This window comes from Lynx canadensis, chromosome C1, assembly GCF_007474595.2.
Source record: "Lynx canadensis isolate LIC74 chromosome C1, mLynCan4.pri.v2, whole genome shotgun sequence".
Taxonomy (NCBI): Eukaryota; Metazoa; Chordata; class Mammalia; order Carnivora; family Felidae; genus Lynx; species Lynx canadensis.
The window spans coordinates 191,439,400-191,510,379 of record NC_044310.1 but is presented as its reverse complement, the minus strand read 5'-3'; the positions used below and the strand labels follow the sequence as shown (position 1 = coordinate 191,510,379).

At 40.0% G+C, this 70,980-nt stretch overlaps 3 protein-coding genes and 2 non-coding genes across 7 annotated transcripts; 2 read left to right on the top strand and 3 right to left on the bottom strand.

Annotated features, from left to right (window-relative positions):
* The first annotated feature begins 16,874 nt into the window (after positions 1 to 16,874).
* Positions 16,875 to 30,010, top strand: GPR1 (G protein-coupled receptor 1). Its single transcript, XM_032594492.1, has 2 exons — positions 16,875 to 16,942; positions 26,698 to 30,010. The coding sequence occupies exon 2, from the start codon at positions 26,728 to 26,730 to the stop codon at positions 27,793 to 27,795; it is 1,068 nt and encodes a 355-aa protein (XP_032450383.1). The 5' UTR covers positions 16,875 to 16,942; positions 26,698 to 26,727; the 3' UTR covers positions 27,796 to 30,010.
* A 6,796-nt stretch (positions 30,011 to 36,806) lies between these two features.
* Positions 36,807 to 39,488, bottom strand: EEF1B2 (eukaryotic translation elongation factor 1 beta 2). Its single transcript, XM_030326754.1, has 6 exons — positions 39,306 to 39,488; positions 38,735 to 38,857; positions 37,970 to 38,096; positions 37,648 to 37,714; positions 37,118 to 37,243; positions 36,807 to 37,010 (listed from the first exon to the last, which is right to left on the bottom strand). Exons 1-6 carry the CDS (start codon positions 39,383 to 39,385, stop codon positions 36,856 to 36,858), a joined length of 678 nt encoding a protein of 225 aa, XP_030182614.1. The 5' UTR covers positions 39,386 to 39,488; the 3' UTR covers positions 36,807 to 36,855.
* Positions 37,374 to 37,506, bottom strand: LOC115522646. The gene has a single exon (XR_003971532.1). It is a non-coding gene; the product is annotated as a small nucleolar RNA SNORA41 (small nucleolar RNA).
* On the bottom strand, positions 37,795 to 37,872 carry LOC115522643. The gene has a single exon (XR_003971529.1). It is a non-coding gene; the product is annotated as a small nucleolar RNA SNORD51 (small nucleolar RNA).
* A 352-nt stretch (positions 39,489 to 39,840) lies between the features above and the next one.
* On the top strand, positions 39,841 to 70,670 carry NDUFS1 (NADH:ubiquinone oxidoreductase core subunit S1). 3 transcript variants are annotated; one of them, XM_030325089.2, is made up of 19 exons: positions 39,841 to 40,059; positions 44,581 to 44,645; positions 45,168 to 45,259; positions 46,959 to 47,066; positions 47,767 to 47,843; positions 48,911 to 48,992; positions 49,084 to 49,214; positions 49,659 to 49,844; positions 51,403 to 51,537; positions 52,217 to 52,331; positions 53,324 to 53,469; positions 54,160 to 54,288; positions 55,249 to 55,378; positions 57,867 to 58,027; positions 63,315 to 63,469; positions 65,412 to 65,587; positions 66,143 to 66,277; positions 66,379 to 66,451; positions 68,265 to 70,670. In XM_030325089.2, the coding sequence occupies exons 2-19, from the start codon at positions 44,585 to 44,587 to the stop codon at positions 68,354 to 68,356; spliced, it is 2,184 nt and encodes a 727-aa protein (XP_030180949.1). In that variant the 5' UTR covers positions 39,841 to 40,059; positions 44,581 to 44,584; the 3' UTR covers positions 68,357 to 70,670. The 3 variants fall into 3 exon arrangements, with proteins under 3 accessions (XP_030180949.1, XP_030180950.1, XP_030180951.1); XM_030325090.2 differs by having other exon boundaries at positions 39,894 to 40,143; XM_030325091.2 differs by lacking the exon at positions 39,841 to 40,059 and adding an exon at positions 40,070 to 40,217.
* The last annotated feature ends 310 nt before the right edge of the window (positions 70,671 to 70,980 follow it).

Below are 70,980 nucleotides of genomic sequence, written 5' to 3'. Positions count from 1 at the left end.
CTACGGGGTTGCTGAAACAATTCCAGAATTCTGATTCTCCCAACCTGTAATAAGAAAGAGAAAGTAAGCCAAACAAGTAAAGCCAAATTTCATGTTGACCATAATGACAGGAGTTCATGGTTAGTAGGTATAATTATTTAACTATACCAAAATCATCTTTATTTAAGCTCTTCCTCACTCGTTCTTTCCACAGATATTTATTGGGCCTATTCCATGTTCTGGGAATTGTTCTTGCAACTAAGGATATAGCGGAGAATTTAAAAAGACAGTTTTGGGGTGCCTGGGTGGCTCAGTCAGTTGAGTGTCTGACCCTTGGCTTCAGCTCAGGTCCTGATCTGATGGTTTTGTGGGCTTGAGCCCTGCATCAGGTTCTGAGCTGACCGTTTGGGGCCTGCTTGGGATTCTCTCTCTCTCTCCCTCTCTCTCTCTGTCCTTCCCCAGTTGTGCTCTCTCTGTCTCTCTCAAAATACATAAATAAACTGAAAAAAGAAAAAAAAGAGTTTTGGGACTCAGAGCTTACACTGTATATCTAATGGGATTTCCCTGAGTGAGGAGGTAAATAATGATTTAAAGAGTGCTACTTTAGGGGTGCTTGGGTGGCTCAGTCGGTTGAGTGCCTGCTTCGACTCAGGTCATGATCTCAAGGCTCGTGAGTTCGAGCCCTGAGCCAGGCTCTGTGCTGACAGCTCAGAGCCGGGAGCCTGTTTCAGCTTCTGTGTGTGTGTGTCTCTCTCTGCCCCTCCCCTGCTCACACTCTGTCTCTCTCTGTCTCTCAAAAATAAATAAACACTGACAAAAAATTTTTAAAGAGCGCTACTTTAGACAAGGGCATCTAATTGGCATGCTGATATGTATTCTCTCATTTAATCATAGATAAATTAGCCATTCAATTTGTGGCTCCTATCTGAAATCAGTACATCATGCTCCAAGAAGTATAGTCTTGCAAGCCTTAAATACTTGAGCCATAACAAATATCCTAGCCTGTGTATTTTTCCAATTTTTTATGACGACAAATTTCAAACATTCAGAGAAGTTGAAGGAATATCGTGCAGAGAACAATTACATACTTATAATCTAGATCGATGACTAACATTTTGCTGTATCTGGTTGACCTATAATTATTTATGTATCTTAAATGTATTATTTGAAGATAGTTTCAAGCTTGCAAAAAACTTGCAAGAAGAAGGCAAAGAATTCTTTCAAATCCCTTTTACCTATTGTTAAAATTTTGCTCCATTTGTTTTTGTATTCTGTGTATGCATCCATGTAGTTTTCCTGAGAGGAAGTGGCACAACTCATGCCCCCTTCTCCTCATATATATATATATATATACATATTTTAATGTTTATTTGTTTTTGAGAGAGAGAGAGAGAGAGAGAGGGAGAGGGAATCAGAGGATCTGAAGTGGGCTGTCCTATGTGGGGCTAGAACTCACGAACTGCGAGATCATGACCTGAGCCGAAGTCGGACAGTTAACTGAGCCATCCAGGTGCCCCTACCTATATATTTTAGTGTCTATTTCCTAAGAACAAGGACATTCTTCCACATAACCATTACATACTTAATAATTACAGGAAATTTAAGTTGATGCAATACTGTCAGCCAACCTCTAATCCATGTTCCAGTTCTGTCAATTGATCCAATAATGTTCTTTTGGGCCTTTTATTTTTTTCTAGTATAGGATGCAGTCAGCATCAGATGTTACATTTACTTGCCATGTCTCTTTAGTCTTTTAATCTGGAACATTTCCATAGCTTTTCTTTGTCTTTGATGACATTGACATTTTTGAAGAAAACAGAGCATAAAAAAAAAAAGTTCCTTATTTGGAGGTTGTCTGATGTCTATCATGTGTCATAGTTTGGGTTCTTCTAAAAGAAGACTCAGGGACAGCTTAATAATCGGATATGAGGCTGTGCCCTTAGGATCCATTCCTGTGTGTAGAAGGTGGAGAGACAACTGGGCAGGGGGAGAAATTGAGCTGCAAAGGTAGGACCGTCTCCATAGATGGACCTGGGAAGCTAAAATGGACCCGTATGAATTATCCCCCACTGGGGCATGATGGCCAGGCCTTCCTACTTCCATTTCAGCCATCACTGGAGGTGAGCCACTCTAGAAGGGCATGGCCCTGGGAAGGGAACTCTGTGTAGTAACAGCAGTCCCTGAAGGGCTGCTAATTGGACGCTGTTTCTTTCTTTTTTTTTTTTTTTTAATTTTTTTTTTTTTGGACGTTGTTTCTTGATGGCTCCCCAGGAGCTAGGGCAACATTTTACCTGGAAAGGTGACCTAGACTGTGCCATAAGTATACCTCAATTAAAAAAAAAAAAAAAAAAAAGATAGGAACACCTGCATCTGACTCTTGGTTTCGGCTCAGGTTATGATCTCACTGTTGGTGGGTCTGAGCCCCATGTGAGGTCCCGCACCGACAGTTGGAGCCTGCTTGGGATCCTTCTTGGGATTTTCTCTCTCTCTGCCCCTCCACTGCTTGTGCTCTCTCTCTCTCTCTCTCTCTCAAAATAAATAAATAAACAAACCCAAAAAGATAAACATAAAAAAAATGTTTCATCAATGGTCACAGATTACTTTGTTTCGATCTTTTTTCCCCATTTTCTTTAAAGTTTATTTATTTATTTTGAGAGAGTAGGGGCGGCGCAGAGAGAGGGTGAGAGACAGAATCCCAAGCAGGCCCTGCACTGTCAGCGTAGAGCCCAACTCGGGGCTCAAACTCACAAACCATGAGATCATGACCTGAACCCAAATCAAGAGTCAGACACTTAACTGACTGAGCCAGCCAAGCGCCCCTCTTTTCTCTTTTAACATGGAACTATCTTTCTATTTGTTTTTCCTTGACAAAGACTAAACAGACCAGGCCTGATGTCTTGAAGAATGTTCCTATTTTTCAGTGTTTTTCAAATTTGAGTCTTGTGACTTAATGTCACAAGAACTGAGGAAAATAACACAGTTTGCTTTTAATTCGATGATTTTAAGTATTAATACAGATAAAGTAATTTTTTAAGATATGCACTACCTTTGCTAGAAAGCCATTGAAGGCCTGCTTTTATATTCATTATTAATAAAGGAGAGTCTTAGAGAAGTAAAGAGATAAAATGATTTATTACACCAAATTTAATACACATATTTAAAATTGAGTTAACACAGTATTTGTGTGAGTGTGTGACTATACATAGCCAGATGCTATTTAACCTTCACATTTTCTTCTCTAACAAAGAATGAAAGAAAAAGCTGCTTTGTTGGTTTTTTTTTTTTTTTTGTAATTTGCAAGTGAAAACAGGAAATGAAAGAATCATATTATCTTGTCCCATCATATTATGTTGTACCATAATCACATTATATTATATTGTTACTAAAGCTTCTTTAGTCCCTTAAATGTAGCACTCATTATAAGCAGCTCTAATCCTCTTAAAATATTATGACTCATTCATTATAACAAATTAAGGAAGACATGAGACACAAGGATCTTTTCAGATTATTTCCAGACAAGCTTCTTTAACGAATGTCCCTCAATTGAGCTAGTTATAAGTTTTCTGATGGAAAAGAATTACCTCTGCTAGGTATTAGTCAAATGCTTTCAAAATTTGTCAATGGCCACCACCATGACAAAGGGACAGGGGTATCTTCCTTTCTCCTCCCTACTTTCTTCCATCCCTCCTTTGTCCTTTTTCCCCTGTCTTTAATGGAAAGAATTCACTGCTAAAACTATATGATAGTGCTCATTTTCCACTCAAACTAAGATATATCCCATAAACATTAAAGGAAGTGGGAAATCTTCAATATAGGAGCCACAAGTGCATATGAGATAAATATAAAGCTACAGACTTGCTACTGTTATGTGTAGGATAAAATATAATACAGATTTGGTCAACTTTGCCTATTTTGAGCCTATATATTTTGATTCAGCATCATTCCTTGAATATTCATTGTGTTTAAGCCCCTGAACTGGACCCTCTGATGAGTCACAAATTTGATTGATTGACTGGTTGATTGATTCACTTATTTATTCATTCATTCACTTTTATAGTCTCTACAACTAAAGCAAGTTTAGGCAGGAGAAGAAGGTGGTGGAAAAATATGTGTGTTTCCATAGGAGCTTAACTAGTAAGTGGGCTACATTATTATTCTTAGATTCCATAAGCCTAATTTTTAAAAGAACACCATGCTATTTGAGGCACGTGGTTCCCATATGCACAAAATATGCCTATTCCAACTCCTTATTCAGGTGACATGAGCAAAAATAGCAGAGTAAGGACCTCTGAAAGTTCTCTCCTCCAGAAAGCAACAAGAAACTGGCAAAATGGTCACATTCAACTTTTACATAACTCTGATATTTACCCAAAAGCTTGCAACAATCTGGGAGTGTTCATTAAAAACAAACAAGGGGTTGCCATTTGTAACTATGTGGATGGAACTGGAGGGTATTATGCTAGGAGAAATTAGGCAGAGAAAGACAAAAATCATATGACTTCACTCATATGAGGACTTTAAGAGACAAAACAGATGAACATAAGGGAAGGAAAACAAAAATAATATAAAAACAAGGAGGGGGACAAAAGAGACTCATAAATATGGAGAACAAACTGAGGGTTACTGGAGGGGTTTGTGGGAACAGGGATGGGCTAAATGGGTAAGGGGCATTAAGGAATCTACTCCTGAAATAATTATTGCACTATATGCTAACTAATTTGGATGCAAATTAAAAAAATAATAAAAACAACAAAAAAAACCCAAAAAACAAACAAGGGGTGGGGTGCCTGGGTGGCTCAGTTGGTTAGGCAACCCATTTTGGTCAGGTCATGATCTCACGGTTTGTGGGTTTGAGCCCTGCGTCAGGCTCTGTGCTGACAGCTCAGAGCCTGGAGCCTGCTTCGGATTCTGTGTCTCCCTCTCTCTGCCCCTCCCCAGCTTGCGCTCTGTCTCTTTCTCTTTTTCTTTCAAAAATGAATAAACATTAAAAAAATTGAAATAAACAAACAAACAAGGCCACCTAGGTGGCTCAGTGGGGTAAGCGTCTTGACTTTGGCTCAGGTCACGATCTCACAGTTCCATGAGTTCGAGCCCCGCACAGGGGGCTCTGTGCTGACAGTTCGGAGCCTGGAGCCGGCTTCGGATTCTGTGTCTCCCTCTCTCTCTGCCCCTCCCCAACTCGCGCTCTGTCTCTCTCTGTCTCTCAAAAATGAATTAAAAAATTTTTTTAAATAAAGATACATAAAAACAAACAAAAACAACAAAATTCAAAACTACTCAATCACAGTAAAAGAAGTGAGCTGTGTGGCATTTTTAACTTGCCCTGGTCTCATCCTGCTTTGCAATAGTCTTGAAAATCAGCAGCCTGCATTCGTTCTCCATGAAGACTAGCAAGCAGCCAGGCAGCAACTGAAAGGAACAGAAAGCAGTTGTGGAAATCCTTCAAAGCCTCATCCCCAGAGAACTGTTCTATGACCTGTCTGGTGGCTTCTTGGAAAAACTCACTTGCAAGACTATCTATATTTGACCTAAGTCAGCTCACCTACTGTGAAAAGCTTTTTCCCCAGAAGCATTTGTCAAAAATAATAACAGGCAGTTAATTAGCTTTTCAGTTGCCTGAGGTGATGGACACCAGTGGAGGGAAAGCATTAGACTAACCAAAAGCTTTAAAAGAAAGACTGAGGAATGAGACATACAGAGAGGCCTTGAAAAGCTCTGATGTGTACCTGAGAATCCAGAAGGCCACATGCAAGTATAGGCTGTGCTCATGCCCGGGGTTCTGTGCATGGCCAAGAAAGCCAGGAAAAGGCCCTAAGCTTTCACCTCTGGATGACCTTGAAGGTTCTGCAAGCAGAAAATAGAGGCTAAAGCAGAGGTGAAAAGTGTGCCCCCAACATGCAGACAGAGCCCCTCACCAAAACCTGGGAGACTTATTGGTTCCAGGCATTTAAGGAAATTTCCAGGTCCTACATTATATATTCTGAGCTTTGCATGGTGGTGACAACAAAGGAAAGGTTACATAAGCCATGGGACAGTCTACAGCTTTGATGTCTCTCTGGATTCCTGATCCCTCCATTTCAGTTCAGGCCACTAAGAATTTTCCTTTCTTTCTTGCCAGTTCAGCCATACATTTAAAAAGATGATTTTTGGGGACACCTGGGTGGCGCAGTCGGTTAAGCGTCCAACTCTTGATTTCAGCTCAGGTCATGATCTTGCGGTTCCTGAGTTCGAGCCCCACATCGGGCTCTGCACTGATGGTGCAGAGTCTGCTTGGGATTCTCTCTCTGTCTCTCTGTCTCTGTCTCTCTATCTGCTCCTCCCCCTCTTGCATGTGCACGCTGTGCCTCAAAATAAATAAATAAGCTTTAAATAAATAAAACTTTGTCAGCACAGAGCCCGATGCTGGGCTCGAACCCACAAACTCACGAACCCACAAACCGTGAGATCATGACCTGAGCTGAAGTTGGATGCTTAACTGACTGAGCCACTAGGTGCCCCTGTTTAATCTAGTGTTTTTAGAGGTTTTGTAGTGAAAAGTGCTTTAAAAATATCCAGAGTAGCTAGAGTACCATACTGCCAGCAACATAACTCCACCAAGCTTTTGAGCTACTAATAGCCTTCCTAAGAAGGTTCTACATACAGGGTCACTTCACAACTGAACGAATGTATTAAGGCACAAAAAGTTATGTAGACCGCAGTGACTACATTCTTGGAGAGTTCCATGGTCTTTTTCTGCTATTCAGCTTCAGAGCCAGGCTCGACCCAGCTCCTTTCTCTCCTTATCTTTGAGGGGCCCCACCAACTCAGACACCTTCTGCTCCCACCATAGCTGACTCTGCCCACTTCTCTCGTTGCACATCTCTCCAACTGCCATACTCTTTGCTCCACAAACATTTAGTTTTATCTTCAATCTTTTACTGTTAATCACTAGAAGAGGATAGCAAATAACAGAAACACGGTCAATATGAGAAATTTACAAGCATTTCATAATTTTACGAAAGGTCTTAGAATCATGGTCCTGATTTCCTTCTAGAATGAGTTTTTGTCTTTCTGATTTTATTCTTTTAGGGAGTTGTTCTATATTTAGGTGAAGGCCCCAGGGATCCTGTTTTCAAAAATGACCCTTCTTCCTCAATTGAAGACACACGGGTCTGTGGATGCTATCAAGGCAGAACAATATGTATCTGTCTCCTCTCCAGAAGACATTTGGTACCTCTGAGAATCACCAGATTGAATTATCCCCAAATCAGTCGTCCTTTGTCCTGATCAGGAATACTATGGCCATTATTTATAATCCTATTATTAGATGATCAAAACACCCACATATAACCTAGACTTTGATAGTGGTCCTGCTTTTAACCACCTGGTTAACGCAAGGCTTCATTCCCTTCTGCAACATTGATTTCATAATATGTTAGGGCTTTTTCCTCTTTGCCTTTTATTTTTCAGCCTTTTTCCCTATTTTCCATCTTATTGTCTCTCTGTGCTACATTTTAGGTACCTGCTTCAGATATATCTTCTTTTTTTTTTCTTTTTAAGTTTGTTTATTTATTTTGAGGGAGAGACAGCACAAGTAGGGGAGGGGCAGAGACAGAGGGAGAGAGAGTCCCAAGCAGGCTCTGCACTGGCAGAGAGGGGCTCGAACCCATGAAACCATGAGGTCATGACCTGAGCCAAAATCAAGAGTCAGACGCTTAACTGACTGAGCCACCCAGGCGCCCCCAGATATATCTTCAGGTTTACAGTCTCCCTTTGGCTGGGTCTACGCTATTATTTTATGCATCCAATAACATAAATTTCAATATTAACTTTGTAATTTCTAGAAGTCCTGCATGGTTCTTTATAAAACTTTCTTGGCCCAAAGTAAATATTCTGCCTAAAATCCTAGTAATATTAGTGCTTCTGTCTTTAGTATTTAGGTATTTATTTCGACCCATCCTCCTCAGCATTCAGATATTTATAAGTGCTCCACTTTACATTTTTTTCATGTATAAAACGAAAGGAGTAGATTTAAATTGTCTCTGACATCTCATTTCACTTTAATAGACTACAATTCTGTGATCTTTAGCCATACTAACTTCACTGTCTTTCTTTTTCTTTTTAATGTTCATTCATTTATTTTGAGAGAGAGGGAGTGGGAGAGGGGCAGAGAGAGAGAGAGAGTCCCAAGCAGGCTCCACACTCTCAGCACAGTCCCTGACGCAGGGCTCAGTCCCGCAAACCGTGAGATCATGACCTAAGCTGAAATCAAGAGTCCTACGCTTCACTGACTGAGCCACCCGGGTGCGCCTACTTCACCTTCTTCCAAAGAGATTAAAGAATAAAAATTGGTTTGTAAAGGGAGCACTCCCATTTCCCCAACTAAAAATGGCAAGTTGCAACAGATGAAAAGAAATAGACATGGCAGCCACATCTTTGGGAGTCAAAATGAGAAATAAGAAAAGTGTTTCCCTTCACAGTACATCACACGTGAAAGAAATTTTATACTGTCCTCTCCTTTTACCCTTCATGCCACCCCACCCCTCTAAGAACACTTAGTGAAGGCAGCACGGCATATATTCATTGATTGGGAAATTACCGCTAAGCCACAGAATCAGAACTGTACATTCTGACCAACGGCCAGGAGAGCCATCGAACTGTATCCGGTACAACGTCAGAGTAACCCAAACAGAGAGTTTCAGGGTTGGCGGTACTTTAGACATCATCAAGCCCAGTCACACTGAGTTCCTGGTGTCCTCCTACAAAACCCTCAATTTGTGGTTGCCTCATTAAACATCTCCAAGTATGAGAAATGTGCCATCATCTGACCCAGTTCTGTACTAGTATGAAAGCTCCATGGGTTCTGTTCACCACCAGTCACTACTCTTTCTTCAGGGCCCAGAACACATAGCAGATGCTCAATAAATATTTAAAAAAATGTTTTCTGATAAAGGGCGCCTGGGTGGCTCAGTCGGTTTAATTAAGCGTCTGATTCTTGACTTCGGCTCAGGTCAGGATCTCACAGTTGGCGAGATCAAGCCCTGCGTTGGGCTCTGCGCTGACAGCACGGAGCCTGTTTGGGCCCTCTCTCCCTCTCTCTCTGCTTCTCTCTCTTTCACTCAAAATAAATCAAAATAAACATTAAAAAATAATTTTTTTGAGAAATGTTTTTTAAATGAATAAATGCCAATTTTTAACCACTATAGTCTTCAGAAAGTTTGCCTTCTGTTGAGATCAAATATCTTTTTCTCTCACGTCCTTAGTTTTGATCTCCAGCCAGATAAATTTCCCTCATCTGCATACCAGACCTTGACCCGCTTGAAAAAGTGATCCTACCCAGGGGCGCTTGGCTGGCTCAGTCAGAAGAGCATGCCACTCTTGATCTTGAGGTCGTGAGTTCGAACCCCATTTTGGGTGCAGAGATTACTAAAAAAATAAATTAAAAAAAGGTTATCCTGTTCTTTCTTTTCCAGAATAAATAGCTTCCACCAATTCATTCAGTGTTCCTCAACATGATACAGTTTTAAGCTTTCCCTCCACCCTGTTCTCTCTTTTCTGGACATGCTCCAGTTTACCATCGTTCCTCTTAAACTGTAATTCTCAGAAAAGAATACAACAACCCCGGGTGCAACCTGACCAGTTCAAGCAGAGTTGGACAAACACTCCCTCAATTCTATTAAAACAGCTCGAGGGCAAATTCACAGGGGTTTTTGTTTGTTTGTTTGTTTGTTTTTCTTCTTTCTTTTTTCTTTCTTTTTTTTTTAAGCAGTCACATCCCTTTCTTGATTCACATTGAGCTCACAGTCAAGGAGAAATCTTGTGTTGGTGCAGAAATTTAGCACGTCTAGATGTTGGAACCCGTTGCCCCAGGACACTAGTCTCCGTGCCTTTGGCGAGTGCCACACACTGTGGAAATGTGAGTGGAGGTGGTTGAGTGGGACCTTGCCCAGGTGGGCTACATTGACTCCCTTCTCTTGGGTGATAAGAAGGCACCCGGGTGGCTCAGGTGGTTAAGTGCCCGACCATTGACTTCAGCTCAGGTCATGATCTCATGGTTTGTGAGTTTAAGTAAGCCCTGCATTGGGCTGTCAGCGCAGAGCCTGCTTGGGATTCTGTCTCCCTGTCTCTGCCTCTCCCCACTTGCTCTCTATCTCTCTCTCAAATTAAATAAAAATAAACTTTAAAAAAAGTATATTTTTTAAAAAAGCCCTGCAAAAGCCATTAGTCCATCTTCTGTATCTCTTTGATGTAGGCTTACAAGATCCATCTTAGGAAAAAACTTCAGGGCCCATAACTGCTACCTAAGCACATTACCAGCTAGGAAAACCTGTCAGAGAAGATGATTTGCTTTGTACAGTAACTGACATAAAGTTCAACGTGGGTGTTGCTTAACAAGTGAATTCTGAAGTGAGAGAAGAGAGATAATTTCTAACGAACATTCTGGACACTGCCTTACGGTCTCATTTTCCAGGTGCGTATGGTGGAATTTGATTTTTGAGAAGTAATAGAAAGGCCATTCTGGGTATCTCTTTTCAGAACCTTCAGAATTTTATTATCTTAATGGAGACAAAACTAAAGTGTCTTCAACTCAAGCTATCTATGATTACTGTTAATATGATTCTGCATGGTGGTTTTGAAGATGAATGTAGCAGTCAGAGAAAGACAAATACCGTATGATTTCACTCATATGTGGAATTTAAGAAACGCAACAGATGAACATAGGGGAAGGGAAGAAAAAATGAGATGAAAACAGAGAGGAAGGCAAACCATAAGAGACTCAGATACAGAGAACAAATTGAGGGTTGCTGGAGGGGTGTTGGGAAGGGGGAGGGGGTAAATGGGGGATGGGTAGGGGGAGGAGCTAAATGGGTGATGGGCATTAAGGAGGGCACCTGTTAAGATGAGCAATGGGTGTTATATGTAAGTGATGAATCACTAAATTCTACTCCTGAAACCATAATTACACTATATGTTAACTAGGATTAAATTAGGAAAAAAAAGATGAATTTAAAATTGCCGTGTCTTTTCTGCTTTTAATAATTTTTGATAGTTGGACTTTAGGCTTAAAATGGTTTGTCTGACTTTGTCTTGTTAGAGAAAATCTGTGATGAACAGAAAAGATACAGGAACCTGTTCTAAAAGTAGAATTTAAAATTTTTTTTATTATTATTATATCAAGTGTTTTGTTACTGAGTTCCTTCCAAGTTCCTTGCCAGGAGATTAACTGCTTGTGTTATATTTCAATGAAGATATGTTACTTGGATAGGTGCTGATTTGAGTACCTGTGAAACCCTTGGCTTTTGAGTTATCCAAAGTACTGAGCAGTAGGAACAGTGGATATATACATACGTCCATTCTTTCTCATGAGCCACCAGGCTTAATGACCTTCACAAGTCCCCATTTCTTTTCCTCAAGTACTACACCTCTGTTTCTGGGTCAGCATGAGTCCTATCAAATATGAAAGAAAGATACTAAATAAATGCAAATTCTTTTACTGTATAGTTACTGGGTCCGGGACCAATTTACAAAATAATGTAGTTAAGAGGCCTCAGAAGTGGTTCTTTCCTCTCTCTTTTCTACCGCTCTAGAGCGTTAAGTAAACGGAAAAGATGCCAATTATAAAATGAGCCAAGAACAAGGGAAAGCTCTTAAAATACAGTCATAAGTTTTACCACTGAACTGCAATCTATTGCTTCCTTCCTTCCTCCCTTATTCCTTCCTTCTACCCTCTCTTCCTTTTCTCCTTCCTTCCTTCTCTCCCTCCTTCCTCCTTCCTTCCTTCTTTCCTTCCTTCCTTTTGTCCTTCCTTCTTTTCTTTTTCTCTTTCTTTCTTAGTCAAGGAAAGAAAAGGAGAAAATATAAATGCTTTCTCTCCTTACCTTCTAGCTATGCAAACTTAGGCAGGAAGAACTAGTTAGGAAGTGGAGATTCTATTTCTCCTGCAGCTCTCCAGCTGTTTTGGGTACGGTTGCATGTTTATAATTTTTTTCTCACAGATGTTACATTTTATAAAATCTGACTCATTAGGGTGGTACTAGTATCTTTAGATGGAAAGAAATCCCTGAGGGCTGGATGATTACACAAGTCTGCTTCACTAAAGACCTGAAATATTTGAATAGAATATTTCCCAGAAAAAAAAAAAGAAGCAATAAGAATTTGCCATAATTAAATAAATCAAAGAGCAATGATTTCAAATTCTTTTTTTTTTTTTTTATGGGAAGAATGAAGGACGGATAATATTCTTGTTTGGGGAGGCTTGATTTTTATTTGCAGAATGTTTTTAATTTGTGTGGACTTTTCGTTTTGGAACTTGGGTCTATAATTTTGTTTCAGTGTGCAACAAACCCCCCCCCCCATTTATTAGAAGACACTTTTTGAATGCCCACTCTGTGCAAAGCACCAGATTTGGTGCTACTTGGAGTAGTAAAAGACCTAGAATACACTGTCCTGCCATCTTTTAGCTTCTCATAAAAGTCTACAATTAAATGTCACCGGGGCGCCTGGGTGGCTCAGTCAGTTGAGCGTCTGACTCTTGGTTTCAGCTCAGGTCGTGATCCCGCCATTTATGGGTTTGAGCCCCACGTCAGGCTCCGTGCTGCCAGTGCAGAGCCTGCTTGGGAGTCTCTCTTCCTCTCTCTCTGTCTCTCTGCGCCCCTTGAACACTCTCTCTCTCTCTTTTTCTCACAAATGATTAAATAAGCTTAAAAAAATTTTTTTAAATAAAATTAGATGAGATGCCTGGGATCCCAAATGGGAAGGGGACTCATCCAAAGTCCTGCATCTGGCGACACACAGAACTAAGACTTGGTGTCTCCTTAGTTCCAGTGCTCTTTCAACACACCAGGCTACTTAGTACCTGTGGACTTAAGTGGCAGGGCCAGCACCAGGGTGAGTCAACTGATGCAAAATTGTACAAAGTACCAAAAACTGCATTAATCAAAATGAATGCAAAAAAAAAAATCTGCTGAACAAAATACCAAAATTTTAAGTGAAGTCAGGATCTGGCCCTACACTTGTCTGACCCCGCCTCACTTGCCTCACCCTAATCTTGGCCCCGTGCCGTGCAATCTGAACTTTTGGGTGGACCAAGGGGGACAAACGATAAGGAAACATTCCCATAAGTGGGATAGTTGTAAAGTATTATTGTAATTGTAAGTTGCAAAGGAGTCCCTGAATTAATTTATAGAGTGAGATATCCAGATGTTCAGAGATAGATCACAAACTATCCACAGTAGTGTACTGAGGTAAATGGCTCTCATTTGTTTTAATAAGAAACAGACTGTAGGGCGCCTGGGTGGCTCAGTCGGTTGAGTGTCAGATTTCGGCTCGGGTCATGATCTCACAGCTCGTGAGTTTGAGCCCCGTGTTGGGCTCTGTGCTAACAGCTCAGAGCCTGGAGCCTGCTTTGGATTCTGTGTCTCCGTCTCTCTCTGCCCCTCCCCTGCTTGTGCTCTCTCTGTCTCAATAAATAAAGAAACATTTGAAAAACTAAAAAAAAGGGGTGCCTGGGAGGCTCAGTCGGTTGAGTGTCTGACTTCGGCTCAGGTCATGATCTCGTGGTTTACGGGTTCGAGCCCCGCGTCGGGCTCTGTGCTGACAGCTCAGAGCCTGGAGCCTGCTTCAGATTCTATGTCTCCCTCTCTCTCCACCCCTCTCCCCTCACACTCTGTCTCTCCTTCAAAAATAAATAAACGTCAAAAAAGAATTTTTTTTTTAAATAAAGAAAGAATGGTGTTAAAGACCCCTTCTTTGTGCGTGCATCAGTGCCTTCTGGAACATCCCCAACCAGCAGTCTGGCTGTGGCGAGCCCCCTTAGTGCCCACCCAATGCGACGTATCTGTTTGCTCCATTTGCTGTTTGGTAGATTTTTTCACATTCTCTGTTTTGAACAGCTATAAATTCTTGCTTCTACTAAGCCAAATTTTCTTGGCTGTTATGCCAACATTTTTTTGTCCTAGCTCCAACATGAGACACACAGTAATGTCTTACTTTTTCCTCATCTTAAAGTATGTGAAGACAGCTATCAGACTCCTTCAGTTTTCCTTTCTCACTGGTTTCCTTCAGCCATTCCAGCAAAGATGTAACTTTTCAAGTGCCCTCGGTCTCCTAAGTCCTTCCTTTTACACTGCTTTCACCCTCCGGTGGTCTTTTCAAAATCTGTTTTGCCGACCTCAACAAACTACTCCTGATACAGATTGACCATGACAAAGTGGAGAGCTGAGGTTGCCAGCTTTGCAGTTATTAGCATGAAATAATTTTAAATGTTCATGACGAATGGCTCCAAACCATCAAAATAATGATTCTGGCACCCAACTGTTTGGTAATGACCGACTGGAAAGACTTTCAACTTAGGCTTTATTTTATCTTCCACGACTACACTTTATCCCACACTCCCTCCTACGTCCTCCCAGTTTGGGGGGGCGGGGGGAGGCAAAGCTATTGTCAGGCATTATATAAATATATATTGTAAGGCATAATCTTCCATGAATGGGAGGAAGTTCTAGCACCGTTGCCTTTCCCACCACCCCGCACATTTTTGCCGTTGTGGTGAAAAAAAACATTACTGTTGCAACCAAAACCAGTTTCTCTTCCACCTCCGCGACCAAGTTCACTTACTACCTCTCTGAATGATAAACAGTATTGTTTTGTGAAATGGCTGCAGCTTGGGTCTATTCTACAAGTCCCTTGACTTTTGTTCCTTCTCCTGGAGGAGAATAGCCTTCTCTCTCTTTCACAAAGGAAATATCTTAATATAAATTAAAATAAGAATCCAATGGCTGCCCATTCAGTCTCCACCCTAAACCCAGTATTGCCCCTATTCTGTAAATGTCATTGACAATATGTGATCGAGAAGCAAAACGTCTTTAGTGCCAAGTAATGATGAAATAGAATAGCAAACAGGTATGGTAGCTGCAGACTTCCACTGTGTGGCCCAAACTTTTCTGAATTTAAGCCATGGGTGGTATCTATTTATGAAAAGTTATGTACTCTGTGAGGTGCTCTAAAATCCATTCTTCAGGAGACACAACACCGCCAGGAGACACTAAAAAAGGATTAAAGCTTTGGTGTTGATTGTTTATATGAATGAAAATATCCCCAAACTGGGAAAACTCGGATCTCCAGTAGTGGTTTAGTCATATGCTCTACAAAAATAAGGTTACACAAGTCCTGTGCCATCAAGGTTTTTTGTTTTTTTTTTTAATTTTTTTTTTTAACGTTTATTTATTTTTGAGACAGAGAGAGACAGAGCATGAATGGGGGAGGGTCAGAGAGAGGGAGACACAGAATCGGAAACAGGCTACAGGCTCTGAGCTGTCAGCACAGAGCCCGACGCGGGGCTCGAACTCACGGACCGCGAGATCATGACCTGAGCCGAAGTCGGCCGCTTAACCGACTGAGCCACCCAGGCGCCCCAAGGTTTTCAAATTCAGTACCCATATTCCTTCTGCTAAAAAATTACTTGAAAAATCCCTTTTCAAAGAAATACTGATTTGAAGAATTCTCTTTGCTGTGACTAAGGCTTTGAAACATTACATTATTGATGATGGTGATTCTCCCAGACTCTGAATAAAATTTGGAAAAAAGTGAGATAAAGACCTAGACTATGTTGGGGTACCTGGCTGGCTCAGTTGGTAGGGCACGTACGTCTTGATCACAACTCTTGATCTCAGGGTCATGAGTTCATGTTGGGCATAGAGCTGACATTAAAAAAAGAAAGAAAGAAAAATGTAAAAGACCTAGACTATATCTTTATTCAGAGGTAAATAAGCTTTATAAATGAGAGAAGTAAGAAGACTATAATGCTCTATGGTATTCTATTTTTTCACCACTCTTGGCCACATTTGGGGATAATAATGGCAGCCCCCAACTCAAACACCTTCAGAAAAGAGGAATCTAACAACATGTGAACTCCATACAGATTCAATATTTTGAAAAATAAGAAGCCCACAAAACAAAACGAGTGTCTGTTTATTTATTTATATTTTTTAAAGGTTTTATTTATTTAGGTAATCTCTGCACTCAATGTGGGGCTCCAACTCAGGACCCCGAGATCAAGAGTCAAATGCTCTTCTTTTTTTAAATGTTTGTTTATTTTTGAGGGAGATAGAGCGTGCAAGTAGGGGAGGGGCAGAGAGAAAGGAGGACAGAGGGTCCGAAGCAGGCTCTGCGCTGACAGTAGAGAGCCCGATGTGGGGCTCAAACCCACGAACCTCGAGGTCATGACCTGAGCCAAAGTCGGACACTCAACCGACTGAGCCACCCAGGTGCCCCAGGAGTCGAATGCCCTTCTCACAGGAGCCAGCCAGTTTCCCGCTCTGGTTAGTCCTGAACTGGTGATAATCCGTAGCTACAATTACTGAACACGCTTAATGTACCAGGTACTGAGCCAAACCGCCTTTTGAGGATTCCCTTTTGTGATTATCACAGCAACCCTATGAGTTAGTGCTATTACTATGCCCATTTGTCAAATGAGGAAACTGAGGTTTTGAGGGAATCGCTGATTTGTCTAAGATACCACAGCTAGGAAGAGATGGGACTGGGATCTGACCACAGGCATTCTGATTCCAGAGCCCATAGACCACTTTATTGCTGGATATTTATTTCTTTATTAACTTCTTTGCGAGAGAGAGAGAGAGAGAGCACGAGAGTAAGTGGGGCCGGGGCAGAGAGAGAGAATCTCAAGCAGGCACTATGCACCGCGCCCAACGTGGGACTCAGTCCCGTGACTCTGGGATCCTGACCTGGGTCGAAATCAAGAGTCGGACGCTCAACCGACTGAGCCGCCCAGGTGCCCCTATTGCTGGATATTTAAATTATATCTGTGTGTTAATTAGCTGAAAGTCTTGCAAAGAAATTAAGCCTAAAAGTTTCTCCCTGACCCAAGGTTAACCATTCTCTGTTTTCTCCCAGCAGTCCGCAGGGCCATACGGATTGCACAAATCTGGATATTAACTTCTAGGTGGAGCATTAAAACAACTGAAACGTAAGTAGACATTGACTTTTCAAATATGTGCTTCGTCTTCTTCAACTGTCCAAGTGAAGCGTGGGGGTTACACTTCTAGTCAGCCGGCAAGTGCCTTTTATGAAAAGACCTTGATGCCAACAGAACGAAATAGGTATCATTTCATTTCCACTCAATTCACTTGTGTTTTTTTTTCCCCATAAAGGAAGAACTCTCTCCCAACCCCACTGCCTTTAAAAGCGAATAAAACATCTGTATGCCTAAAATTAGTTGGCTCTTCTATCTGAGGTTGACCTTAATGCCAGCTGAATAAAAAAGTTATTGTGAAGGTTATACGCAGTTTAGCTAGGCTTCCTGAAAGCTTCTATTAATTTCCTAAGTGAACGTCTCTCAAACGATGTCTCCCTCATCTTTATTCTCACTCTCATGCCTAAGGCCCTTCCCTCTTTTTCTTCAATCGTGGCAACATTCTCCCAAACTGCTGCCGGATGATCCTTACAAAAACAAAGCTTTGGCGATGTCACTCCCAGCTACACACATTTTTATTCGTTCCCAACTGGCGACGGAATGAAATCCAAATACTTAAGCACGACATTCAAAGGCCTTCGTTACCAGAACACTCCCCTTCTTTGAGCCAAACCAAAATACTCCCAGCCTCCTAGTATGCCAAGGACTATCGTTATTTATCTTCGTGTCTGACATTAAGTAGTAGTAAACGACATAGGAACGACAGATAGGCAAGATGCTTCTCTATTAAGGTGTGTGTCATGCCAGGGCTTCGGATGGGAGAAGCTCTGTGGCAATCACTATTCTACCACCTCCCAAACAGCAGGAGCCATCAGTCTCACGCCCAGCCTTTAATTTCCATTTAAACTTCCCTGGCTTCCCTTAAACAATCAACAGGTGCCTTTAAAAAACTTTGCCATACTTCAACATCTTCCAAGCAGAGACTGTTCAACCAAAGGGTAGCAAAATACTCTACTGGTGTCAGACATCTTGGGTATAATCTGGGGTGTGGTATAGAGTTTACATTTGATAGCTAGTGGAAAATACTGAGCAATGCTCCCAAATAACTCCCCCAGCTCCCCTCCCTCCCCCGCCCGCCGACACACACATACACCTATGCTTTTCAAAAAAAATCTCTCTTCCCTAAGAAGACAGCCCTTGAAAAATAAAGTTTTGCTGGGTCACTGATCTGTGGTTTTCACCAGAGTTTCTCTGTCGTGTCCATTGATCTGTTCCACTCATTTCTGTCATTCATTCAGAAACAAAATACATGTTCCCTCAAGGTTTTCAAAGGAGACACATTCAGCTCTTCAATTCTTTAAAAAAAAAATTTTTTTTTTTTTAACATTTATTTATTTTTGAGACAGAGAGAGACAGAGCATGAACAGGGGAGGGGCAGAGAGAGAGGGAGACACAGAATCTGAAACAGGCTCCAGGCTCTGAGCTGTCAGCACAGAGCCCGAGGCGGGGCTCGAACTCATGGACCGTGAGATCATGACCTGAGCCGAAGGCTGACGCTTAACTGACCAAGCCACCCAGGCGCCCCTCTTCAATTCTTTTTTACCAGGTTTTTAGGGAACCCTACACGGGCAATCCACATAGACAAAGATCAACAACACCATATCCTTCTCTCTGTTCAAAGGAGTTTAGAGACTAAATTCTCTTAAGATTCTGTTAGGTGTACATTTTTGCAATGGTCCGTAAAAATCCATCTAACTCATCATTGTGGAACTAAATTAAACCCCCTTGCATTCACCAAATGTTCTGCCAGAAGGAATCCTTGTGTTTTGTCAAGGTAGATACACAAAATGTTTCCCTCTGTCGCCAAGCCACAGTTAAAAGTTTAAAAGTTTAAAGCCACATTTAAAAGTTTAATGATACACATTTCTACCAGATGTCCTTCCCCCAAATCATCTGGGTTTTACAGACTATTTATCACCACACTTTTCTGCCAGGATTCTTGCAGTGAAATCTCTTTGTTCAGAAAAGAGTTCAGACTTTACTAGCTATTAAATCTGAATTGATCAGAGACCAATTTATTTAATTAAAAATACAGTTCTCTGCTCCAGGACCAGACATTGGCCACTTGAGTATCTGGGTAAATGTAACCCAGGAATGTGATAACTTGGGTCGTCTCAGAATCCGAATCCCTGCGGTAAACATCGCTCTTCATACTGTTTGGAAACCAAACCACAAACCTCAGGGGTAGTCCTCCGACCTTTGCTCCACACCGAGCATTTATCACCCATTTCTAACAGACTTGATGGATCTGCATATACGCACACCCACCGCGTAGCCTGGCACCTAGTTAAGTGGCTACTCAAAAGCTTTTACGGTCACGTATATCTGTTAGTCTTTATCTCAGGCACAGTTATTTATTTGCCTTTCAGCAGCACATATGGTTTAAGACAAATACAGTAGCTATTTCCTCTTTTCAGGCAAGTCTGAACGTCTCATCTTGACATTCTCATTGTGCTGTTCCAAGCATTTCCAAATTGAGAAAGCTATATGAGGTCTCAGTGGAAAGTCACTGCCAGCCAAAACTGTTTGCCTCTGCCTATGTAATAAATGACAGGGTTTCCTTTAAGCCCGGGTTCAAAGACTTAATTTGCTTGCTATTCATCTCCATTTCTGGTTACTGCCCAGCAAGGCTCATTTCTATTGCCCAGATGTTTCTCCAGTTTCACCACTGAGTCTGATTGCCAGCCTTCCATCACGTCTCAAAAAACATGTGTGTTATGTGTGTGTGTGTGCACGTGTATGTACGTGTGTACCCACATGATTAGATTGAGGGCACATCTTTTCATGCTTTCTTTTTGTCTCTCTTTTTGCTCTTTGTTTTTAAAAAAAAATTTTTTTTTAACATTTATTTATTGTTGAGAGACAGAGAGAGACAGAGCACGAGAAGGGGTGGGGCAGAGAGATAGGGGGACACAGAATCCGAAGCAGGTTCCAGGCTCTGAGCTGTCAGCACAGAGCCCCACGTGGGGCTCGAACTCCTAAACCGCGAGATCACGACCCCAGCAGACGTCAGATGCTTGACCGACTGAGCCACCCAGGTGCCCCGAGATTGCAGGTATAATTTTGAGATTGCATTATCCATACTTTGTTTGTACTCTGTCTCGTATGTGTACAGTTTTATTTTGCAATCATTTTATTTCTTTCTAGATACAGGGCACAGTGTTAAGCAAAGATTACAAATTCAAGTGCTGACAGTATTCTTGAAAGTATCATAAATGAGTGATTTGGAAATGGTGGTGACTATGGCAAAGCAGAAAGTACATTTCTCATCTAAAGAGGAATGGAGGGGCGCCTGGGTGGCTCAGTCGGTTAAGGGTCCGACATCGGCTCAGGTCCTGATCTCGCGGTTCGCGAGTTCGAGCCCCGCGGCGGGCTCTGTGCTGACAGCTCAGAGCCTCGAGCCTGCTTTGGATTCTGTGTCTCCCTCTCTCTCTGCCCCTCCCCTGCTCACGGTCTGTCTCTCTCTGTCTCTCAATAATAAATAAATGTTAAAAAAAAATTTTTAAGAGGAATGGAAATGCTGCTTTGGGTAAGAGAGACTCCCCCCTTACAAAGGCAGCTTCTTCCTCTTTCTGCTGTCCCTAAGGGAAGATTCCCTGCTTTCTCTCTGCCAGTACGTTTCCAGGAGCCATGACCATTGCTAAGAGTAGCTCCTTCCTTGAGGGCTTCTTACAGCCTCCCTTCACGGGAGGTGGGCACTGCTAGGTCTCCAGCCCAGTGCTTCAAGGCAAGGTCTAGAGGAGCTAAGTTAGTTAGGAGACAGGCCCCGCTGCTTTACCGGGAGCCCAAAACAATAGCGGGGCAAATATTTTCTCACTTAGTCACGTAGAGAAAGGAAGTCCGAAGAGGTAGGGCCTCTTTGCTCCCTGAGGTCATCTGACGGCCCAAGCTTCTTCTAGCTTATGAAAAAAACATGTTTCCCTCATCCACGTGGTACGAGATAGCTCCTCATTGGATCCATGTCCCAGCCAAGGAGAAGAGGGAACAAAGGGTGGTAGAGGGCCTTAGACTCTGGGACAGAGGGCCCCTTAAAAGCTGGGGGTCCTTTTTGACGCTCCTCTTTCACACCTGATCCACCAAGGAACCTATGGATTCTGGCTTCCAAACAGAGATAGAATTCAGCCCCGGGACACCTGGGTGGCTCAGCGGGTTAAGATTCCGACTCTTGGTTTTGGCTCAGGTCATGATCTCGTGGTCGTGAGTTTCAGTCCTGCGGTGGGCTCTGCGCTGACAATGTGGAGACTGGGATTCTGTCTCTCCTTCTCTCTCTGCCTCTCCCCCACCCCTCTCTTTCGATCTCAAAATAAATAAACTTAAAAAAAAAAAAAAAAGGAATCCAGTCCTTTCTCATCACTTCTGCTACCACCCTTATCCAAGCCACTCTCCTATCTGACCAGGCGTCTCGCAATAATCTTCTAACTGGTCTTGCTACTTCTATATTCGCTTGGCCGCACTGCCACCACCACACGCAAGAGTCTATTCCCAGCAGAGCAGAAGGAGGGATTGTTTGATAATAGAAACAGATTACATTTCACCTCTGCTCAAAATCCTTCAATGGCGTCCCATTTCCCTTAGAGTGTAAGCCAGAGTCCCTCAGCGGCCTTCAACCGTCTACACAGTCTGACCTCCCACGCATCCTTCTTGCTTCCTTTCTTCTACTCTTCCCCTTGCTCCCATCGCTCACCCTATTCTAGCTCTACTGGAATCTTTACTGTTTCTGGAATATGTCAGAGGCGCTTCTGCCGTAGGCTTTTGCACTGGCTGTTCCCTCTGCCCAGAACACTCTCGCCTACAAGATCCACATAACAAACTCCCTTACCCCGTGCCCCCCATCTTTTGTGGTTGCCATCTTCTCAAAGAGTCCTTCTCTGTCCACTCCACTGAAAGTTAAAAGCACCTTACCTTTTCCCTTTATTCTGTTCTTTTCCCCCCAGTTTTTTCTACAGCCCTTACCACCTTTTTTTTTTTTTTTTTTTTTCCAACGTTTCTATTTATTTTTGGGACAGACAGAGACAGAGCATGAACGGGGGAGGGGCAGAGAGAGAGGGAGACACAGAATCGGAAACAGGCTCCAGGCTCCGAGCCATCAGCCCAGAGCCTGACTCGGGGCTCGAACTCACAGACCGTGAGATCGTGACCTGGCTGAAGTCGGACGCTTAACCGACTGCGCCACCCAGGCGCCCCCCTTACCACCTTTTAACACATCATGTCATTTGCTTTTTTATTGTCTATCCCCTTCTGCTAGAATCTAAAAACTAAGAGGGAAGAAATAATTGTCTCATGTAGTGAAGAAGCACAATTAACTAGAATAGTCCCTGAGAAATGGAGGCGCTTACTAAACACGTACTGAAATGATCTTGTGGTTCATGAGTTCGAGTCCCACATGGGGCTCTGTGCTGACAGCTCAGAGCCTGGAGCCTGCTTCAGACTGTGTCTCCCTCTTTCTCTGCTCCTCCCCTGCTCATGGTCTGCATGTCTCTGTCTCTCTCTCTCTCTCAAAAATAAATAAACACTAAAAAAAATTTTTTTTAAATACGTACTGAATGAATGAGTGATTACAATTCAGAAATGGTGGCTGCCAGCACTAGGTTAATGTTATGGGTTGAATTGTGGCCGCCCCAAAAAGATATGTTGACGTCTTAACCCCCAGTATCTCACAATGTGACCTTATTTGGAATTAGGGTGTTTACAGAGGTCATCAAGTTAAAACGAGGTCATTAGGGTAGGTCGTAATCCGGTATGACCAGTGGCCTTATAAAAGGGGGAAATTTGGACACAGAGATTCACACAGGGAGAATGCCATGTGGTGATGAAGGCAGATATTAGGGTGTCACACGTACAAGCCAAGAAATGCCAAAGTTTTCCAGCAAACCAGCAGAAGCTAGGGAAGATTCTCCCTCACAGACCTCCCTCAGAAGGAAACAACCCTGCCTGCACCTCACTTCAGACTTCCAGCTTCCAGATTGTGAGACAAAAAATTTGTTTTAACATTTTCAGATTTTTTTTTTAAGTTTATTTAGTTATTTTAAGAGACAGAGAGAGAGAGCATGGGAGGGGCAGAGAGAGAGAGAGAGGGAGAAAGAGAACCCCAAGCAGGCTCAGCACTGTCTGTGCAGAGCCCGTTGCGGGGCTCGATCTCACGAACTGTGAGATCATGACTTGAGTCAAAATCTAGAGTTGGCTGCTTAACCAACTGAGCTAGCCAGGCGCCCCTAAAATTTTTAAGATTTTAAGTTTAGAGCGCTTGGTCTTGTCAACCCTATGAAACTAATATAGTTGCTAGATAGGTGGGTAGGTGTGAGACTTGGAAACTTAATTAGGTCCAGAGGTGCCTATAAACTAAAGCAACATATCAGCAAGGTATAAGAATTATACAAGATTGGGGCGCCTGGGTGGCTCAGTCGGCTAAGCGGCCGACTTTGGCTCAGGTCATGATCTCGCGGTCCGTGAGTTCGAGCCCCGCGTCGGGCTCTGTGCTGACAGCTCAGAGCCTGGAGCCTGTTTCAGATTCTGTGTCTCCCTCTCTCTGACCCTCCCCCAGTCATGCTCTGTCTCTCTCTGTCTCAAAAATAAATTAACGTTAAAAAAAACAAAAAAGAATTATACAAGAATACGTCCTTAAGGGTTAACTGTCTGTCCAAGTTCTCAGGGGGACAGTTGCTGAACTCTGCCTTACTTCTCTCTTTTCTCCATCCTACCCACACCCCTCACCATCATCACCACACAAAAACATTTGCTCTAAATCGTAGGGGAATTCCTAGATTATATTTCCTGTGAAGGTGTCAGCTGGGCAACATTTAGCAACTCTTGAAGATCTTTCTCCAGCTTGCACTAACTGGGCGTTGTGTCTAGTCAACTCATCTTCTTTCTGGAAGATTGGGAACCTCTGTGAACCTCAGGGTTTTCTGTTCGAAGGGATTCTGAAACGGACGAGCTAGGGCACTCATTTGCAAGGTGCTGCCCCCCCCTCCGCCAAGAGAACTGGGAAAAGAGGTGGCTGGTGTCGTTCAGCAGGTCCTATGATCATTCTGGCCCAGTAGGGTCAGTAATGGCATTGAAAGGGAGAGGTTTCTGACTTTTGGTGAGCATAATCGTTGTAGTGCAGTTAGGGGTCTTCCACTGGCTTTCTGTGTTTGGAGAATGAGGTTCCTTCTGCCTCCTGCTTAGGATTTTGTAAGGTGATTTAGACTGCCACCTGGGTGGACCATTGGGCTGCAGAATTCCTAACAGCCTAAAAGGTCATAACCACCAGGAAGGTGAGGGTGTCCCAGTATATGGGCAGAAAACCAAGACAGGGAGTTAGACATTAGGCTAGAAAAGATTTGACACAGAGGAGGGTCAGGGACCAGAAGCAATGGGCAGAATTAGATCCCAGACCTGCAAGCAAAGGGCGGCAAGAAAGAAGCCAATTCTTGCTCCCTGAAGTAGGGTACATGAAGGAAAAGACCGGGTGTCAAGAGAAAAGCCAAGATCCTGGGGGTGCTCAAGGTCAGAGAGACTCTGGCGATGACGGTGACTTGGGGGTGAACTCACAAACTCTCCTGTTGCCTTTGGTTCTGAACGGGGTTTGTAGCAGAGCCAATCATTTCTTCAGCCCTTGTTAAGCACCTGTGATATGTTAAGACTTGTGCTAGGGACCGTGGGGTTCAGAGGTGACAGGCATTGTTCTCAAGGAATTGAGAGTTTGGTAGGGCAGAAATCAATGATAAACCAATGACAATATAGTATATTAAGTACAATAAGAGCACAGTGTCATACACTGTTGTAGTAGCTAAGAGCTCAGGCTCTGTTTTCAACAGATCTGAATTTACATCCTGACTCTCCGGTTATTGGTTGTGTGATCCTGAGAAACTCACTAAGCTTCTTCAAACGTCAGTATCCTTTCTTGTAAATGGGAATAGTAATAGGACCACTTACCCACTTTATAAGAGTCTTATGAGAATCAAGTTATATCATACATGCCTGGCACCAAAACAATTCCCAATAACATTGACTATTATTTATAATAATAGTTCTTCTTATTATAATTATCTGGGGGAAGGTGATGTCAAGAAATGTTTCTAGGAAAAAGTGGCATTTGAGCTGAATATTGAAAAATAAAGAAGGGTGGCTGGGTCTGGGAGGATGCTAATGAATTGCTTTTAGTTAAAAAAAATTTTTTTTAATGTTTATTCACTTTTTTGAAAGAGAGAGACAGAGCACAAGCAGGGTTGGGGTGGAGAGAGAGGGGGACACAGAATCTGAAGCAGGCTCCAGGCTCTGAGCTGTCAGCACAGAGCCTGACGCGGGGGTCGAACCCATGGGCTGTGAGATCGTGACCTGAGCCGAAGTCAGATGCTCAACTGACTGAGCCACCCAGGTGCCCCTGCTTTTATTTTTTAATTATGCCCTGCCAGATTCCTCAGACAATTTTAGGTGGGATGATAAATTCAGCGTTAGCAGGAGTGTGAGATGTCTCTGAGCAACATGGGACATTTTGACCTCTTCATTCTAACCCTACTGTAATCCCAGATCTTATATATTTGCCCCATTCATGATTGTAGCTCCATGAAATAAATGCAACTATTCATCTTTTTTTCTACTTGATTTTGAATATAACAGACAGAAATAACAAGAAATAAAATTGAGGTTGTTAAAATCGCACCCAGCAAAACTTGACTCTGATTGAAAAGATGCCTTTTCCATCTTCTTAACCCTTGATAGGAGGGGGGAGAAAAGGTCATGAAAGAGAACTTAAGTTTGGGTGAAATTATAATAGACACATTTTTGTATGGACAAACATAAACAAAATAAAATGATTAATAAATCAGATTTTTTCAGGGCTCCTGGGTGGCTCAGTTGGTTGAGCCTCTGACTCTTGATCTCAGCTCAGGTCATGATCTCACGGTTTGTGAGTTTGAGACCCAAACTCCGTGCTGATAGCACGGAGCCTATTTGGGATTCTCTTTCTCCCTCTCTCTGCCCCTCCGACCTCTCAAAATACATAAATAAACTTTAAAGAAAAATCAGATTTTTGTTGTAAATGTAAAAGATCATTAATTCAAATTACTTCAAAGGAATTTCAATAAAATAAAATTTTAAGTAAAGCTTAGCTGCACTCTATGGGAAATTGATACAGAAATTAAATGGTCATAGTCAAGTTTACTCCCAAGGATACCTTTTGGTTGAAAACCCTTCCATACTGATATAATTCTTATGGACAGATTTGCATTCATAAACATAGAATCAAAACATCAATGGATACAAAATAGGGTATTAAAATCTCTAGCACTTGTCTGTGACATCCAGGTGGGTGGACTGATGAAGCAGTTGGAACTCTGTCCATAGCTTGGGAAGTCAGGGTACCACTAAGGGATTTGAAGTCATCACCGTGTAAGTATTCATCTGTTTTCTTTTGTACCTTCCATAAAATAATCGTGCAGAGTAAGAACCTAATATATGCCTATCGAATGTTAGATTCTCTCTAGTCAGGCCTATAAGTCTTACGGAGAGAGGAATTACACCTGCATCGTTTTAATTTGGCATTTACTGAATACTTTACAAAAATCAATTCTTACAGCTTTGAGAGTAATCGGAGCAAACTTGAGGTTCACCAAGATTGGACGTCTGGAATATAATCACAAATCTTATCCCAAAATATACTTTTTCCAGTTCATAAGATGCAATATTTTTAGCCTGGCGTTCCTTATTCACTGAACATTTCCTCTGCTTTTAAACATTGTTTTCTTTCTTTTAAAATTTGCTTCTAGAGATACCCTCATTCTCCACTTGACAAGGTCATGGAAGATCTAGACGAAACATTATTTGAAGAATTTGAGAACTACTCCTATACCCTGGAATATTACTCCTCAGAGTCTGATTTGGAGGAGAAAGCCCACCTGGGAGTTGTTCACTGGATCTCCCTGGTGTTATACTGTGTAGCATTCATTTTGGGTATCCCAGGAAATGCCACTGTCATTTGGTTCACGGGGTTCAAGTGGAAGAAGACAGTCACCGCTCTCTGGTTCCTCAATCTGGCTATTGCGGATTTCATTTTTCTTCTCTTCCTACCTCTGTACATCTCCTACGTGGCCATGAATTTCCACTGGCCCTTTGGCATCTTGTTGTGCAAGGCCAATTCCTTCATTGCCCAGCTGAACATGTTTGCTAGTGTTTTTTTCCTGACGGTGATTAGTCTGGACCGCTATATCCACTTGGTCCATCCTGTCGTATCTCATCGGCACCGAACCCTAAAGAACTCCCTGATAGTTATTACATCCGTTTGGTTTTTGGCTTCTCTAATGGGTGGTCCTGCCCTATACTTCCGGGACACTCTGGAGTTCAATAACCACACTCTCTGCTATAACAATTTCCACGAGTATGATCCTGACCTTACTTTCGTGAGGCACCATGTTCTGACCTGGGTGAAATTTATTGTTGGGTACCTCTTCCCCTTGCTAGCAATGAGCATTTGCTACTTGTGTCTCATATTCAAGGTGAAGAAGCGAAGCATCCTGGTCTCCAGTAAGCATTTCTGGACCATCCTCGCTGTGGTCATGGCCTTTTTGATTTGTTGGACTCCTTATCATCTGTTTAGCATTTGGGAGCTTACAATCCACCACAGTAGCTATTTCCACCATGTGCTTCAGGCCGGCATCCCCCTCTCCACTGGCTTGGCATTCCTCAATAGTTGTTTGAACCCCATCCTCTACGTCCTGATTAGTAAGAAGTTCCAAACGCGCTTTCGGGCCTCGGTTGCTGAGATACTAAAGCACACGCTGTGGGAAGTCAGCTGTTCTGGCACGGTGAGCGAACAGCTCAGGAACTCTGAGACCAAGAACCTGTGTCTCCTGGAAACAGCTCAGTGAGTTATCACTCTTCCACAAATCAGTACAAAGCTTTTATGTGGGTCCCCTGACAAATGCTTTCAGGTTATTTGGTTCCAAGGTACAGAACTAACCGTATCTTTTTGTTGTTATTTTTAGTCAATTTATTGGCATTACATTTTTGTGTGGGTATAAACCTTAGGAAAGATCTTCATTTTTTTTCCCCCCTGCAACTTAAATTATCTGTCATTTTTGTTAATTATACCATATTGGATTACTCACCACTGGTGACACAGTATCAGCTATTTTTTTAAATCTTAGTAATTTGGAAGTCCTAAATCTTAATATTAAATATATGATTAACTCATTTCAAAAGTGTTAAAATATGTGCTTAAGCTCACTTCAGTTTTGCACAAGGAACCTATGAGACGTGTCTTAAAAATGCAGCATGTACTTAATTTCTTCATTTCATGAAATCTATGTATATACATTTATAAATTAAAGTAATGGTTATAGTAGCTTAACACATTGTGAACTATTAATGCTTAGTGAAGCGTCCCAAAATCTAGTTGCTTAAAATCACAATTTATTACTATTATATCTCATAAATCTGAGTCCGAAATTCAAATAAGGCACAGAGAGATGGTTCATCTCTCCACTTCACAAGGTCTGGAGCTTTAGCTGGACCGGGATGACCCCAGTGGCCGAGGTTGGGAACAGCTTGTCTCCTCTGCCCTACGGTCTGTTCTTCCCTTCTTCTCTTCTCTTTTTTCTTCACAGCTTTTCCAGCATGGTACCTCGGGGTAGTCAGACTCCTTATATGGCACAGTTTAGGGCCCTAAGAAGCCAAGGTGGACATCTCTAGGCCTCTTAAAGGCTATGTCCGACCCCTGATGTAGTACCACATCCACTGTACTCTCTCGGTCCAAGTAGCCACCAGGTCAGTTCAGGTTCAAGGGGAGGTGACCCCACCTGTCAATGGGGATATGCTCCTATCCTTAATCCCTCATGGTATCAGTATAATTAACATTTTTGGAAAACTCTGGGTATGTGCAAGTATGCGTGACATTGCTGTAAACGTAAAACCCTGACATCTAGATAGTAGGTAGGCCAGCCCAATCTCAGAAAGATTTCAGAAAAAGAAAGCATGTGTGACATAGTGATATATTTCTACCTTCTATTCCTATAACTGTATTGATGTAGGCACCAGTACAAGACCAATGAAGTATACCTTTACGTCAGTGAGTGACCTCTTCATGGTGCAAATCTGTTGCATTTTAGACTGTAATGGTATTTTGCCTTCTATCCATTTATTCCTTTAGCAAACAGATGAGTGTCTAAGGGGTATACAGAGGCATGTGGCACTTAACAGTTTAGAAAGTCTAGAGATCAAACCTGCATGAAAACAATGCTAGAACAAGGTAGACAGTAATAAGTGCCAGAAGCAAGCCAAGAAAAGTGTAGATTGTTCAGAGAGGAAAGAGCACCCAGTATAGAAGTGAACAAACATTGGGGTTGCTTGATTTTGGGGTTTCCTAAGGATCCTGTTCCTGTCCCTTGGTATCCCCTGTCCCTTCCTGTCCTTGTTCCAGCTGGTATCCTTGTCTTTTATGAATACAAACTCTGCTACTCACTGCAATTTTTAAAAGCATTTAACTTTCCATAATTTCCGGATTTTATTTTGAAAATTGGGAGGAGATGTATTATTTCTTGAGTCAGTATCCTTTTTTATTTCATCTCTCAGCTTTTGGAAATGCTAGTCTCAGATCTTTATTGGCTCTGTTCTTTACTGTTGGCCCAAACAACAGTCAGATCTGGATTTGGAAATTATTCCCCCAAAATGTGTGGCATAGCTCAGCATATCCCAACCTGTCACTCCCAAATTTCATGGTTTCTGCCCTACCCAGTATGGAGGGAGGGTAGGAAGAAAGGTACTCATTGTCAGTGTCTGCCCCCTCTACCACGAGGGGTTAAGAGATTCCACTTGCCCTCAAGGGATAGGCCTTGATTTCCGGATCAGGAGAAAAGCTGGAGGATCCAAGACAAAGAGAACTCTATAGGCTCATCCTTAGCTTGAGCAAATGGAGAGATTCTCAAGGCTGTTGGAGAAAGGAAGGGTGAGAAGCAGGGAGAGGATTAGGCAACCAAGGGCAGAAGGAAATTATGGAGCAGGAGATGTTACTACCTGGTAAGCAGGAGCTTACCAAGGGCCTATAAAAATATTTGAGATCTTTGGGTGCCTGGGCGGCTCAGTTGGTTAAGCATCCAAGTCTTGGTTTAGGCTCAGGTCAAGATCTCCCAGTTTGTGGGTTTGAGCCCTGCATCAGGACAGCGCAAGGCCTGCTTGGGATTTCTCTCTCTCTCTCAATAAATAAACTTCAAAAAAATCTGAGATCTTAAAAAATAGTATTGGTTCTAGAATACAAAAAGAGAAATTTGAAAAGTCAAAATTAATAAATAATTATATGTCTATAAAATACACCTTTATGTCGGTCAAATGAAATATTTTGTAATTATATAAAAACTTACATTTAATATGGGATTTCAATATGTTTCAGTGTTTGATATGAAAGGTAGGGCTTCCAAAAAAGAAAAATACTTTAAAGAAGGTCTACAAAGGTCTTAGAGGGACGCTGAATTCATTTTAGAATCTAGTGAAAGTTTCAGGTCCTTTCCCTAGAAACATGCTTTTTTTAAAAAAGGTAATCTGGGGCACCTGGGTGGCTCAGTCAGTTAAGCGTCTGACTTTGGCTCAGGTCACGATCTCACAATTCGTGGGTTTAAGCCCCATGGGGGGCTCTGTGCTGACAGCTCAGAGCCTGGAGCCTGCTTCGGATTCTGTGTCACCCTCTCTCTCTGTCCCTCCCCTGCTCACTCGTGCTCTCTTGTGCACTCTCTCTCAAAATAAATAAACATTAAGAAAATTTAAAAAAACAAAAATTCTCTACACCTAACATGGGGCTCGAACTCACAACCCTACAGTCAAGAGTCAAGTCGCATGTGAGACTAAGCTAGCCAGGAGCCTTCCCTAGAAACAGGCTTTTAAAATAGCGCTCTTAGATCCCAGGCTAAAAACTCTAGTGTTAGTAGCTTTGATAATCGCTGATAGTAACAGGAATCTGCTAGGGGAGAGTAGCAAGCAGTACAAGTACTTCCCAGCAGAAACAGGAGTTAATTTTTTATTCTCAGTTTGAGGGTAGATCCAGGAAGTAGCATTGGGCCTGGGCCTGGGGACTCCAAGCCTCCGCCCCGGATAGTTGGAATCTGACTAGTGAGGCTTTCCCAGGGTCTAATGATTAGGAGCAGGATTGAGTGACTAAAAGGACAGAGGCTGGAGGAGAGGACAGGCACTGGAACAATTAGGGAAGGGAGTGAGGGAGTTCAGTGCCTAGCTGGCAGGACAGTAAAGAATCCAGGCTCTCGGGGAATGAGGCAGAGACCCATTGAGTCAGACCTGCCTCTTCAATGGATAGAAGCTGTTTGAAGAAGGCAAGTCCCAGGGCTTCCAGAAGTAGGGTATCTGGATTTGAAGTAAGGCCCTCACACATCCTAGCTCTGTGACCTTGTGGCTACATTAATTCAAATCTCTGGACCTGTTTCTCCCATCTCAAAATGGAGATAATAGTGGTACCTGCTACGTTGCTGTGGAAATTAAATGAGTTGATGCAGGTAAAGCACTTAGAAGGGTACTTAGCTCTATAAATAACTTGATCACTATTAGCTGGTATTAATCAATGGAATTCTTGGCACCTTCTGACATAGTGACTGCTTAGTAAATATTAGATCCTTTCCTCTTGGATGAACGTAAAAATCTCCTAGGAATCATAGGGGAGCTACACAGAGAATTTAAAAACAAGACAGTATAGAAGTTCTATAAAAGACTGCGTCCGGAGGCTGCAAAGGGTCAGAAGCAGAATAAAAGATTTCTTGAAAGAGGTATTTGAAGTGCATCTTGAAGAATGACTGCAATTTTTTAAAGTGCCGATGAGCAAAGAGGCATTTTCAGATAGGTGACACATTAAGGGCAGATGTACAGAGGTTGGAAAACAGGCTGTGATCAGAAAAAAAGAGAATAGTCCCATTTTGTAGGGACGGAGGGAGGATAGAAGTTTTACAAGTTGGTGTCAGGTTTGAATAGTATCTTACATATGGGCAGTTCTTTTGGGGATGAATTTGAGAAGTCCCTGGACATTTTCCTTTGATTTTTACTTTACTGAAGTTATGCAGGCCAGCGGCCTTCCAAACAACAGATGGTCATTTGGGACATTTCTGGAATGCAACTATTATTATCCATACAGAGCACGTAATGAGAGAATGTTTAGCAGTCTCAATATCCATTTTAAATGTACCCTTATGTGACTTTATCTTCTCACTCTCCTTAACTGAGGATATGCAGCAAGGGTCACATCAATGAAATAGGATTGTCTAAAAGCAGGGATGAAGAATGTTCTTCGTTCTATTTCCAACACGTTACCTGGCCAAGACCTGTGTTTCAGTTTCTCTCTCACTAGGTGAGTCGTCGGGCAAATCATTGCTCAGAGTTGTTTCCTCATCTAAAATGGTAGTAACAGTGTCTGCTTTATCTCATAGGCTTGCAAGGGGGTTCAAAATGGACAATGTATATGAGGCATGTATTTTTTTTTACTTTTTTATTGTAAGGACAAAAAATCTGCCATTGCTAAATTGTATTTGTTTGAGGGGGTGGGGGGTGGGGAGTACACATATATCCCCAAACATGAACACCAAGGTTTTTGTATTTGTATTTGTCCACAAGCCTATCTTTTCCTAATAGGGAAAAACTCCAGTACTTTTTAATGTTGCTAGAGTCTGTTACTTTTTAATTATATTGTCCATAAAGTATTTCATTGAGTATACATGCCGTAAGTTAGCCGTTTTCACTTATGTTAGGGTTTTAACAGCCCTTTGATTCAGAAGCAACTCCAGGTCAAAACTGTCTGCCTTTGTCATTATCTGGCTTGGAAACCTTCAAGTCTCGGCCCCACTCTGCCCTCACAGGAGCCAGGCTGAATGTACAACGTGACCCCACCCTAATACCAAACAGATACTGCAAACACCAGCCAGATTGATCTAATTGCCTCCCAAATGTGTCACTGTCCATTCTTATTCCTGCCTTTATCATTCTGCTTTTTACCCCCCACCCCCGGAATTTTCACGTGTTTTCTTTCTTTTGCGTGTGTGCGTTTCCTTTTTTTACAAATTACCAATCAAGGTCCATCCAGCTCAAGTCCCAACTTCTTTAAAAAAAACTTTTCAATTCTAGCCTTCCCTGACCCTCTGAACTTTTTTTTGGATTACTTGCCTAATCACATAATGACTAATTTTTAACAATTTTATGTGTTTGAGACAACTCCCTATTGTAGTTTTCTTAACTCTTTTGTATTTTTATAGCATCTGACAGGATACTGAATGAATCATTTTGAATTCCCACACGGTTCCCAGCCTTGTGCTAGGGATGCTGAACACGAAAAATAAATATGGTCTGAGTTACTGTAATCACTTCTGGGGCGTCAAAAAAAAAAAAAAAAAAAAAAAAAAAAAAGGTGGCCTCTTTTATCTTAATTCTCCAAAGTCAGAAACAAACAAAAATATCTCATTTTCTATGTATACATATGCTTTCTGCGCCCCATGGCTCAAAAACAGGTCGCTCGGTATACTGGCTCACATGAAATGTGAGCATTGCTTCTAACAGCAGAAAACTGAAGGCCATCGAAAGCTCCAGTAAACAGACCAGTCAAATAAGCTATGAGACAAAGGATTATGTAACTATTAGCAAACCAGGAAGCTTTATAAATACAATATGGAATATCCAAGATATAATTTCCAAGACATCCAAGTCTATTTCGATGGACAAAGTAAAAGGTGCAGAACACCTTGTATTGTATGCTACAGTTACTCTATGTTTAGACCAGTTTTGGAAAGACCTAAGGACTTGTTGACATTGATTGGTTGCTTTTATGGAGGTAAACAGGAGGCCTGGGGTTGGGGGGGTAGGGAGACAGACTTCACTGTATAACCCCTTGATTTTTGAACTATGCTACTGTACTATTTTTTAAAATAAAAATTAAAAGATACCAATAAAAATATTTGAGGCTGTGAAGATTTTTAAAGTCACATGTTTATCATTTATCATTTTGAGATTTGCAAGACAGCTGCAGTTTGAATTGACTGTTCTAACTCCTTTTACTTTTAACCAAATTTTTAATCATTAGTTTTTATCAATATGTTACATTTTGGCTGAGCTCAATCCCTTTAACATGTCAACGATTGTGAATGATTTGGGGCTACTATTCCCCAGTTGCTACATCTCGATCTTTCCATAGCAACAGTTCCATAATCTCCAGGCTCTGGTTCTCCAGAAAATGAAGCACTGCCCTCTGCTGGCTCTCATAACACTGACAATTGGAAAATTCCTCATGAGGGTGGAAATACTGCTTAGTGCAGATTGTAGTCATCAATACATAGAAGCACTGATTAAATACATTTTCTTTCGAATGTAAACAATTTCCCACATGTAAAGTGGTCTCCCATATAAAGAAAATCCAACTGAGAGGAAAAGAATAGCACTGTCTGATTTGGCTAGGAAAATTCTGACCTCAAACATATCATTTCATCTCTTTGGTCTATAGGGACCACAAAAATAAGACTTCAAGATAGAATTCCTAAACTCTTTCATAAAAACTACGGTAAAAAAAAAAAAAAAAAAGAAAAGAAAAAAAGGCCAAAGGTTGCATATATTCCAAACTATGATGCGGCTGCTTCCGGTATTCCAGTAAGTCAAGTATGCTTGACTTAGACATACTGCCTTCATCTCAGTATTTACCTGCAGCAAGACCGCAGTATGGAAGTCCCTTCCCAATAGGTTCTCATATTTCCAAATCCAAGTGAAATGTGCCACTCGGTCCCCACCTGCACACCCAAGCCAGGCTTATGAACCACAGCCTGGGAATCAATTACCTGTAAACACCCTTCCCAAGACACTGCTACTCAAAAACCACACTGCCAAAAACCCTTAAAACAAGCTCTCCCTTAACAGTCAATGAGGCATGGTTTTCAACTTGCAGCATCTGCCTGACGAATGGTTGTTGTAATTTGTGACAAATTTGGGAATCTTTCCCTGGAGCTGATTTCCCTCCTTGGGGTCAGGTGTCCCTTTAGTAACACTGCACACCCCATCTCCTATCATACTGCTTTCAAGTGGAATTTGTTAATTGTGTGAAGTTTCAGTCTCAAGTAACCCCCGACTTGAAGATCCTTAGGTGACAACAAATTACAGTAAAACCTTGTACTGCGAGTAACTTGTTCTGCAAGATGAGCAAACATTTCTCAATTTTAACTTGATAAACGAGCAAGGTCTTGCAATACAAGTGGTATATGGTGCCAAACGTCAAATCACAACTAAACCAATGGTTCTCTTTCTTGCTGCGGACCGTGGGTGATTGTCTCCCACGCTCAGATGCTTGCTCTCAGGCTGCGGTGTTTGGCAGAAATCAATGATTTTTCATTGGAAGTGTGTCTGGCACTAGTGTATTTTTTTGTCACCTCAAAGCACCTCTGGGCAGTCCTTTGCTTGTCCATACAAGAGTAAGCTTAGGAATGCCTTGCTTCATTCTAGGTCAGGCTGCCTGCAGATAGAGACCCTCTGCTGCCTTATTGCCAGTTACGTTAAATACATACATGACAAGAGTCTCTCAACATTGTACTGTAGTTGTGGTGTCTGGGTGGCTTGGTGGGTTAATCGTCTTTTGACTCTTGGGTTTCAGCTCAGCTCATGATCTCAGTTTTTGAGTTCGAGCCCCACTGGGCTCCGTGCTTACAGGGAGAGCCTGCTTGGGATTCTCGCTCTGATCCTTCTTTCAAAATAAAAAAAACTGTACTGTAGTCAACATTCATTAGTGATGGTGAAAGTCATCCTGCACAATAACCCTCCTCTCTCACCTCCCTCACACCAGCCATGAGGGTTTTCAAAGGTACATGCAAGTTAATTTTTCTTTATATTTTATAATTTTGTGTTAAATTACAGTACTGTAACCCTTTTTACATGAATGTTTCCGGGTTGTGGAACGAATCATCTGAGTTTCCAATATTTCTTAAAGGGAAATTTGCTTTGACATACAAGTGCTTTGGATTGTAAACACGTTTCCAGAATAAATTATGCTCGCAAACCAAGGTTTTACTATACTTCATCTGCAATTGAAGTCATTGGTCCATCTCAACACTTAATTTCCTTTTCTCCAGTGTTTCATTAAGTACTCCAGCAAACATTAAAATACCCCCAACATCCCCACTGAGGAAAACCAGCCTGGGTATTAACTTGGTTAACTCCCTGCAAAAGTACCCAAGGTCTGAACCATTATAAACCTGCAGGGCTAAAAATCTAGTAAAAAAATTTTTTTTTTAATTTTAGGAAGTGCCCGCACACATGCACAAGCAGGGCAAAGGGGCAGAAAATCTTTTTTAAACGTTTATTTTTGAGAGAGCAGCATGGGGTGGGGGGCGCAGAGAGAGAGGTAGACAGAGGATTCAAAGCAGGCTCTATGCTGAGAGCAGAGAGCCCTATTGGGGCTCAGTAACCATGAGATCACGACCTGAGTCGAAGTGAAGACACTTAACCAACTGAGCCACCCAGACAGAGAATCTCAAGCAGGCTTCATGCTCAGGGCAGGGTCCAACATGGAGCTCCAACCCACAACCCTGGGATCACAACCTGAGCTGAAATCAAGAGTTGGGCGCTCTACCAACTAAGCCACCCAGGCACCCCTCGTCAAATTTCTTAATCCAAATTTTCCACAAGTGAAGTTTATAGAGTTTCTTTTGAAAACAAGGCAAATAGGAAACTTGCAATATTGTGGTCAAAGTGGTACCCTTGTGCAATGGGTCCAGAAACTATACTACGATCGACTCCATTTCTACTAATTTGGGCTAAATATCTAACAATACTGACCCAAATTTGTATTTTTGAATTACACATCCATGGAGTTTCTTCCCTCAAAATGGGAAAAATATAAAAACCACCCCATGTAAGAGTCAGAGTCAACAGTTGTCTTCAAGCTTTTATTTAAAGGCAATTATCTACAATGAACATTAGATCTTATTAAAAGCAGCCACGTCCATGGACTGCACATAGTCCTCAAAAGCAGTGATCCGCTCCTCCAGCATATCTGTTCCAACTTTATCATCTTCCACTACACACTGTATTTGAAGTTTTTTGATTCCATACCCCACTGGAACTAGTTTAGCTGAAAGAGCATCAAGAAAAAAACCTTAGAAAAGGCCTGTTCTTTGACAAAGGTGGTAATTATGCAAACTCCAGATGCTATTTTCAGAAAGTAAAGACTGAACTCACAAGAGCCCCAAACCAAGCCGTCTGCTTGAATGCTTCGGACGCACTCCTCTAGTTTTGCCATATCTGTCTCATCATCCCAAGGTTTCACATCTAGTAAGATGGAAGACTTGGCAACAAGCGCAGGTTCTAAAAAGAGCACAAACAGCATTACTCAGACACTCAATTACGTTTTTTTCATTTTAGTCGAAGACATTTTTAAAATCGTCATCTGTTTTCCGGTGGGTCATCTCCTCAGCCCAACGAAACCACAGATGTCATCTGTTTGTCACTCACATGCCCACTTTCTGTCGTGCTAAGAAAGAGGTATTTAATTGTGTGACAGTTTCTTTCCCACAGAGGAATGCCACAACTGCTACCATAAGAGCGGCTGCAGACCAGTAGCTGTGGAAGTTTTATGAAGAGCCACCTACACGGGTTTTAAAATACTGACCTATTCAACAAAGGAGGAAATTACTTTGGTGAGCAAGCTTCAAATGAAATTACTCACATTATTATAAAATTAAAGCAGCACAAATTATAAAATGACCTACTTTTGGCTTTCTTTGACTCATATTGTGCAAGGCGTTCCTCTCTTAGCCGCTTTGCTTCTTCACTTTCCTATGAAGAAAAATTAAATGCATTTCACAAAGCTAGTTGTTTCTCAGCTCAAAAGCTAGTGGACCATCACAACAAAGACCAGTCTCATCAGAAAAAAGCAAATCCATCACGAGGTCAGCCGAAAGATGGTGATTTGGTTTTACTCATCATTTTTAAGTCAGGTAGGTAACAAAGTGGTGAAACCAGAATTCAAATCCAGGCAATTTCACCAGAGCCTACAACTAAGCTCAACATACGTATTCATGTATGTCATACCTCCTCATCATCAGAACCGAAGAGATCGATATCATCATCGTCTTTACTATCTGTTGCTCCACTTCCTGTGGTGTCTTCCACATTAGCAGGGCCATACTTGCCCAAAGCTTTCTTCACTCCTGGAAGGCTTGAAAAAAAATTTTAAGTTCAATCACGATGAGGTGGGTACGCTGTTCTTTTTCAGACCATACGCCAGAACTTGTTTCCATCCCTATCTATCAATAGAGCCCTTTTGTACTATGAATTTACCCCTAACCACTCCCAGATAAATACTTTTGCATCTTTACCTCCTCACCCAACAAACATTAGTAGCATGTGAGACGTTATTACATTCAATACTCACTAGGATTTACTCTTTCAGTATGAATATTTCAGTTTGAGATTTCATTAAGTATGCTCAGTTCCATTAGTGAACTGGAGTCCACTTCCCCAAACTTCCACCCTTGTTGGCAGTTTCAGAAGAATGGCCAAGTACTGAATGAATGAGCCACCCTCTCACCCCAGAGGTGGGCCCCCCAGGTCAGGGTCGAGGCACATTGTCTGGGCAGTGTGGGGAAAAGTTGAACTGCTGTTGTCCATGTTCTACCTGTTCTGTGAAAAAACGGAGGACTTCAGTCTCTTGGCCTTCTCAAGTCGCAAAGATACTTAGCTCACAATATCCCAACAAAACTAAAGTAGCCTGGGTCCCATTTGGTCAGGTGTTAAATCTTGGGTTTAAGCTTAGAAAGCATCCTGCTCTTCAGACAAATACCAAGGTAGTCTTACCTGGCCTTTTCCTTTTCGTACGACTTGATGTGATTATACCAACGTAGGGCATGATACAAGTCGGCAGGTGGGGGGCCGGAGACTGCTTCAAATACCGCCACGTCTGCTTGTGATGGCACATACCTGCCGCGGACACAAAAATAATTACACTTGCCTTTAAAAGAAAAAAAAAAAAAAAACACCACCAACGCCAGCAAATAAATGACAAACGCCACCCCTGTCTAACTTATTCCTGGGAACTGGCCCATTTGCTACCTGGCAACCTAAGCTGCCCGGTTTTTCAGTAAACTCGAGATCAGGGACCACGTGTTTGGTCCTCTGCGCTATCCCGAGAAATCCCTGCTACTTGGTGGACCTCAAAGATTGTAACCTCTAACCCAGACCTACAGGCTTACACTCGCTAACCGAGTAAAGCCGCGGGAAAACCCGGCTGAACCCCGTCAACGGAAAGAAAGCACACGTTTAATCCCTCACCCCTCGCAGGCCCGCTGCCTTTCCCCCAGCGGCGGCAGAGGCCGCGCCACGTGGCCCGACCGCAGGTGCCCGGCCCCAGCCCGAAGACTGTCCTCACCCCTCGATGTAGCTCTTGTCCGCCAGGTAGTCGTTGAGCACTTGGAGGCCGGCGGGGGTTTTCAGGTCTCCAAAACCCATGGCGCCAGCGGATCGCGGAACGGGGCAGCAGCGGGGGGAAGAACGCGAGCGCGGGGAGCGAGCGCCTAGCGCTAAAAGGGAAAAGGGGCCGCCGAATGCCGGAAAAGACCTTATATAGAGACGTAGGCGTTTCCCTCTGCCGCACGGGGCCGAAGGTTAAAGGTCAAAGTACGTTAATCTCCTCATCCTCAATGTAAAACTGGGTGGCTCTGAATTGAACGGCCCACGTGTTATTCGCAGGCCTTTGTGTTTAGAAATAAACTGCTACAAAAGGGTGTTTCTTAAATAAGTACCGCGCGGCCCCGGAACACTACAGGAACCGCCCCTTGAAGTGCCGGAAATGACCGAAAACGCCGGGCCTCAGGAGGCTGACTACTTCCGGCGGAACTGCGGTTCCAAGCTCTACCACCCCCACCCCGCCCCCGCTCCCGCCCCTTCCAACCGACTGGCCCTTTGCCCCGCCCCCTGGCCAGCTGACGGAAATTGCCGAACTCAACCTGAGCGGGGAAATTGTCGAATCTGGGGCTTCTAGTCCCTCCTGGCTTCCCGTTCTCCGGGCCCGGCGGGCGAGGTTAGCCGAGGCCGCCATATTGAATAAGCAAGCCGGTCTCTCTGAGGGGGTTGGTGCGGTGCAGACAGTTCTGCAGAGCGGCTTCGGCGGCTCCAGGGGGAAGGTGAGGTCGTGCTTGGGTGAGAAGGCTGAGGTGCCTCTTGCCACAGGAGTTGGTTTCTTGACGAGACTGTTTCCTTTGGCCCAGGTGACTCATTCTACTCTTGTCCTTGACTGGGTGCCGCATCCCACCCCGCCTCCGGCACCCCCGAGAGCCGGCAGGTGAGGGCTGTTAGCCATGGTCTCTGGTCTTTCGGAGCAGAAAGCTGGTGGAGGAGTAGGAAGCCCTGGGAGCGCTGGCCCGGAGACAGGCTTGTGGGTGACCTTCACTGTGCAAGGGAAATGCAGGTCATTCCCCTTTGTGGAGCCGAGGCCGTTTTGTTCCCCGGGAGAGGATCTATGTACTTGACTTAGGCCCGCGGATTGAGCATTGCCCCCACCGAGTTCACACGTACTTGGTACAGTACGTTGTTTGGCCGCTATTGCCTTAGCCACCAACCACTCCTCGGGGGTTTTTTGTTGTTTTTGCTTTTGTCCATTGAGTGCGTTGGGAACATTTTTTATCCCTTTCCCTGGTGGGGAAACTGTAGGAAATATTTAAAAGCTTTGCCCCAGGTCGCATTGCGGATAACACAGCTTGGTTGCTTAAAAGTTCCTGGGATCTAACGCGCGTACCGGGAGACCGTGGACGCGCCCCAGCTCCGCTCGAGAACGAATAGAGGGCGTTGAAAATGTAACGTGAACCGTGTCTGCTGAATAAACATCAAGTTGTTTCTTTACGGAATGTTCTTCTTTCCACCGAGTCGCGTGTGCATCGTTAAGCAGGGTGTTTGCTATAAGGCTGTCAGAGCACCTGCACTTTTTAATTCCAGGGAAGTGGAAGTTAAGTTTCGGCCAGAGATTAGACATAGAATTCATTTAGCAAATAGTTCTCGAACGTCTGCTATGAACTAGAACCGAGTCCACGAAGAATAAAATGGGTGATGGGACTAGGGAGTAGTTGGGAAATTTAGGACAGGCTGATCAAGAAAAGTCTCCCTGAAGAATGGCTTTTAAGCCCGAATTTGAAGGACAAGGAGAGGCCAGAAAGCTCTGAAGGAATGCATTGAAGTCCGAGGCCACAGTCTGTGGGAAGACGGGAGAGGCTGTAGGAACAGTGTAGAAAGCAGGAGACCTGTTGTGGGAGCTTTTATAATAGTTCAGGCAAGACGATGGTGGCTTCCAATAGAGTGGTATCTTGGAGAGAGAGAAGTGCGTGGATGCAGGCTATATGGTAGGGAATATTTTGTATTGTTCCTATGCTAAAATTGTCCAGTCTAGTTTTAGAAATGATTGGTCATTAACATTTTCCCATTTGGAGGCGATTATCTCCATTCCCATGAGGTAGATAAATACATGTAAAGTACAGATTAAAGTTTTGTGAAACTGTCTTTTGTTGGGGCTATGCACCATTCCCTGCTGGATTTTCAAGAGACCACCTATTTCTGCTTGATTTCCTAGCTAAAATGGGCAATACTTTTATATTGTATGGAGACAAAATAATAGTAAGAAAGTGTTGATGTTGTGTGAAATATTGATTATTGATTTTCATTCTGTCACTACTCTTAATTCAGCAAATTCAGATTTACCTTTATATAGCAATACATTTTAATAAGATAGAGTTTACTCATTTGGAACTTGATAAGATTATTTGATGGCTATTTTTTCAAGGGCTAGGTCTTCGGAAAAGGGAAATGACCGAATTGCACTATTCCTCTTCAAGGAGCTTACAGTTTAGTAGGTACTAAACTCAATTACTAACCTACAGTTTAGTAGGTGGAAAAATAAAGTTATGTACACAATGTGTGCCTATGGTACAGAGAGGGAATACCAAGGAAGAGGACTTTGAAACTGATCTTCAGTGGCTATTTCTGTCTACGTTGAATTTAGTTCTAATTGACATTTACTGAACTCCTACTAATACCACATAATCTAAGAAGTATTGTTTGCTTCCTGATCTGTACATTAAGCGGAAGCTCTGATTTATCAAAAATCACTCATTGGTATGTGGTAGCCTTTATGTCTGCAAATTCAGTATCACAAGTTCTGAATTAATGAATTTTATGAATTAACAAGTCTGAATTAGAAACCTTGTTATACCTCTTCTATAATAGATATGTGAAACTTTATGCTTAAAACTTACGTATACGTACTGTTTTCTACTCTCTTTACTTTTGTTAAATTTTTTTTTTTAACGTTTATTTATTTTTGAGACAGAGAGAGACAGAGCATGAACGGGGGAGGGTCAGAGAGAGAGGGAGACACAGAATCTGAAACAGGCTCCAGGCTCTGAGCAGTCAGCACAGAGCCCGACGCGGGGCTCCAACTCACATACTGCGAGATCATGACCCGAGCTGAAGTCGGACGCCCAACCGACTGAGCCACCCAGGCGCCCCTACTCTCTTTACTTTTGAAAGTCATTATGTTGATACTTTTTTTTTTTTTAAGTTTATTTTGAGAGAGAGGGTGTGTGTGCGTGGGGAGAGGAAGAGTGAGAGAGAGTCCCAAGCAGACTCCATGCTGTCAGTGTAGCGCCCCAGGCAGGGCTGTATCTCATGAGCCATGAGGTCATGACCTGAGCGGAAATCAAGAGTCTGTCACTCAACTGTGCCACCCAGGTGCCCCTACATTGTTACATTCTGATCACATAATTTCCATTTTTAGAAGTTCCAAGTGAAAAATTATAATTTAGATGCTTAGTGCATTCGATCAAGTGAGTAGACAAAAAGTTCAGTTCCAAGCCCTTACGATCAAGTGAATGGATGAAAACTCTAAAGTTCAGTTAACATTCTGTTTGCTTACGTATGTCTTTAATTGGTGTTATTTATATAATTCATTCCTATTTCTTTCAGTAATTCAACAAAGATTTATTATGGGATACCGTCCTGTGTACTGTAGGATGTTTAGTAGTACCCTGGCCTCTACCCACTAGATGCTAGTAACTTCCCCCCAGCTGTGACAACAGTGTGTACAGATGATGCCAAATGTTCCCTGGGAAGCAAAACTGTACCTGGTTGAGAACCACTGTTTTATTCATTTGTTTTTAAATTTTTATTTATTTTGAAAGAGAGAGAGAGAGTGTGAGTCGGGGAGGAGCAGAGAGAGAGGGAGAGGGAATCTCAAGCAGGCTCTGAGGTGTCAGCACAGAGCCCGATGTCCGGCTCGATCTCAAACGGTGAGATCATGACCTGAGTCAAAATCAAGCCTCAGATGCTCAACTGACTGAACCACCAAGGAGCTCCTATTTATTTATTTATTTTTAATTGTTTTTAACGTTTATTCATTTTTGAGAGACAGAGACAGCGTGAGTGGGGGAGGAGCAGAGAGAGAGGGAGACCCAGACTATGAAGCAGGCTCCAGGCTCTGAGCCAGCACAGAGCCTGACGCAGGGCTCGAACTCACAAGCCGTGAGATTGTGACCTGAGCCAAAGTCAGACTCTCAACTGACTGAGCCACCCAGGCGCCCCTTTATTTATTTATTTTTTAAAGTTTATTTATTTTGTGAGAGAGACAGCACGAACAGAGAAGGGGCAGAGAGAGAGGGAGAGAGAATCCCAAGCAAGCCCCACCCTGTCAGCACAGAGCCCCATGCAGGTCTCAAACCCACAAACCATGAGGTCATGACCTGAGCCAAAACCAAGAGTCAGTTGCCCAACTGATTGAGCCACCCAGGCACCCTGAGAACCACTATTTTAGAGCTTACTGTGTATCCGCCTTGGAAATAGGCACCAAAGATACAAAGATTCAAGAAGTTCATTAATCCAATGAGGGTAGAACAGACCTATAATTGCAAATCTGTAAAATAATTGTACCAAGCCCAGAAAATGGCTCTCCAGATACTTACAAGGCTTGGACTTCTGAGCCAGCTCAGAATCTCAGGAACATTTGGTAGATAACTGCTTAGAACATGGAAAGTCAGGGGCGCCTGGGTGGCCTAGTCGGTTGGGCGTCCGACTTTGGCTCAGGTCATGATCTCATGGTCCATGAGTTCGAGCCCCACGTCAGGCTCTGTGCTGACAACTCGGAGCCTGGAGCCTGCTTGGGATTCTGTGTCTCCCTCTCTCTGACCCTCCCCTGTTCATGCTCTGTCTCTCTTTGTCTCAAAAATAAATAAACATTAAAAAAAATAATAAAAAAAAAAGAACATGGAATGTTAGAATGAGTATTGGTACGAAATGAAGGCAGAAGGTCTTATTTACATAGTATTAATGATAAGCTCACTTATTCTTAAAATTTATATTACTACATAGTAGTGTTTTACATTTGATTGTTTATACTTTAAAAACGACAACACTGCCCTTTACGTAAATTTGATTACTAGCTATTCCTTCTTAGCTCCTTGACATTGTACAAGTCAGTTAGTTACTCTCTCTCAGACTGAGTATTCTCATCTCTAGAATTTGAGGGAAAATATCAGGACTTGTGAATGTTCAATGAAATAATGTATGTAAAGTGCTATTAAACCTAAGAACCATTACCCAGAAGTTTGTAATTAGAGTTTTATTATTTCCTATGATAATATAACTCTTCTTTGTTTTATTCTTAGCAATATGTTAAGGATACCTCTAAAAAGGGCCTTAGTAGGCCTTTCTAAGTCTCATAAAGGATGTGGTGAGTATTTTTTTTTGCATTTGTGGGTACTATTTTTGCATTTACTGTCTTTGTCAATTCATTGGTTTATGGAATGTTTCTTAAAAGACCCTAAACATAATTTGTTTTAAATAAAATAGAAACAAATGACCCTAGTCAAATTGAATAATTTTAAAAATATAACTTTAAACAGTTTATAGACGTTGTCATGGAATAAAAAGTAGTAGGAACTATCAGTCCCAAAATGGAAAAAGCAGTCCTGCTTTTGAAAAGTAGTATTCCCATGAACATACTTCCCACGGTATTAAAAATTTTAAATTAACTACCATTAAAAGTGGGCAGCCATATTCTACCTTGGTATTCAGGTTTGGAAAAGTTTTTGTCTAATTCAGTATTCTAAAAGTTTGCATCTAGAGAAATAGAGGAGAATGGTGTAAAATGAGGAAAAATTTTAGACTTGTAGGTTAGAGTTAGCCCATTATCCTCTGCTATAATAAATTCAACTCTTAATTTATTTCTCATCTCAATATTTTTGATGGTCAGTTCGAACAACTGCCACAGCAGCAAACAACTTAATTGAAGTATTTGTCGACGGTCAGTCTGTCATGGTGGAGCCAGGAACTACCGTACTCCAAGTAGGCATATGTTCCGATTCTTTGTTTTTGTATATGTTGTGGGTTTTTTGTATCAATTTATTTCTGTTACACTCTTTATTTACGTTAAAAATTTTTGATTCCTTGATAAATGCTCATAAAAGAACTATACACAGTAAAATTATATGAAAGTAAGTTGGATTTAAAATGTTGGCATTTCAAAGTGAGCTATCATTTATCTGTTTCTGACTTTCTTCAGTGAATTATGGCAGTTATTTTGTTTCATTTCTGCCTTCCGAGTATATACCCATTTAAAATTTGAAGTTACCAAAAATAAATTATAAGTTAATTTAGGTAAGTTTGGGGAAAAGATAATTTTTGTTTGCTGTGAACCTGCTTGATGCTTTTCATTTCATGTGATTTCTCTATTTTTAGTAATATTTTTTAAGAATGTGTCCTACAAAGCAGGTAAATGAATTCATGCGTTAAATATATAATTTCTCCAGATTCCTTCAGAACTAACAAAATTGGTCTTGAAGAAGTGATACTTCATTCTGTCTGCAAGTTACCAAGAACTAAATGCTCTTTATTCATTTAGCAGTCATTTTTAGACTATCTGCCAGGCATAGACCTGTAAACAATAAATACATAACAGTGTATGTTCAAGGTACAGTGGAGAGTATTTTTGCCAGGTATATAGGAAGTGATAGAAAGAGATGTTAGGGATATCTCAGGTGCTCCCTGAGGAGATTTGTAAAGGATAAGTGTTTATATTTGGACAAAGAATCTTTAAATAGTTTGCTATTGTTAGAACGTAAGGTATATATAGAAGATGAGAAAACAAGAAATCAAATTACTATAATAGATTCAGTAATGAAAGAAGATATATGTCATACTAAAGAGCTTATAGTTTGACCTCTCAGTAGTTTTCATGGCAGTTAAGCTGTATCGCAGTGACCGTAGAGGATGTTAGTTTGGAGAATAACAAGACTGGTGAGAGACACAAGGGAAGAGTATCTTGCATTAGTAGAACTGAAAATTAAAGGCCTAAAATAGATAGTGGCAATGGGAATGAAAATAAAAGGATAGATTCAGTGAGAGTGAGTTGATAGGCCTTTAGGCACAATGAAAAGCAGGAAAAATTTTTGTGGTTTCTGGCTTTGTTAACTCATTTGGAGATGTATCATAGGGGACACAAATAGATTGAATTTTAGCTGTCCATAGAGCGTATCCATGCACAGAACTATTTAAGTCTAAAACTTGGAGAAGTGGTGAACTGTCAGGGCTCCAGATGAGGGTTTGGGTATAATCATTTGAAATGTGAACCAGTATGAAGGTTGGGACAAGATCTTGCTTATTACTATACCCACTACATCTAGTACGTGGGAAGTCCACGTATGAAACCACAGGGACAGAGTTTGAGGGGTGTCTTTATGGACAATGGTTCAAAGTGGAAATGAGGAGTCAGACCTTCAGCACAATCTGAGGTTCATTTATTCAGTTTCTTCCATAAGGTATAGGCATGCTGAGGCCTTAGAGCAGGCTTGAGAGCAGACAGGAGCAGGAGTCAAGAGCAAAGAAGGAGGGAAATCTCTTTAGGGATGAAGAATGAATAAAAGTATAGATGTTTATAGATAGGAGTAATAAGGCAGGTGGTTATAGCCTTTCTTTTTCTGTTTTAGGCAAAGCAAGGATGAGGTCAGTTTGTTCTAATGCAAGAATTTTTTCCTTTGTCTTCTAGGCTTGTGAGAAGGTTGGCATGCAGATCCCTCGATTCTGTTATCATGAAAGATTGTCTGTTGCTGGAAACTGTAGGATGTGCCTTGTTGAAATTGAGAAAGCTCCTAAGGTACTTGATACCTAAAATTCTACACCATGCTGTAGAAGGTAGAAAACTTTAAATCTTGCAGTGAATTTTACTTAGAATCATTGCTGTAGTGGAGAAACCTAGCCCTGTTTAATTGTATCTGCAAATTTATTATTTTGTGCAGTTGAGTCTGTTCATTTCAAAACTGGAAATGCATTGATGAAAGTGCTTTATAAATGCAAACACTATATAATTACAACAGATTGAGAAATTAAAGGTGACTTTTTACAGCTGGCAGTAGTATTTCCAAATGGCTGTGTGACAACTAGGATGTGGAATTGCCAGGCAGTACATTGGAAGGGCTCATGCCGAGCCATTTTCACTAGAGAAAGGGATTACAATGAAGAGGTTCACTTTCTGTTTAATTTCATTTTGCCTTCTAAGTTTTAATTCAGTAGTACCTGCTAATCAAAACACAGTTATTTGATGTTCTGTTTCAGAGTCTCTATATAGAGTTGCATTGACTAGGAGGATAGAATTTAGAAGTACAAGATCTTATTTTTTTTTCATAGAGAAATGTAAAGTGTCAGATTATCGTATCATGACTATGAAAAGTAAAGAAAATGAATCTTCAAAGATACTGGGCTTATTTTCAAATGTATAGCTGAATGTTTTATATGTTGGGTTGCTTATAATTACAACTAAATACAAATACTTAGACATTTTTCCATTGAAATTCCAGGTTGTGGCGGCTTGTGCCATGCCAGTAATGAAAGGTTGGAATATCCTGACAAACTCAGAGAAATCTAAGAAAGCAAGGTACTTTCATGTTATTTAGCATAGTAACTTTTCTTAGAGAAGAAAATTGTTCATTTCAGTATTTAGACCTTCCCATAGATGGGAAATTCAGTAGCAAGTTTTGAAAAAGTTGGCATGTTTGACTTCTAGGAGCAGTGGAATTAAGTACATGTTGAGGAGGTGAAGTCAGGTATTTATGGTTTTGAGCATTCAAAGCTCTTAGTTAGGGGAAAGAAAAAAAAAGCTTTCATTTAGGAGCACCTGCGTGGCTCTGTCGGTTAAGTGTCTGACTTTTGGTTTCAGCTCAGGTCATTATCTCACAGTTCATGAGATTGAGCCCCGTGTTGGGCTCTGCACTGGCAGCACAAGAGCCTGCTTGGGATTCTCCCTGTCTCTCTCTGCCCCTCCCCTGCTCGTACTGTCTCTCAAAATAAATAAACTTGGAAAAGAATCTCTTATATAGTAACCTGTTCAACTTATGATGAATAGTGAGTCTGGGGCTTATTGAACTGAGATTATTGTAGTAAAGTATTACTGTTACTATATAGGCATTGATTATATTTGTTTTTGCTGTGCATTTGTGTGGGTGTTTTGTTTTTTCTTAATTTTTTTTTAGCGTTTATTTTTGAGAGAGACAGAGTGTGAGCAGGGGAGGGGCAGAGAGAGAAGGAGATACAGAATCCGAAGTAGGCTCCAGGCTCTGAGCTGTCAGCACAGCCCAACACAGGGCTTGAGCCCACAGACTGCGAGATCATGACCTAAACCGAAGTTGGACGCCTGATTGACTAAGCCATCTAGGCACCCTGCTTTGTTTTGAATTAATGTTTTCTGAAGACTATTTAGTGACTTTGGGTAATTTTGTGTTTTTAAAAGTCATAATTTTCTAGATTCTTTAATGATATTTTATTCCTGGACTTCTATAAGCATTTTTTAGACTATGTGTCTAATACTAGAATGATGGTTACATTGGTATTTTGATAATAAATGTAAAGTTAATACTATATGAAAAGGTACATCCCTGAAGGTTAGATAGCCATTTTGAGTGCCAAAAATTTATGTCATTTTGTGTACTACAACTTTTCATACAGAGAAGGTGTGATGGAGTTCTTGTTAGCAAATCACCCACTGGACTGCCCTATTTGTGACCAGGGAGGTGAATGTGATCTGCAGGTATGTTGTCAAACTTCATAAATCTTTTTGATTATCTCAGGTCTTAATTTCATTAACAGCATTATGTTAACTCTCTCCTAATCTACTAAAGGACCAGTCCATGATGTTTGGAAATGATAGGAGCAGATTTTTAGATGGGAAACGTGCTGTGGAGGACAAGAATATTGGGCCATTGGTAAAGACTATCATGACTAGATGTATACAGTGTACTCGCTGCATCAGGTAATGTTTTTCCTTCTCTCTTCTGCAATATCATTCAGATACTTAATAGTCACAAAATTTGGTAGAATAACAATACTAGAGAAAAAAGGCAACTTTTTTTTGGTAGGAGAAGAGGGATGTTTTTATTGTTTTCTGCATAAGCCAATAAAATGAATTGTTCACTTCCAGTGAATATCAACTTCTGTGGAGTTTACAAATAAGAATATACAAGCATTAACTCCTTGATAACTTGCTGAGCTATACCTATGATTCGTGCAGTTTGTGTTATGCTGTGATTAAATTACATGCAAGCATTGAACAATTTTTTATTCAAGGACTTTGCTCACCATTGAAAATAAACTCGTGTCTTTTTGGTGTTTTGAAAATCATTATCTCACTGTGATCATAGGAAAGGAGATAATTTTGCTGGATTTTACCATTTGATGGTATATTTTTATCCTGCAGGTTTGCAAGTGAGATTGCAGGAGTAGATGATTTGGGAACAACAGGCAGAGGAAATGATATGCAAGTTGGCACGTACATTGAAAAGATGTTCATGTCTGAACTGTCTGGAAATATCATTGATATCTGCCCTGTAGGTGCCCTGACTTCGAAGCCCTATGCTTTTACTGCCCGCCCTTGGGAAACAAGGTATTCAGTGTTGTAATTTTTGACAATTTGTTTTTTATCCTTTAATTGGCTACTATTCAAAAAAAATTAAGATTCATTTTCTTCCTGTATTCTAATTGTTTTGGTCTGCTAAGGTTTTATGTATTTGCTTTAAGTAAAACCCTCTTAATGGAAAGTAAGTAGATAGATTAAAGGATAGGATGATCTGGCAAATTATAGTTTTCTTGGAGATTGATTCCAAAGTACTTAACCACATAATTATTTTATTCACTTGTTCTTCCAAAGAGTAAAATTGTCTTGATGTTTTAAAATTTATAGTCTCTTCTCACTGTATATTGTTTTCAGACATGTGGCTATATCATCCTTTATTTAATCAGTTCCTATTATTAGACATTTTAGTTTGTTTCTATATAGTTGTAAATCTATGATAAAAATTGTTATTCATAAATTTTCACGTATATCTCTGATTCTTCTGACTAAACTGGGAAATGGAGTAGGTAGTTGCAACAAATTTGGGTATTTTTAAGGTTCTAAAGCCTATCATTAAATTGCCCCCCAAATTTAGACTTCCACTAGAATATGTGGGAGTATCTCAAAATTCTGTGTTTTAAGCCATGTATTTTATGTATATAAAAAGATTGGGGGGATGGGGCACAGTACATAGGTGAAATGTTCAAGTAGAGGTTTTTCTCTTTTGCTTCCTGAAACTCCCATAATGCATGCAGAAAAGAAACTTCCATCTCCACAGCCTCCCTGAGCCTGGCAGAGCCTCCTGTTCAGGTGGTAGGAAGGGGATGAGAACAGGCCCCAAGACACACCACCGCTGATTTCTATGCTTCTTGCTTGAAGTTCAGTAGTTTTGCCCCACATAAAAGCTTCTCATGATGGTGTTTGCCTTTGGAAGATTTCCAAAGTGCTGAATTGGTTGTTTTTTGTTAATTCTGTCCAGCTTTATTTTTGCTTTTTGTGGGGAGGATTTGTCAGACTTTTTAATTGGCCATACCCAAAAATCTTACTCTCTTGCTATTTATCTTGATAATCAGATTTGGCCATTTGGAGCCCTTACCATTGGCTTTTGTATTATTTAACAGTTTCTATTTTTATTTATTCATTTATCTGTTCCTTTAAAGTTTATTTTTGTGAGAGAGAGAGAGCGCGCGCATGCATGCAAGCGCAAGTGGGGGAGGGGCAGAGAGGGAGATGGAGAATCCCAAGCAGCCTTCACGCTGACAGCCAGATTAAGAAATTTTGTCAGTGCGGAGCCCAACACGGAGCTCAAACTCACGAACCATGAGATCATGACCTGAGCCGAAATCAAGAGTCAGACTCTTAACTGACTGAGGCCAGGCGCCCCTAGATAACAATTATTAAAGCTTTATTTTTACAGTAGGAATTAATGTGATGTATTCAAATACGAGGGTATTTTTTTTTTTATTGCAGTTTCTCTGGGTCCCATTAACTTTAGAAATTCAGAAAGGAAAGTCCTCGTAAAATTTTTTGTTTTTGAGAAACCAGGTAATAGAAACTTTGTCCTTATTGCCAAAATAAATGTGGTAAACATAGGTGTTTATTTTCTCAGAAAGACGGAATCCATTGATGTAATGGATGCAGTTGGAAGTAATATTGTGGTAAGCACAAGAACTGGAGAGGTGATGCGGATTTTGCCAAGGATGCATGAGGACATCAATGAAGAGTGGATCTCTGATAAAACCAGGTATGTGCTACTACATTGTTTTCCTTCGCTTTTGCAGTTGATTTAAACTAAATTTTATAGTCACTTTAATTTTAAGGGACTGTCTTTATTCTTGTAAATTAGTTAATCTAGATTATTTGTATAGAGAACTGGACAAAACTAATGTTAATAGTCCTAGGTATATCAATGGCTTTCTTACTAAGTTTGACAAATACCATTTTCCTCTCAGTTGGAAAAATTGAAGGGGATTAATATATTTAATCTATTCCAGTTTGTTCATTGGAGAAAAGAAGCTAAATACAAGTTAGAGCTTGCACGTGATAATTTGGATAAAATATCTGGAGGTATTCAAGTTTTATAAGTAAAAGTGATTTGAGAAAAAAAAGAAAAAGTGATTAAATGATTGGCTTCTTTAGCTGTCAGATTTTTATGTGTTACAATTTCAAGAGTATTCAGGTAGCTGAAAACAAATCATAAGAACCCAAACTTTTTAGATGTTTTAGTTTCAGATGGTGTTCATAAAATAATTTATTAGTTCATCCTTCAAAAGACCTGAAGTAATTATTTGTATTCAGGTATTTATTCTGTTTGACACTTTAACCAGTGCTGTATTTAAATAACATTTCTTTTATATTTTAAACTTGAAAACTATAGTTGCCCCTAGCAAGATTCCGTAAATGGTGTATTTTCTGTTACCTAGATTTGCCTATGATGGGCTAAAACGTCAAAGACTAACCGAGCCAATGGTCAGAAACGAAAAGGGGCTTTTAACCTACACTTCCTGGGAAGATGCACTCTCTCGTGTAGCTGGAATGGTAAAAAATTGAAATATAGAATAAATAGTATTTGTAATTTTTAAGGGACATCTTTGTAACAAAGAGGGGTCATGTATGTCTTTTCACTTCTTTTGTTTTACCAAGATTGCCTTCCATTTAATGAGCATTTATTAAGAACCATATGCCAGAGGAGCGCCTGGGTGGCTCAGTCTTTATTGAGCATCCAACTCTTGATTGTGGCTCAGGTCATGATCCCAGGGTTGTGGGATCGAGCCCCATATTGGGCTCTGCTCTGAATGTAGAGCCTGCTTAAGGTTCTGTCTTTCCCTTTGCCCCTTTCTCCCCTACTTGTGCTCACTTGCTCTCTCTTCTCTAAAATCAAAAAACAAAAAAATGCAACAAAACAAATAAAAGAATCAAATGCCAGATACCAAGCTGGCAGTAGGGCTATAGAGACCACTAATATATGGTCCCTACTTCCCACAATTTTGTAGTTGGGAAAGATGCAGAGTCAGTCAGGTATCATGTGCTGCTGCAGTTAGTTGTGCAGGAAATCATGTCTGAGAGAGCCTGTGGGAGGGGTGCCTAACCACGACTAGCGTATCAGGGATGCCTTCCTACGTGAGGTGACTTAGGCAAAATCGAAGAATGAATGCAAACTTGCCAGAGCAAAAGTGGAGAGAATGGCTTTCTAGCCAGAGACAAAGGCAACATACACAAAGGACTTGAGGGAACGGTGGATACTTCAGAAGAAATTGTATTTAGCTGTAATTCCTCACTCTTCATTCTCCAAACTTCATTATGAGACCTCTTTGTTTCTAATATAAAACAGCTTCCCTCCAAGCTGGTGGTATTATTAGCCTCATCTACACCTTTGCTTCTCACTTTTATATTAATAATTAGTGTAAACCTTTTAAGTCAAAAGTTCATTGCTTTTTTTTATACTTACAAATAAGTATTGCTTTGTGTTCTGAGCAGTGGTCTTTGCCGAACGGAGGTGTTTTGGTGATACCCTTTTCATCCATTTCTAGTTGCAGAGTGTTCAAGGCAAGGATGTGGCAGCAATTGCAGGTGGCTTGGTGGATGCTGAAGCCCTGGTAGCTCTCAAAGATTTGCTTAATAGAGTGGACTCTGACACCTTGTGCACTGAAGAGGTCTTCCCCACTGCAGGAGCTGGGTGAGCAGTATGAATCTAGCATCTAGGCTTGCTTTGTTGTTGTTGTTGTTGTTGTTGTTGTTGTGACAAGCTGTGTATAAATCAGTACATCTGGGCGCCTGCCTGGCTGGCTCAGTTGGTAGAGCAAGTGATTCTTTTTTTTTTTTTTTTTTCCTGATTTTTTTTTTTTATTTACTTAAAGAGAAAGTGCAAGTCAGGGAGGATCAGAGAGAGAGGAAGAGAGAATCCCAAGCAGGCTCTGCACCATCAGTATAGAGCCTGATACGGGCCTCGAACCCATGCATTCTGAGACTGTGACCAGAGCCAAAGTCAGATGCCCAACTGACTGAGCCACCCAGGCGCCACAGGTGACTCTTAATCTTGGGGTTCTGAGTTCAAGCCCACATTGGTGGTAGAGTTTACTTAAAAAGATAAATTTAAAAAAGAGAAAATACACCTATGGCTGATATGTGACCGCTTGGATTCTCCATCATACCCACCAATTTGTTTTCACATATATAGGCCAAAGTCAAGCCAGGAACTATTAGAGAATCCAGTTATCAATAATAAGTATCTGAAACTTTGATGTAATTTAGAAATACTTCCTAAGAATTTTTTGTCTGGGAATACCTTGGGTTTGTGGACATGAGAATGTTGCGTGGATTGTCATTGTGTATTAGTAAACCTGCATTTTTAATTTTGTATTTCTAGCACAGATTTGCGTTCTAATTATCTTCTTAATACTACAATTGCTGGTGTGGAAGAGGCAGATGTTCTCCTTCTGGTTGGTACAAATCCGCGTTTTGAGGCACCACTGTTTAATGCTAGAATTCGAAAGAGGTTAGTAATATTCAGGGTTTAAAAACTGGTTATATAATAATTTGTTTTACATCTGAAAAATGACTACTTAGCTGATTCCTAATAGTGTTAGTTGGAATGAGACTCCAGAAGATAATTGGAGGGCTGCTTCTAATCAGTCCATTCCTTCCCTCTTCTCCTGCTGATCATTTTACTTTATCTTCTCATTTTGAAATAATTCAAGATGCACCAATTTTTCCATAATTTCTTTTATAATTTTTTCTAATGATTTTTTTTTACCTGCCCAGGATCCAGTTTCAAGTCACACATTGCAATTAGTGTCATGACTCTCTCCAGGGTTTTTTGTTTTTTGTTTTTTTTTTACATTTTTTTGAAGAGCAAAGCCAGGTATTTTGTAGAATACCTCCATCTTTTCATATTTTAGAGATTTATAAATAGGTTGGTATAATTTCTCTATAATGTGATACTGTTGAGAGTGACAGGGGGAATTAATTACTCCAGGGTAACAGATGAAAACCAGCACTGTCTCAGACAAACAATATGTGGTCACTGCATTTGTAACTATTTTTAGAAGAACTGGTTCTATACTTGCCTATCAAAGAGAATAAATATGAATGATGTAGTTTATTTTCATGAACTATATTAAAGTGGCCTTAATGGATAATTAGGAGATGACTGGCTCTGCTGTGATAAGGCAAAATAAAAATTATAAATCATTTATTCTAAAATTAAAAGTTTTATTTATAGGTTGTGTAGGGTTCCTAACAGCAAATTAATTCACTGACTTACCTTGGTGTGTATTCTTACAGCATTATTATTTTGAAAGGTATACAATAAGTTGTATCTGTTAAGGTTAAGTGTGCTGTGAGTGTTTTTGTGTTTTTAACATTTGTAACATAAATGTAGACCCTAGCATTGATGAGACTGATGACTATTCTGAATTAGTAATTTAGCTCTAAAAGTTTGTCATTTTTATTTCAGCTGGCTTCATAATGACTTAAAAGTGGCCCTTATTGGCAGCCCAGTGGATCTCACTTACAGATATGACCATCTGGGAGATTCCCCCAAAATTCTTCAGGAGATTGCTTTGGGTAACCATCCATTCAGCCAGGTGCTCTCAAGTTATATGTACCTACCTTTGTTAATTTTTAAGCATTTTTAGTTTAAAAAGTTACTGTTTTATAATAGTGATATATGATTATTGTTAAAAATTACACCAGTACAGAAAAGAAAATGGAAGAAAGTAAAGTATTACCCCAAATTCCACCAACCCAAACAAGCATTGATGAACCATCATAGTCATCTCTATTCATGTATAGAGCAAGATGGATGGATAGGCAAACAAAGATGAGATCGTGTTATACATGCTGTTTTTATGTACCATGGTTTAATTTTACTTGAAATTATCGGAAAAGAAATTGAAGTGAACCTGAAACAATTAAACTTTAGGAAATCTTTCTTTATTGCAAGAGTTATTACTAAATTTCACCAGTCCTTCCCTACTGAGCGCTTTATTTACATTTATCTCATTGCTGTCTGATATTTATAGGTCTTAATTTACTTTTCCAAGAGGGGCTGATAAGTACACTATACCTTGAGTTCTTGCTTGCTTGGGAGTGTCTGTTTTATTCCTGAAGAGAGTGTTGGCAGGATACAGAGTTCTTGAGCCACACTCTTTTTTTTCTCTTTGTGAACTTTATAAACAAGGCCTTTTGTTACTGTGGAGAAGTGTGATGTCAGTCATATTTCCCCCCACCCCTGTCCTAATTTTTTTTTTTAACTGTCTAGGTACTTATTTAGAGAGCTTGAGCAGGGGAGGAGCAGAGAGAGGAGAGAGAATCCCAACCAGGGGTTTGCGCAGAACTCCATGTGGGACTTGATCTCAAGAACTGTGAGATCATGACCTGAGCGAAAATCAAGCATCAGATGCTTAACCAACTGAGCCGCCCATAGAAACTTTTTTTTTTTGATACTTTATACTTAGATCTTTATCTTTGAAATTTAATAACTTCACCAGAATACCTTAACGGTGGTTCTCTGTCACATTTTTATGGGACATGGTATACCTTTCATTGTGAAGATTCAAGGTTCTTTTTACTTTAGTATTTGTGTGTGTATGGTGGAGTGCTGATTGTTAAAAAAATGAAAGAAGTTTCTGGTTTTCATGTAATGGCTCTGGAGGGTAGGCAGTTTGACAGATGTTGTGGTTGTCCAAGGATGTCATCATGGAAGGACATTCCTTCCTGCTTTACTATCCTCTGTGCCTTTGCTTCCTTGTGTGTTTGCGTGTGCGCTTCTCCTTATTGTTCCAAGATGGTGTAGCTTTAGGCGTAGTCAAGTGGGACAAGGCAGCTAAGCCCAGTTCCTTTGTTTTGAATAGGAAAAACATGATTACAACTGCAGTGATCAAAAATATTAAAAAAATACTTAAAAGTGTCCCTCTTTTCTAGTTCCTATCTCCATGCCCCAGAAGATGATAAGTATGTTTTTTTCTATACTAGATTTAAGTCTGTTTTCTATTAGTTAAGATGTGCTGCTAACAAAAAAAGAATGAACCAACAAAGCAGATACTGGATCCCCTTTTGTGTCTTTTTCTGTCATTTTTCCTTTGTTCTTTTATTCTTTTTCAGTTTGCTTTATATGATTTTGTATTGCCTGTCTTTCTTGTCCCTATTTTTGAAGTCCTGTTTTATTTTGTTTTTTATTGTTTCTGGAATGAAGTTCATCGCTAATTTGTTTCTCTTTCAGTTCTTTCCTGAGTTCTGTGACAAAATGTCCTTCTATTGTATAATACTCTCTGTTTTGTCACTCTTCTAAGCCTTTCTTTTCAAGCGAGAAAAAGCGTGTTTTTCATTTTCTCTGAGGCTATTGAAAACTATTTCTCTGCACACTTCACATTTTCTTGGGAAATTCCTCTTGTGATCAATGTCCTCCCCTAGTATGTAGGCATAATTTTCATGCTGATTCTTTGCTTTGGGCCGCTTATTTATTGAGGAATGATATAGAGGGTGGACAGGAGAGTGAGCTATATAGTCTTCAGCTTTTAATTTTTCTATCCTCCACCAAATCTGTTGTTTCCTTTGCTTTTGGCGTGCACTTCCCTTCATGTTTTGACATTCAGGAAGCAGAGCCCTTAAAGTCTTAGCTATTCTGCGTTGTAATCCTAGTGATTGTTGCTTTCCCTACCTCTTCCTCCTTGTCTGGAGCATGGTGGGTAGATAGACTGTAGCATGGTACTTGAGTGTGGTTTTTCCTCTTAGACGGTACCAACTAAATGTCTGTAGGGACGTTGCCCAGTTTTTCTTGGACATACCCATAATCATTCTGACCAAAGGATATTTGGGAAAGTCTTTCATTCTCAGTACTTAGTTTTAGAAAGTCTGTTTTATCTGATTCTCACTTAGCCATTTCACCGTAGCATTGGCAACATGTTTTTGGTTAAATCTGGTTGGATGTATGTCTATATGTTGATTAGTAAAAATCAAAGGCATTCTGCATTGAAACTAAAACTTGACACAACATATCGTAGATGCAAACTTGATTAGATTTAGTTGATTGTTTAGATTTTTTAATCAAAATTCTTTTTTTTTTTTAAATAGGTATTACATGAAGCTAAAAAACCAATGGTGGTTTTAGGCAGTTCTGCACTCCAAAGAAATGACGGGGCAGCAATTCTTGCAGCTGTTTCCAACATTGCTCAAAAGATTAGGACGAGTAGTGATGTTACCAGTGATTGGAAAGTTATGAATATCCTTCATAGGTATGTTGAGTAATTGTTTTATATACTGTAAAATTCAAGTAATTTGTGTACGTGTATTCTGTTACATTGTCACATTTAGACTTACAAACAGCTTAATATTTAGCATCTGTAGCAGATGCAAAATAGATTAAAACCTTTATTTTCTGTGTGAGAAGAACCTGAGATAATAAATAATATTTAAAATATTTGAAAAAGCAGTGCTGACAAAATTTTGAAAATCTGTACCCTATTAGTATACCTTGGTTCAATAATTACAACAAGTCCTGTGACTTCGATTAAATGATAAAAATGTAAACATGAGAACTCAATGTAAGGAAAGTTTTTTTTCTGACTATATTAATAATGCAAATTTATTTTAGAAAGTTGGAAAGAGAACAAAGTATACAAAAATGGAAATTATCCTTATTCCACAATTTACAGATAATTACTGTTGCTACTTCTGGTCCTTTTTTTCCTGTGTAAATATTTTTCTAGTTATATAGTTGAAATCATATTGTGTAAACAGTTTTGTAACCTGGTTTTGATCAATTTTCATTACCTGATAAAATTTCCTCCTGTAATTAGAAATTTTTTATAAACTTTAATGGCTGTTTAATATCATGAATATGTATAAATTTTTAGCTATTTCATTATTATTAACATGTAAATTGATGCTAGTCTTTTTTTTTTTCGTTAAGAGAGAGTAAGAGTGAGCAGGGGAGAGGAGCAGAGAGAGAGAGAGAGATTGATTCCCCACACGATGTGGGGCTTGATCCCAGAACCTTGGGATCATGACTTAACGCCAGAATCATGAGTTGGATGCTCGACTGACTAGCCACCCAGGCACCCCTAGTTTAATATTTCATTTCATTTCATTTTATATTTTATTATTTATATTTGAGTTAGTTAATAGTGCAATGTTGGTTTCAGAAGTAGAATTCAGTGATTCATCATTTACATACAACACCCAGCGCTCATCACAAGTACCCTCCTTAATCCCCATCACCCATCTAACCCATCTCCCACCTACCTCCCTCCATCAACCCTTGGTTTGTTCTCTATTGTTAAAAGTCTCTTGTGGTTTATTTCCCTTTCTTCTCTTCTCCCTCCTTCCCATATGTTCATCTGTTTTGTTTCTTAAATTCCACATATTATAAATGAAATCATATGATAGTTGTTTTTCTCTGATTTATCTGGCTTAGTATAATACATTCTAGCTCTATCTATGTCATTGCAAATGGCAAGATTTCATTCTTTTTGATGGCTGAGTAATATTCTGTCGTGTGTGTATGTGTGTGTGTGTGTGTGTGTGTATGTGTGTGTATACACATACATACACACACCACATTTTCTTAAAAACATTTTTTTTTTAATGTTTATTTATTTTTGAAGGAGAGAGACAGTGTGAGTGGGGAGGGGCAGAGAGAGAGAGACACAGAATCTGAAGCAGGCTCCAGGCTCTGAGCTGTCAGCACACAGCCTGATGCGGGGCTCAAACTCACAAACCGCGAGATCATGACCGGAGCTGAAGTCGGATGCTCAACCGACTGAGCCACCCAGACGCCCTGACACCACATTTTCTTTATCCATTCATGAGCTGATGGACATTTGGGCTCTCTACATAGTTTTGCTATTGTTGTTAATACTGCTGTAAACATTGGGGTGCATGTACCTCTTCAGATCTGTATTATTTTTTATCCTTTGGGTAAATGCTTAATAGTGCAATTGCTAGATTGTAGGGTAGTTTTACTTTTAGTTTTTTGAGGAATCTCCGTACTATTCTCCAGAGTGGCTGTACCACCAGCAGTGCAAGAGTGTTCGTTTCCCTTTCTTCCTATCTTTTCCAAAGCCTGTTGTTTTTTGTGTAGTAAATTTTAGCCATTCTCACAAGTGTGACGTGGTATCTTAGTGTGGTTTTGATTTGTATTTCCCTGATGAAGAGTCATGTTGAGCTTTTTTTTTTTTTAAATCTGGGGGGAGGCGCTAGTCTTTAAAAATAATGCAATATCAGAGAAAGTGAGAGAGAGAGAGAATCCCAAGCTGGCTCCACACTTAGCTCAGAGCCCAACCCAGGGCTTGATATCACGACCTTGAGATCCTGACCTAAGCCGAAATCAAGAGTCAGACACTTAACCTACAAGCTACCCAGGCACTCCACGTATTACTTTTCAAATTTGTTTAAGGATTAAAGCTAACCACTTTTATTTTTTTTTTAAATTTTTTAATTTTTTTATTTAACGTTTATTTATTTTTGAGACAGAGAGAGACAAAGCATAAACAGGGGAGGGTCAGAGAGAGGGAGACACAGAATCTGAAACAGGCTCCAGGCTCTGAGCTGTCAGCACAGAGCCTGACGCGGGGCTCGAACTCACGGACCGCGAGATCATGACCTGAGCCGGTCGGCTGCTTAACCGACTGAGCCACCCAGGTGCCCCAAGCTAACCACTTTTAAATATGATAGGCAAATTGTTTTCATTTAGAAGTATTTTCATACGTTTTAAAACATCAATTTCAGTGTTATATTTCTCCTTTATTGGTTTGATTTGGCATTGCAAATCTTGTAAACACTTTGAAAAACTTTATATTTTATATATATTTTTAAATGTTTATTTACTTTTGAGAGAGAAAGAGAGAGACAGAGTGAGTGGGCAAGGGGCTGAGAGAGGGAGACACAGATTTGGAAGCAGGCTCCAGGCTCTGAACTGTCAGCACAGAGCCCGACATGGGGCTTGAACTCTAAAACCACGTGATCATGACCTGAGCCAAAGTTGGACGCTTAACCGACACCTCTGGATCCTTTCTGGTCACAATTTTTACTTCTTATTTTTAGTTCACCCTTGCATCCATGTCCTTATTCGTACAGTTTTGTGTTTCTGAATGGGTACCAAAATTAATAACTTCAAAAAAATTCCTGAATGTCTAACAATGTATTTCTGGTTCCTTCTCACAGATAAACACCTGGCTAAGTACAAAGGTGACAGTCTTTTTTCTTTTAATAGTCAGTAATTTTTCACCATTTCATTTAACATTTTATTTTTTTTTATTTTTTTTATTTTTTTAACATTTTTTTTCAACGTTTATTTATTTTTGGGACAGAGAGAGACAGAGCATGAACGGGCGAGGGGCAGAGAGAGAGGGAGACACAGAATCGGAAACAGGCTCCAGGCTCTGAGCCATCAGCCCAGAGCCCGACGCGGGGCTCGAACTCACGGACCGCGAGATCGTGACCTGAGCTGAAGTCGGACGCTTAACCGACTGCGCCACCCAGGCGCCCCTCATTTAACATTTTAAAGAGAATCTCCTGTAATCTCAGTTTTGTCCCTGAGAATGACCTGACTTTGTGTAGGTGTGCGTGTCTGCTTGCTTGCCCTTTGGTTCTTGATTTTTAAGGGTTCCTTATTTTTGATGTTAAAGAAAATTCTACCAGAACATAAGTGGTGACACTCAGCTGTCATTACCTTTGCCTGGGAATATCATAGTTACTGGTTTACTTAGTTACTTGCTCTCATGCAGAAGCTTCTTTTGTTATGCATTGGTGGCCCTCAGACTTTTGGTTCTTTTCCCTCATAATTTTTCTCATTTCCTTTTTTTCTGGGTTTAGAGAAAATGCCTTTTTAGAAAAAGTGTATTTATTGGGGCACCTCGGTGGCTCAGTTGGCTAAGTGGCTGGCTTCGGCTCAAGTCATGATCTTGGGGTTTGTGGGTTTGAGCCCTGTGTCAGGCTCTGTGCTGACAGTTTTGGATTCTGTGTCTCCTCTCTCTCTCTGTCCCTCTCCCATTTGCGTTCTTTCTCTCTCTCAAAAATAAACAAACATTTTTTAAAAACTTTATTTACTTTTGAGAGAGAGAACACAAGTGGGGTAGGGGTAGAAAGAGGGAGATTGAGAATCCCAAGCAGGCTCTGCACTGCCAGCACAGAGCCCGACATGAGGCTCAAAGTCACTAACAGTGAGATCATGACCTGAGCTGAAACCAAGAGTCAGATGCTTAACCGACTGACCTACCCAGGCACCCTTAGAGAAAATGTCTTGTTTTGTTCCATCATTTTGTCGGTTTTCATTCTAGAGAGCACTGACGTTGATGTAATTTTTAATTTATTAACCTTGTTTTTCATTTCATTATTAAAAGATTTCCTTTTTTGAAAGTTCATTTTAGTTTATTAGGACGTATCTTTTATTGCAAAGGCAAAACTTAGGCTTACTGAGTTTGTTTTTCCGGGATGAGGTAGACTGTCATAAGTTAATGTGAGTCTCTGCTCAGATCTTTGAGAGAGAGATATCAAGACATTAAAAAAATACTATTGGGGCACAGGGATTAGTTTTGAAATTGGGAAGTAGGAGTCTTCCAACTTTGTTTACTTTCATGATAGGTTTGGCTATTCTGGGTCCTTTGCAAACCATATGAATTTTAGGATCAACTTGTCAGTTTCTGTAAAGTATTCAGCTGGGATTTTTGATAGGGATTGCACTGAATCTATAAGTTCAATTGGTGAGTATTGTCTTAACAGTAGTAAGTCTCCTAATCCATGGACATGGGATGTCTTTCCATTTAGTAAGGTCTTTAATTTCTTTCAAAGTTGTTCTGTAGTTTTCGTTATATATATCTTACACTTTTTTTAAAAACGTTTCATTCTTTTGACGTTATCCAGTCAGAGTTTGACAGAGTAGTAGCATCTGGTAGGAGTTGGTTTGACCTGCTCTCCTCCCCCAACAAATAGGTAAAACACCAATCTGCTTTATATATAGTAGGTCCTCAGAATGGCTACTATTTCTAGAAAGAAAGTTAACATTAGCAAATTAGACCAAAGACTGAGTTGTTCAGTGTATAGTTATTTCAGACTTGTTCTTTAAAAGATTATTTTCTGCTTATAAGAGTAGTATATGTTCATAGAAAGAACTTCATAAGGACATACACCCATGAACTAATTATAGTTTTCTCCAAGTTACAGTCTTATGGGTAGTGTTTTAATTTCTCCCTTTCGGTTTTCAAAATCGTCTAATTTTTATCTAATGACAGTTTTTGGCTTACTGTGTTGACTAAGAACCAATTTTAGGGTAATTTCAATTGGCATAATGTTTCCACAATTATTCTAATAATTCTAAGCACCTTGTTTCTTTGTTTGCCATTCTTAAAACAGTAAAAAACTGCTGTTTCTGGTTTTGACATCTGTTTAAAATGGGTAAAGAAGATAAGGGAAGGTCTTTGTCAGCATTGAATAGAAAGGAGATTAAGTATCATTTCAAGAATCACATTTAATTTTTTATAATGATAACACTGCAGGTGTGCTAAAAATCTGATTGTTTTACAGGATTGCAAGCCAAGTAGCTGCTTTGGACCTTGGCTATAAACCTGGGGTGGAAGCAATTCGTAAGAGCCCTCCCAAAGTGCTATTTCTCCTGGGAGCAGATGGAGGTTGTATCACTCGACAGGATTTGCCAAAGGATTGTTTCATTATTTATCAAGGTAAGTAGCATCTGTGATACCAGAAACAGAAGAGAATCGAATATTGTGTAGATTAGAAACTGTATGGCAATATATTTAGTGGATTGAATATTTTCTGTTCAAGAATTTCATACACACGCCCCAATATTTTTTTAATATATTTTTTTAATGTTTATTTATTCTTGAGAGAGAGAAACAGAGTGTGAGTAGGGGAAGAACAGAGAGAGAGGGAGACACAGAATCCGAAGCAGGCTCCAGGCTCCGAGCTGTCCGCACAGAACCCTATGCAGGACTCGAACCCGTGAACCGTGAGATCTTGACCTGAGCCGAAGTCAGATGCTTAACTGACTGAGCCACCTAGACGCCCCTCAATATTTTTTAAAAACCAAATCATAGGTTTTATTAGTTACATAGTTGATACTGCAATTGAGAATTATTACCTGTAGAAAAAAAGAATTATTACCTGGGACACCTGGCCAGCTCATTCGGTAGAGCTTCTGACTCTAGATCTCAGGGTCATGGGTTCAAGCCCTATGTTGGGTGTAGAGATCACTTTAAAAAAAATTACTTAAGGGTCCTGGGTGGCTCAGTTGGTTAAGCATCGGACTTCAGCTCAGGTCATGATCTTGCGCTCCATGAGTTCAAGCCCTGCATTGGGCTCTATGCGGATAGCTCAGAGGCTGGAGCCTGCTTGGGATTCTGTGTCTCCCTCTCTCTCTGCCCCTCCCCTGTTCGCACTCTGTCTCTCTCTCTCTCTGTCTCTCAAAAGTAAACAAATATTTAAAAAAATTAAAAAAAAATTACTGTCTGATGATATCTAATAACAAAAAATTAAAGGAAGCCTAAATGCTTCAGTAACAGGAATGGTTAAATTATGGTTTATTTATACAGTGAAATATTATGTAGCACTAAAATTCTGCTTTTCAAAGAATGTTTACCATTATTATATAATTAGAGGAAAGCACTTTTATATAAACAGTATAAAAAGTTTAAAAAATCATGAGTGTTATGTTACAGAACATTTAATGAAATATATTTGACAGTACTCCTTTGGCTTCTTTGTGTTTGACTCATTTTCTTGAACTCTTACTCATAAATGTAATCAAGTTTCCCTGGAATAGATGGAGTCCAGAGTGTTCCTGGATATTTTACAGGGAAAAGTATTACATAACTCTCTACTTCATTTTACACAAACACCATAAATTTATTAATAGGCTTTTTATTGCCATGGCACATAAAAAGCATTATATAATGTTTTGTATTTTTTGTTTGTTAAAATTAAAGCAAAATACATAAATTACATCCAGCTCCTTATCGTATCCAGAGATAATCATTGATGATGGTTTTGAAATGTGTGCTTCATGTATTTTTCTATGTATGTACAAAAATGAGACTAAATATTTTATATATTTTGTTTAACTCAAGTTCTTTTTTCCTTCTAACAGTTTCGTTAAACTATTAAAACTTTCATTATACTATTTCAGTTTTTCAGCAAGCTATTTTGTATAGTTTTCTGTTTATTGTGTTTTTAGTATTATCACTGTCATTCCTGAACTACATTTTTGTTCCTCCACCATTTCCATCTACTTTACCAAATTTCACTTACATATACCTGAGCATTTCTAGTTTGTAATTATCAAGAGAAATAATATAGCTAGTTGCCCATATATGTGCGGTGTTATGTGTATTTCTGTATTTGCAAAAAATTATGTGGGAAGATACATAGCAAATGCTTATCAGTGATTTCTTTGGGAAGGGAGTTGAAATGTGGGCTTTTTATTCCAAAAAATTTTTATATTGTTTTGTATATTGTAATTTAGTAAACAATTTTGTAATTATTTTTTGTTTTTTAACACTTTTTAAATTCTTAATGGGATTTACAAAAGGGTATCTTCTGGGTTCATGTATGGTACCTAATCAATTTTTTGCTAAAATATGGTTTGCATTTTCCGTCTTTTCGCAGGACATCATGGAGACGTTGGAGCTCCAATAGCTGATGTTATTCTCCCAGGCGCTGCTTACACAGAAAAGTCAGCCACTTATGTCAATACTGAAGGCCGAGCTCAGCAGACAAGAGTAGCAGTGACACCTCCTGGCTTGGCAAGAGAAGACTGGAAAATTATAAGAGCCCTCTCTGAGGTATTTGTTCTTAGTGATGTTGCTAATGGGAAGTTTGACTTGTTAGCTTGTCAGAGACAAAGTGGATGCAAGTCTGAAGTGCAGAGATGATTTGAATAATCTCTGTTGGAAAAATATGTTCAGAAAATGGGAATTTGATATTGGTGTTTTTATTTTTGGCTTATTTTTTGCCTAAAAATACTGCTTTTAACTCTTTTTATTGTAAAAAAGAAAAAAGGCATCATGAGATTTAAAATTATACAGTTGTCTGTAGATTTTGTTTATGATCAGTATCAGGTTAGCAAAAGCATTCAGATTTAGCATACCATTATCTCTTTAATGATTTATTTCATAATCAGTCTAATTTCTAAAGAGAAATTACTAACATACTGATAGCTGTTTATGAATTAAAATTTTTGACCATTGTGTTCTCCACTTAACCACAATATACATGCTAATGAACGCCAATAGAATTTTCATTGGCACAACATTATTTCACTATAGTTGCAATTATGTATGATTTGAATTTTTAAATACTAAAGCTTTGTGTCAATTTTTGGGACCTGATATGTATAGATTGCAGGTATGACTCTTCCATATGATACTCTGGATCAAGTAAGGAACAGATTGGAGGAAGTCTCTCCTAATCTTGTCCGATATGATGATGTCGAAGGAGCCAATTATTTCCAGCAAGCAAATGAGCTCTCCAAGGTAAAAACTTGCCTGTATGCAGTTTTCATACTAGTGTATCCTCTGGTGTTAGTTTTCAATTCTATTATTGATCTCATGCTTTTTTGTTCTTCTTGTTGTAGCTAGTGAACCAGCAACTTCTTGCTGATCCGCTTGTTCCACCTCAGCTAACAATAAAAGACTTCTACATGACAGGTATGCATCTGTCAGCATGCCTGCCAAATATAAAAGGTGGGAAGGTAGAAGATCACCTAATTTAGCATCGTGATTCCAACGTCTTCGGGTGCCTGGGTGGCTTAGTTTGTTAAGCGGCTGACTTGATTTTGGCTTAGGTCATGATCTTATGGTTCATGAGCTCGAATCCCATATTGGGCTCTGTGCTCACAGTGCGGAGCCTACTTCAGATCCTCTGTCTCCCTTTCTCTGCCCCTCTCCCGCTCAATCTCTCCCTCTGTTTCTCTCAAAAATAAATAAATGCCAAAAAAAAAAAAAAAAAAGATTCCAACCTGTTATTAAGAATATTTGATATTTTTATTTAATCTTTGAAAATTTTCAAACATCAGAAGTAATGTAATTTGTATCATCTGATTTTACTCTTTTTTTTTTTTGTTTCTGAAATGTAAGCATGTTTTCAATATAAAATTTTACTGTTGTGTATAAAATCATTGTATACTAATTTAGGAAGCATTTTTGTAAGTGACAGCCAGAATTGCTAAGGTTTTTCTGAGAAATACAGTAGAAATAACAAAACTCATGTTAAACAGTGCTTCTAGGTATGCCTGGGTGGCTTAGTTGGTTAAGCGTCTGACTTGGGCTCAGGTCGTGATCTCATGGTTCGTGAGTTCGAGCCCCGCATCGGGCTCTGGGCTGACAGCTCAGAGCCTGGAACCTGCTTCAGATTCTGTGTCTCCCACTCTCTCTGCACTGCCCTGCTCACGCTGTCTCTCTCTCTCTCAAAAATAAAATAAAAAAATAAAAACAAACAAACAAAAAAACCCAGTGCTTCTGATGTATATTGTTAGGAATGTTTTTAAGGAATGCAGACTTACTGAAACTTCTTTACTGCAAATCTTCCATTTGGTATAAAATAACACCTGATATAATATCTGTGTTATGAGGTAATTTAAAAATGATTTTAAATAATTTTCTATCAAAGCAGATAGTGTATTTTTTAATTTTTTAAGTTTGTATCTAAGATTATTGTTAATTGTTTTTTAGTTATGTTTGTTATAGAATACATACTTAAGCCCAAAGAGCAAACAATTACTATGATCCCACCATCCAGAAAAATAACTATATTTATTTTTTTAACATTTTGTCAGGCATCCAGGGATATACACATACATTTATTTAAACAAAAGATATGATTATTCATTTATGGGGGGGAGGGGGGTTGACAGCTTTATTGAAATATCATCCACATACCATGAAATTCACTCATAAAGTGTACAATTCAGTGGATTTTAGTATACATACTATTTTATAAACTTTTTTTCAAAAATAGTATTTTGTACATGTTTTACCTGTCTTTAATAATTTTCTACAATATTTTTAATGTTGCACACTAGCATGTTGTATGAATGTATATAATTATTATTATTTTAAGTTTACTTATTTTGAGAGGGAGAGAGCATGCACAAGTAGAGAGAGGGAAAGAATGAATACCAATTTGTGCTGGCAGCACAGAGCCTGACTTGGGGCTGGATCCCATGAACCCGTGAAATTATGACCTGAGCCAAAATCAAGAGTCGGACACTTAACTGACTGAGCCAAGCAGACACTCCATGGCTGTATATATATAATTATTTAATCATTCCTAGGAGTAATTGTTAAAAACATTTATTAGCTAATAAGGGACTTCTGAATTTGTTGCTCTCACATTACATATAGTTCAATAGGGTTTTGTAGTCTTTTTTTGTTGTTCCTGAATATGTGCAACAAGAAAGTTTTACTGTGTGCTTTTTTAAAAATTGTATTATCAAAATGCACTTTTTAAAATATCTTTCAGACTCAATTAGCAGAGCCTCACAGACAATGGCCAAATGTGTCAAAGCTGTCACAGAAGGTGCCCAAGCAGTAGAGGAGCCATCCGTTTGCTGAAACATCTACTAGGAACCCTGTTTTGTTACAAATAATTAATGGACAATTATGTTGGAGTGATCTCCTACAGGTTTATCTGTTTAAAAAATAATCTGAATGATGTAATATTTAAGATTGTACCATCCTTATTTGAAAATGATACTGTGGTTATTAGTGAATTTTGAGGTTTCAAAAACATTTATGTGTTGTATGTAAACATTGTTAAATAGTTTAATGAACATATTTACAGATGCTCTTTCACATAAAAGCATTGGTAATCTTTGTGACACATATAAAGAAAATCCTTAAAATAGGAGTTTTTGTTTATTTTCATTGATCGTTTATGTTTGTAAAATGGTCCTTCCATTAGGAGCCACTGTTTTCTAGTGCTAATGATCTAAGCATTCTGTCAAGCTGGGTAAATAGAAAATATATATATAATATAATCCTACATCAGATATGTATTTGAACAATTATAATTAATCATAATAATGGTAGATCATGATTATTCAGCTTTTCCTGTATGCTAAGCACTCTGGTTTTATGTGTATTGTCTTGTTTTGTCCTTGCTACAATTCACTGAGATAGTGTTCTCTCATTTTACAGATGAGGAAACTGAAGCCTAGGGGTATTTGGTAGCTTGCCCAAGGTCACAGCAAAGTCGAGGACTCAAGCTTAGTTCTGACTCCAAAGCCCATTGTTCTTTCCTGCTACACATAATTGCCTCCCATTAATACAGATCCTATAGGTTATTACTTCTAAGAATTAGCATTGAGAAGCTTAATATATAGTCCATTTTTCTGTTTTCTCTTGAATCTGTTTCTATGTCACGGTGATTTATGTGACATTTTTCTTTGTGTAAGAGATTATACACACACATACACCACTAGAGTGAAGGAGTAAAGAGATATAATTTAGGTCTTTATTGAAGTTCCATATTCATTATATTAACACCATCTGTAGTCTTAAATGAACTAAATTATTCCAATAATAGAAGAAAAACTGACAGCTTTCATAATTTTCATTGTTAAAAAGTAAGTAAAAACTTTACAATTAACCTAGGAGATAATCTAACTTATTAAATTTTTTTCACAATCTATGGTCAGAATCCTTTTGTTTTATAATCCTTATTCCTATTTTCACTAAAGACTTAGCCCAATTATAGGATGCAATATTCTTGATACAATAAGATTTTTAAAATAATATGTCATTGATACTTTATCTTCAGAAATTGTACAAAATGTGTCACTTGTAACAGCTTTTTCAGAACCGTTTATCTTCTTTAGTAAAACATTAAGAAATGTATTTTGCTTAAAGTACTTAAAATTCTAAGTTGCCTGAAATTATACAAATTCTTGCTTAAAGCCTTTGAATTCAGCACAACCTTTCTGTCCCCTTAGCACTGTAGCTGACCTCGAGGGGGCATATGTGGCATATGCTGTTTTGTATTTTACACAGTACTTTTCAGTGAATGTTAGTAGATTTCATAGGCTTGTTGGTGAGGGAACATTGTGTTCAAGTGGTGAAGAGGTGACATATAACCAAATTGGTCCAGAATCCTTGGGCTGCCATCTAGGCAGTGCGTGTTGAACTTGTAATTCTTTAAAGAATACTCTGTCTGGGGTAAATAGTGCTCTGTAAAATTGGCTTGTTTTTACATAAAGTAAACATGCAAGTCTGTCTGATGAGTGCCTATTGTGTGTAATGCTTAATAGTAAGGTTATTGCGGACATAAACATTAAGGGTGGTTGCTAGGGAAAAAAGACTTTCTGAAGAAGAGCTCCCAGATAGAAAAGAAATATGTATAGGTGAGACTAACCTGGCTGATGGAATTATGGTTCTAAGTAATGAAAGGGTCAGCAGTGAGAAGGTCTACAAAGGCTGAGGGCCAAATCCCTTTGGGTGAAGAAACCGGTCTGAAAATATCCAGGAAGAATGATACTCATTTATACTTGATTTAGCCAAAAGGGAAGCTAAGAAGCAATGGGAAAAGTAATATCATTTAAAGAGGACCTTCTAAATATGTATCTCTAAAGCTTGAAGTACATTATGTCTAATTTCACAAAAAAACCTGCAACTTATAGGTTTGAGACCCAGGAAATATGAAGTAACTTGCCTAAAGCTACAGAGTTACAGACTAAAGGTAAGGGAGTTTAAATTCAAGATATTTTTATTGTCCCATGTTGCCTCAAATGTAAACCTTTTGGACAGTATGAAAATTGAGTACATGTACAAGAAGAATCTTAATGCCTAAGCTCCATACAGAATGCTCCCCAGATTTATTGTGAATTGTATTATAACAAATACGTTAATAAAAAGTATTATGCCTTCTTAATAATACTCAGTATACAATCATTATTGTTTGTTGCTGAGTTGTTTAAACACCACTTCTTGCCAGGTCTGACATATCTAGTTCAACTTTGGAAAGGTATTTAGAAAAATTTTAATATTGTTCGTTTGTAAAACGGGGATAAAAATCGAATAATTGTATTTACTTCTGACCTCAAAGAGTTGTTTTGAGGAGTAGGTCAGAAAACCTATGAAACTCTTAGCTTTCTTCCTGACACATAGTAAATGTTCAATGTGCTCAATAACTGAAGACCATTATTAGAGGAAAACGTGTACTCAAAATTTTGCTCAGTTTC

Coding starts and splice junctions, on each gene's coding strand:
- NDUFS1 (XM_030325089.2), top strand. CDS start 44,585: ATGTTAAGGATACCTCTAAAAAGGGCCTTAGTAGGCCTTTCTAAGTCT. Junction 51,538..52,216: donor TGGATCTCTGATAAAACCAG/GTATGTGCTACT, acceptor TCTGTTACCTAG/ATTTGCCTATGATGGGCTAA. Junction 66,452..68,264: donor AAAAGACTTCTACATGACAG/GTATGCATCTGT, acceptor AATATCTTTCAG/ACTCAATTAGCAGAGCCTCA.
- EEF1B2 (XM_030326754.1), bottom strand. CDS start 39,385: ATGGGTTTTGGAGACCTGAAAACCCCCGCCGGCCTCCAAGTGCTCAAC. Junction 38,097..38,734: donor TACGAAAAGGAAAAGGCCAG/GTAAGACTACCT, acceptor TTTTTTTTCAAG/CCTTCCAGGAGTGAAGAAAG. Junction 37,011..37,117: donor CGGCTTGGTTTGGGGCTCTT/GTGAGTTCAGTC, acceptor ATGCTCTTTCAG/CTAAACTAGTTCCAGTGGGG.
- GPR1 (XM_032594492.1), top strand. CDS start 26,728: ATGGAAGATCTAGACGAAACATTATTTGAAGAATTTGAGAACTACTCC.